The sequence below is a fragment of the Pygocentrus nattereri genome, chromosome 4 (assembly GCF_015220715.1).
Source record: "Pygocentrus nattereri isolate fPygNat1 chromosome 4, fPygNat1.pri, whole genome shotgun sequence".
Taxonomy (NCBI): Eukaryota; Metazoa; Chordata; class Actinopteri; order Characiformes; family Serrasalmidae; genus Pygocentrus; species Pygocentrus nattereri.
This window is the reverse complement of record NC_051214.1, coordinates 45,332,467-45,404,555: the sequence shown is the minus strand read 5'-3', so window position 1 is coordinate 45,404,555 and position 72,089 is coordinate 45,332,467.

Genomic DNA, 72,089 nt, shown 5'->3' with positions numbered 1-72,089 from the left:
ATCAATTTACATAGAGTAGTACAATGAGACGTCTTTATTAGATAAAAGCCGCCACAGGATTGCGTATTAGCTTTACTGTGTCTGAGAGTCGTACTGCTGGTAACAAAACAGGAAAGACAGAAATAAATTTCAGTGCAAAGTTGTTGGAGAGGTTTTCAGAATGACCTGAAGGGGTTCCATATATCTGTCAGGTACAATAAACACAACTGATTCATGCACAGTTTAGATGTAGTGCAACTGAACAAAGGCCCTTATTTGTATTGTTTTCGTCTCCAACTGATGGAGAATTTTATATCTTGGCTTCACTCTCGTTGTCGTTGAACCGGCTCTTTTAGTTGGAATGGTGCTTCCCGTCTCTTCACATGCGGCTTTAGGTATTCTGAAATCATGACAGTGTAAACTACACCGTCTGCACACAATGTTTCTCTTTAGGACTGCAAATGAAAATCACAAATCGCTTCCTCTGAAACTTTTCCTCAAAATTAAAACACAGTTTCTAACTAGAGGTCAGCTCAGTCAAGGGAAACATTCCAGACGTTTCATTTTCGGGAAAAGATCGACAGAAAGATGCACTGAAGCTGCACCAAAAACCACGGAGAAGGAGACTGTTAATTACTTCAAGATCACAGCATAACCAAACTCTTTATTTACTGCTCTGCTCCTCGGATTCCTGAAAGAAAAAAAGGATATTAAGTTCGAATAACTTACAATAACAGTTCAAATGAAACTAGCTAACTGCTAGTAAACTACAAAGCGGAGACAGCTACTCAGTCTGTTTGGACCAAAAACTTGCTGTTAACTTCAGCTGCCTGGACAGAGCAGGCAAATGTTCATGTTTCATTCTAGTGTATTAGTTTGTTTGTTGGATCTTCTTTGGACTTACTGTTTGTGTCATGTATATTATATTTATTTTGGAATAATGTATATTAGAGAAACTGATGGCCTTTTTGGTTTGCATTGTAGATGCACTTTTTTTTTTTTTTTTCACACAACCTTGGCTGCATATTAGAGACTCTTAACAACATTTGCTAAATCCTTTTTTTGGTAGTGCAGCAACAGCAATGATGAAAAGCAGACTAATCCCTAGCTCTTAAGTCAGACTTTAGAAAAACAGGTGGGAAAGAAATTAAGATGAATCATCCTCCACAATTCCCAAACGTACTGATTCATCCTTGTCACTACAGGGCCAGAACAGGATACAGGTAGCACATTGCATTGGAACACTTACATATACTCATATATATATATATATATATATATGAAGAAATTCTTAAAATTTTTATGCATATTAATACAAGAGAACTGTCATTTTTATAACTTGGAAAAACATAGCTGGGCTTTCTTTTCCAAGCCCAACTGCAGCAAATATCCACAAGAGCATTATAGCAATTATATTTAAAAAATGTCCATTGTAGGATTTCCATCAGTTCCATTCAAAACAAATATATGTCTTGTGACACATGTAAGAGCCACAAAATAGTTTTTTCAATGCTTACACTGACCTGTGAACTAGCAAAGTTTTCTTCCTGCCTTGCCTGTTTTTGTTTACCGTCTAAAGCATATCTAGAGTATTTCTTCACTACTTACTATCTGATAAGGTTCTACTTGGGCAAGTGTTTCAAGGCGCAAACCAAGTTTCAGCTGCGGAAATGTGATTAATGCAATGCATGTTTTGTCATTATTGTCCAAATATTTAGATACGTGCTCATGACTAATCAAACACATTTCCCAAACTTTGGCTAATAAGGTAGCAAACAAACAAACAAATGTGTTTGCTAAGAGAATGTCTGGAGCTAGGTGAGTAATCTGTTCTTAATACCACTGCTGGCGCTCCCTCATACAAAGAACCCTCAGGTTTATGGCCTGGAAGTGCATTTTCTATTAAAACAGATTCATTAGGAAGGGAAACTGCGAAAAGCTCAGGGATTAATGGAAAATGGATGGATGCCTGCATTAATTCTAAAGCCATACTCAAAGCATGAAACAACATGGCTTATTCTTTTCCCTGTAATGATGGAGGGACTGTTATATTTTGGAACAAGGCTTTTGTTGGATTCTGCATTACAGACAGTTGGATTTGGAAACCACATGATACAGAATACTATAAGTACTCTGTATTGGGACAGTAGGGTTCTCAGGGTGCTTTTTGAAATGGGTCTCCTGTGTATTTAAACCATCTGCACTGTTGACTATCTTTTAACTCCACAAGAGCAAAATTGTCTTTTTTCACAAAGGCATGATGACTAAATGTAGCTCTTAAATTAACCTGGCAGTTTTAGAGCCTGTAGCTGCTAGTTTAATTCCAGGCGATCATTACGGTATCGGATTTCAAGTACCTCACGCCAGCACTAAAATGTCCCAGACTGTTGCTGAACTATTTATGGAGAGGCAAGCTGAATGTGGACCAAAAGCTGTGGAAGGCAGTCACCTCTTTAGTATTACGTCATCAGCGCAATAGTGCACTGAGGACACTCGCAGCTCATCTGTGGAAAAAAAGAGAGAAGTGCTTCTCTTCTAATGGGGAACGTAACGCATGTTTAAGATTCCTTTGTTGTTGCCATGGAAATTATATAAATGAACGCATAGAGCGTAATGGTTAGCTGATGGATTGGGATGGCTTGACTGGGATGTGAGCTCACTGATATAAGTTTTCATTACCCAAAGCACCCCAACAGCGAAAATGTTGCACCCAGCCCAGTGCCCAGGTACCATGTGGATCGGTATTCTGGGTAAAATGAACCTATAATGCACATAGATACAGTTTTATTTTTAGGCAGCTATTTTGTTTGTTCAGGCAGCTAAATTGTTGAAATACTTATCAAGTGGCAAAGTTTGTCAACCTGGAAATAATGGTGCTCTGTTTTGGGAACAGAAAAGTATTGTGTTGTGTGGTGGTTGTGCTTCATTCAACTTGCATGCATAGCCTGCTCAATTTGTCTGCCCCCCCTGTACCCCATTAATCATTGTTCAGAGACTGACCACAAGACTACTACTTCTGACCAGACATTATTTGGATGTTGGAACATTCTCAGCATAGCAGTGACACTGACATTGCAAAGGCAGGCTAGTGTGTTGTGCTGATGAATACATCAGCCAGTGTGTTAGTGTCATTGTTAGGATAAGAATAGTCCACCACCCAAATAGCCAAGACCTTGGTCTGACATCAGATTTTTAGTTTGTATGTTTTTTTATTGTTTGTGGTGTGTAGGTGATTTGAACATGTATAGCTGACTCAGTACTTCACCATCATTGACTGAGAAATGACTGAGACCAGGAGGCTTTGCATCGCGATTGTGGGGCTTGACTAGGCCATGAGCCCGGACACTCTCTGTCGTGGCAGTGTTTGACTAGAAAGTGAGCCAGGACACTTCTCACTGTAGCAGCGAAGTTTGACTAGTCCACAAGTCAGGACACTTCTTTCCACGGTAGAGGAATATAACTACACTGCTTGCCAGAACACCTCTCTCCTCAGTAATAATAATATTATAATTTTATTTATATAGCGCTTTTCCTGCCAGTGGCAGCTCAAAGTGCTTTACAGACAGGTGATAAAACAGATATCGAAGAGATTATTAGTATTTAGAAAATGATTAAATTACAAGATAAACACCATGAGACATTCAGTTATAATTAAATGATATCTTAAAGACATACGTTTTTAGGGGCTTCTTAAAAGTGAACACTGAGCTTGACTGTCTAATAAAAGGTGGAATTGAGTTCCACAGTTTAGAAGCATGATAACTGAAAGAGTCTCTCCATGTTTTCTGTGTTGTACACAGGGTATCTATAGAAGGCCGCTATCTTCAGATCTTAGATTACGTGCTGTAACATAAACAGACGGACACTCTGTGATGTAAGCAGGTGCTTTAGGGTTGTTTTGAGCTTTAAAGACCAGTAGCAGAACCTTGAAATCTATCCTGAATGATACAGGCAGCCAGTGCAGTTCTGTGATGTGATCTCTCTGTTTGGTGTTTGTTAGGCTGCTGCATTTTGTACGAGTTGTAAGGGATGTATAGTTTTCTTAGGAAGTCCAGTAAGAAGAGAGTTACAGTAGTCCAGTCTGCTTGTAACAAATGCATGAACAAGTTTCTCTGCGTCACTCTGAGATAGAAAAGGCTGAACTTTAGCGATATTTCTTAAATGATAAAACACTAATTTTTAGTGACCGTGTTTACCTGCGGGGTAAAACAGAGCTCAGAGTCCAAGATCACACCCAGGAGTCGTACTTCAGGTTTGGTATAAGAAGCTAAAGAACTAAGTTTCTCAAAAATCATTTGTCTCTATACCAATGAGTTTCTGTACCAACGATCAGTAATTCAGTAGAAAAATTTGCAGAGTAGAGGAGGTATTACGAGGCAGCAAGCTGGAACACTGCTCACCATGGCAGCAGCTTTACTCGGCCACAAGCTCAGGTGTTTTCATTGCTTTTTTGCCATAGCTAAGATAAATAAGATGTAAGTAAATAAGATAAATAATTCACAAACCACTTCTTAAATGTCACAGTGTGGAAAGTGTTTATAATAAACTTATACTGTCCAGTGTTTCTTTGTTTAATGTATGAGGCATTGGGGCAGAATGCAAGACCTAAAGGATGCAGCGAGTCTTGTTCTCTCCCAATCTGGAAGACTGCTCTGCTCTCCAGTCTGGGGAATCTCCTCTCCTTTCTTTGTTGATGGCTACCCCTAATGAGTATGATGGTGAAGATGACACTTGTGAAGGTTTTATCATGCAGTGCAGATTTTACCTTCAGCTTCATGCCATGTTCCAAGGTCTCCTCCATGTACCGTTCCAGTCCCTTTTCACCCGTGTTTTCAGTTCTCTGCCAGGCCACACTTCCAGCTCTCTAGTTTTGTTTCTGTTCCTATATACATGTATATCCCTGTACTAGTCTCCATCAGTGTTCCTGGTCATGTGTCTGTCCCTGTACCAGTGACCCTGTCTGTTCTTGTACCCATGTCTATGTTAAATTTCTCTCCTGTTCTGCTGTTTGTCCAGCCTCCTACCCAGTCTCCAGTCCTTTGTTCCATCTTCTGTCCAGTCTCCAGCTCAGCCTCCTGTCTTGTCTTTTGTCCAGTCACCTGTCTGTCCCCCTGTCCAGTCTTCAGTCCAGTCCTTTGTGTCATCTTCTGTCCAGTCTCTAGCTCAGCCTCCGGTCTCATCTGCTGTCCTGTCTCAGGTCCAGTTTCCTCGTTCTCCTGTCCAATCTTCAGTTCTCCCTCCAATCTCATCTCCGGTCCAATCTCCTGTTCTCATTCCACTTCCATCTAAAATCATGTCTTTGGTCTTGTCACATGCCTCCTCTTCTGTCCAGCCCGTAGTCCCGCCTCACATTTTGTCTCCTGTCAAGCCCTTGGTCTGACCAGTCTTGGTTTCCTGTCCGTTACCCTGTCCAGATTTGTGTGCTTTCCTCTGTCTAGGTTCTTTTCTCTTGTCCAGCTCTTGTTTTCAGCCTCCCCCTCTGAGCCAACTCCCTTATTGTTGGTTTTAGCACCTTGGGAGATGTGCATCGGGGGTTGGGGGGTTCTGTAACATCCGTTCACTCTTTGTCCTGGTCTTTGTTTGCCTTTTTCTTGGTTTTGTAGTGCTGTGTGTTTTTTTATTTATCTGCCATGTGCTTTTGTTTTCTTTTGACACGTGCTTTTGTTGTCTTGTTGGCCCCTCCCCTGTCCTGCCCTGTCTTCACCTGTTCTTTCTCCCAGCCCCGCCCTCTCATTGGTCTCAGGTGTTACTTGTTTTCTGTTAGTATTTATACCCCTGTGTTTGCTCAGTCCCTTTGACTTGCATTGTGTGTCTTTATACCCTGTTGTGTGGTTCCCCTCGTGGTTGGTATTGTTTCCTTGTTAAGTTCTCGTTTGCTTTGTTTTACCTTGTACTGGGTTTGTCTGTCCCACTCAACTCTGGCCCGGTGTTTGTGAACTCTGCATTGTGTGTAAATAAAAGCAACTTGCACTTGCATCTTGCCCCAATGCCTCCTACGTTAAATTTTGTAGGTAAACCTGATTGTACATGTTACTGAATTATGCAGCAAGCCAGTGTCAAAGGAAAAATTTATGAGAGCAAGACTGAAGCGTGACGGGAACTAAAAGAACACGCCTAATTCACCACAGGCTAGAAGTTTGAGTCATGCCTTACTCTAGAAAAACAACCCAGTCAGCCTTTAGCTTCAATTGAAATGTAACCGCTGACAGAATTATCACTTCATTGTCGGCATTTAACATAAAAATGTTGTAATATTTCCCTTTATTTAGGTCAAATGTCATCTTTTTAAAAAATTATTTAATATATTTCTCCATTGATTTTTTTTTGCATGGTGTCATTTCAAGAAACATACTTTCAAACTGAATCACATCCAATTCATAGAAAATGTCTGACTTAATTTTGGAATAGGATTTTAGCTACTCAACTGTTCATGGTCTCCTTTGTCACATTTTTCATTTTATGGGCTGGGTTGATTTTTCCATAGGAAATAATATGGCAACTTCCACACAATGGTTTGCTAAAGTCACTCTTATCTGAAATACAAACAGTTTAAACCCTTAACCTGCATGCTGCATGCATACATGTACAGACCACAGGTGTATCTATATATTGCTCAGTTCTTTTTTTAACTACAACCCTATTTCCAAAAAAGTTGGGATGCTGTGCAAATTGTACATAAAAGCAAAATGCAATGATGTGAAAATCATTTAAACCCTATATTTCAATGAAAATAGTACAGAGATAACATATGAAATGTTGAAAACTTAAAGGCTTAAAGTTGATTGTTTTTTGAAAAATGTATGCCTATTTTGAATTTGATGCCAACAACAAGTTGGGATAGGGGCATGTTCACCACTGTGTTTCATCACTTCTACTTTTAAAAAACTTTGTAAGCATTTGGGAACTGAGGAGTCCAATTGCTGTAGTTTTGAAAGTGAAATGTTTCCCCATTTTTGCTTAACATAGGATTTCAGCTGCTCAACAGTTCAGGGTCTCCTTTGTCGTATTTTTCATTTTATAATGTGCCAGATGTTTTCAGTGGTGATGAGTCTGGACTGCAGGCAAGTCAGTTTAGCGCCTGGACTCTTTTAAATAGAGCCATGCTATTGTAATACATGCAAAATGTGGTTTGGCATTGTCTTGCTGAAATAAGCAAGGCCTTCCTTGAAAACGATGTCATTTAAAGCATGTATATATTGCTCAGCATTAATGATGCCTTCACAGATGTGTGTGTCACCCATGCCACGCACACTAATGCCCCCTAAACCATCATGAATACTGGCTTTTGAACTGATAACAAGCTGAGCCCGGAGGACACAGTGTCCATGATTTCCAAAAAGAATTTCAAATGTTGATTCGTCAGACCACAGGTCACTTTACCCCTCTGTCCATTTTAAATGAGGGGGAAACACCCAGAGAAGGTGTTTCTGGATCCTGTTTATATATGATCTCTACTTCGTGTTTTAGAGTTTTAATTAGCATTTGTGGATGCAGCGCCAAACTGTTTTCATAGGCAATGTTTTTCAGAAGTTTTTCAAGTCAAGTCAGGCTTTATTGTCATTTCAGCTATACGCAGTAAAACTAAATAACATTCCTTCACGACCTTGGTGCAACACAGGAGCACAAGTGCGAGACAATACATTATACAAAGAGCAGATAATATAATGCAAAAGTGTGAAAAAGTGTGATTTTCACTAGAGAATCATGTCGGTTTTTAATGCAGTGCTGTCTGAGGGCTCAGAGATCATGGCCAGTAAATACTGGTTTTTGTCCTTTGCATACAGAGATTTCTTCTATCCGGCTGGCTTTTTACACCCAGTCATACTACTGACCTGTTGCCAATTAACCACATGGTGTTTTTTCAGCTTTACACATCTTTACCAGCCTTTTGTTTTCCTAGTCCCAACTTTTTTGGAACATGTTTCAGGCATTAAATTCAAAATGGGCATATACATTTTTCAAAAAACAATAACATTTCTCAGTTTCTACATTTGATTTGTTGTCTTTTAATGAAATATAGGGTTTAAATGATTTGCACATCATTACTTTTTGTTTACATTTTTCACAATGTCCCAACCTTTTACAAAATGGGGTTGTATTTTACATAATAAACATATTTTGCACTTAATTTAGTGTTTAAATATGGTTATTTTTACTAATTATATGCATGTTTAACAGAGTTGTATGCAATCTCTACTACTTTGTGGTGCCTTAGGGCAGAGAAGAAAAATGTAGAAAAAAATGTAAAAAGAGTTGTTGTTGGTCCACTGTCTACCCTCCATGTCTCCATGTGCATTCCTTGTTTTATTAGGATATTTAATTCATTTAGGCGAACTCCCCCAGGAAGACTTTTTAGTACTAATAGCAACACAATAGTAAATAAAAAGGGAAACTGTAGAAATATCAGGTCTAACCATCTAAGCTAGTTAGGTTAAAGAAAGAGTTAGTATTGATATCGGTAGTGTTGATACTCAGTATCAGCCGATACTCAAGGATCAGGTATCGGTATTGGAAGGGAAAAAAAAGATATCCTGTACATCCTTAATCAATCAACACAATTTTTCTTACAGTTTACTCATTTTTGTTGAGAGCCAAGTTGATGTGATGGATTTTATTCACTGAGTTACAAATTGGATTTGGGTAAAGTCAATGCATTTTTTTTGCCAGTGCACAAATGTCCATTAGCTAAATAGACAACTGACTAGTATGTGTTCAGCTTTAACTATAGTGACGAGACTGGACAGTATTGCAAAAACATGGACCAAATACTTTTAAAAAATTAAAAAGTAGTTGAGAAAGAACAGAAGTAAAAAAATCATAAACTATATTAACAAAATTTGATAACAGCCTGAATTATTTTAACCAAGCAGTTTCTATGCATTAGATGTGCTCACAGTACATGTCCACATGTGACTTCGCTTAATCACATCCTATTGATTTCAGTGGATATTCATAATGAATATCCTTCCTAAAATCAGTGACTTGTTCTCTATGACCCCATTTTCCCACTGCCAGGCTGGTTCTTCACTCTTGACAGTCTAAATGCCACTTTCTGTTGGAAGCACAGAAAGCCTCGAAACAGATTAGTCACCCTCCAAAAGCCAACTGCTTTACATTAGACGCTGAGCAAGTAACACAATCCAACTGTGGTTAGACATCGAGGACAGTTTAATTCAGGAATTTGACATGACAAGCTACAAAAGAACATTTTCAAAAATACAACACAATGAGTACTACATTGAATGCTTGGTGAAAGGCAAAGACAATTCTTAGTTACAACTACCCCCTAGCATCAAACTCCTTTATGGAACAATCCCATGTTTTTTATAAACAACAGACCCTTTAAAATCTTAGCTTGGAGGCATAGAGGAATAACAAGCCTTGCACAGTTATTCTGTGGTGGCTTCTTCATGACCTTTGACAACATCAATCAAAATTATGGCATACCAGATGTCATTTTCAGAAGATACACCTGAAAGATGTGAAAAAAAAAAACAGTAAATAGCAGAAACCTTTGTAATCACACTCCCTCTCTACTTAAAACTGCACTGCTTTAAATATCAGAAAGGTTTATCACAAATATATAAACTCATAGCATCAAATGATAGCACTATTTCATCCTCAGTTAAAAAAAACAGACCTCAGATACGAAAGAAACAATCTCAACTGGCAAAAAATGTGCAGTGACATCTTCGCTATTCAAAACTCCTGTTAATACAATACAAAACCTTTCACTGAAGTTTTGGTTGGAAGTCATGGATGGGTTAACAGAGATTCTGGGCCCAGCCATCCCTCAGCATGCAATCACCTCAAATCCTCAACGATCACTGCAACTTGGAAAGACAGCAATTTTTTTTTAAATAATACAAAGTCATTTGTGGAAATATATGATACATATACGATAGACAACAATATATGGAGTATATTGAGAGCTAATTTCTCTATGTATGTATGTGTATGTGTGCATATATATATATATATATATATATATATATATATATGCACACACATACACACACACACACACACACATATATATATATATATATATATATATATATATATATATATATCAATTAAATTTGGATATAATCTAAAGTAGTCAGTGTAAAGCTTGTATAGCAGTACAGATTTACTGTCTCTCAAAATAACTCAACACACAGCCACTAATGTCTAAATAGCTGGCAACACAGTGACTATGTCACTATTTTGTGTGACCACCGTTATTATCTAGCACTCTCTGAACCCTCTTGGGCATGGAATTGATCAGATCTGCACAGGTTGCTACTGGAATCCTCTTCCAGTAGACATAGGTAACTTAGCCGTCCTCCCCCAGAGCACAGCAGTCTCAGATCACTAATTAATCTCATACGAATTTCATTTTACTGGTAATAGGCGTTCATCACAATGCTATCATGTTAAGTGGACTATAACTTCCTCCACAGCTGGAAGCTTTATCAGAAACTTTCCGCAATTAGCAGCTTCTGTCAGCCGTCCATCTAATCCTACAGAGTTAGATATTATGACCAAGTTCTTAGAGGATATTTTTCGATTTACTCTAGATAGTGTGGCTCCATTAAAAAGTAAAATAGTACAGCAGAAAAAACTTGCCCCTTGGTATAATGATGACACTCGAGCTTTAAAACAGACTGCCAGACAACTAGAGTGAAAATGGCACCTGACAAAACTTGAAGTGTTCCAGTCTGCCTGGAAAAAGAGCCCAGTAGACTATAGCAGAGCTCTTACTGCAGCACGCTCAACCTGTCTCTCCTCTCTCATAGAAAACAATAAGAACAATCCTAGATTACTATTTAGCACAATTTCTAAAATAACAGAAAGCAAAAGAGTTGCTGAACCCCAGATGCCATCAGCCTATAGCTGCAATGATTTTATGAATTTCTTTAGTGATAAAATAAAAAAAATTAGACAGAAAATTCTGAACACACAGTTAAACTCCACAAACCTGTTGGCTTATAATGCCAGTCTAGACCATGAGAATATTATAATCACTGCAGATAGAATTGGAATTGCTGGAATTGTTTCCCTTAAAATTTCCCTAAAATTAACTAGTTAAAATAGTTTCTTCCGCAAAATCTTCCACTTGTATGTTATTCGATTCCTACAGGTTTGTCTAAATTTTGCTTCTGAGAGACTCTTTAAAATGTTCTTTTAATACCCAGTCATGTGAGTCAGTTGCAAGAAATAACCATGCCTATTTTGTCAATAAAAAACTCCGCTCTTAGCCTTGGATACATCCCAAAAACTTTTAAACTAGCAGTAATTAGACCACTGATTAAGAAAGTTAACCTTAATAACTCCGAACTGACAAATTATAGACCTAAGATCTGGGAAAAAGCGATAGCAAGACAATTAAGCTCCTATTTATATAGGAATCATATACATGGAAAAATTCAGTCTGATTTTAAGCCACATCACAGTACAGAAACAGCACTAGTAAACATTATAAAAAAAAATTTTTATTCTCTGACAAAGGAAATGTGTCTTCCTAGTCCTCCTTGATCTTAGTGCAGCATTTGACACAATAGACCATGTTATCTTACTAGATAGATGAGAAAATCTTGTAGGGTAACAGGAACAGCTCTTTCCTGGTTCAGGTCCTACCTCACTGATCGCTCTCAGTTTGTTAATGTAAACGGTGAATCATCCGTCCTTGCAAAAGTAAAGTATGGTGTCCCACAAGGCTCTGTTTTAGGACCTATATTATTCACAATTTATATGCTACCACCAGGCACCATTATCAGTAAACATGGTATAAATTACCACTGCTGTGGCGATGACACTAATTTATATATATCAAGTGATCCGGATGATAAAATTTAACTTAGCAAGATTGAGGACTGTATAAAAGACATGAAAGCCCTGATGTTGAGTAACTTTCTGTTGCTTAACTCAGATAAAACAGAGGTCCTTCTTCTTGGCCCAAAAGCAGCTAGAAACAAACTGTCTAACTTAACACTTAATAATTTCTCGGTTGCATCAAACTCATCTGTAAAAAATCTGGGTGTCGTGATGGACCCTGATCTGTCCTTCGACGCACATATAACTAATATTACTAGAACAGCCTTCCTGCATCTCCGCAATATCGCTAAATTAAGAAATGCATGATCTCTACAGAATGCAGAAAAAATAGTTCATGCATTTATTACTTCAAGGCTAGATTACTGTAACGCCCTGCTGTCTGGATGTCCCAGCAAAAGCCTCAACAAGCTTAGCTAGTCCAGAATGCAGCAGCCAGAAGAACTCTCTGAGGATGTGAGAAATAGAGTTGTTGCTCTCCACAAAGATTTCCTAGGCTATAAGAAGATTGCTAACACCCTGAAACTGAGCTATATATTCCGGGACAGGTTCCACTCGGAACAGGCCTCGGCAGGGTCAACCAAAGAAGCTGAGTCCATCTATTCAGCATCATATCCAGAGATTGGCTTCAAAAAATACACACATGAGTGCTCCCAGTGTTGCTGCAGAAGTTGAAGTGGGTGGTCAGCCTGTCAGTGCACAGACCCTACAGTGGTGCTCGAAAGTTTGTGAACCCTTTAGAATTTTCTATATTTCTATATAAATATGACCTAAAACATCATCAGATTTTCATACAAGTCCTAAAAGTAGATAAAGAGAACCCAGTTAAACACATGACACAAAAATATTATACTTGGTCATTTGTTTATTGAGGAAAATGATCCAATATTACATATTTGTGATCTGGTGTGACCCCCCGGTGCAGCAATAACTGCAACTAACTGTTTCCGGTAACTGTTGAGCAGTCCTGCTCACCGGCTTGGAGGAATTTTAGCCCATTCCTCCGTACAGAACAGCTTCAACTCTGGGATGTTGTTGGGTTTCCTCACATTAACTGCTCGCTTCAGGTCCTTCCACAACATTTAAATGGGATTAAGGTCAGGACTTTGACTTGGCCATTCCAAAACATTAACTTTATTCTTCTTTAACTGTTCTTTGGTAGAATGAATTGTGTGCTTAGGGTCATTGTCTTGCTGTATGACCCACCTTCTCTTGAGATTCAGTTCATGGACAAATGTCCTGACATTTTCCTTTAGAATTCTCTGATATAATTCACAATTCATTGTTCCATCAATGATGGCAAGCCGTTCTGGCCCAGATGCAGCAAAACAGGCCCAAACGATGATACTACCGCCACCATGTTTCACAGATGGGATAAGGTTTTATGCAGGAATGCAGTTTTCCTTTATCCAAACATAGCGCTTTTCATTTAAACCAGAAAGTTCTATTTTGGTCTCATCTATTGAAATAACATTCTTCCAGTAGCCTTCTGGCTTGTCCATATGATCTTTAGCGAACTGCAGACGAGCAGCAATGTTCTTTTTGGAGAGCAGTGGCTTTCTCCTTGCAATCCTGCCATGCACGCCATTGTTGTTCAGTGTTCTGACTGGTGGACTCAAGAACATTAACATTAGCCAATGTGAGAGAGGCCTTCAGTTGCTTAGAAGTTACCCTGGGGTGCTTTGTGACCTCTCCGACTATTGCACGCCTTGCTCTTGGAGTGATCTTTGTTGGTCGACCACTCCTGGGGAGGGAACCACTGGTCTTGAATTTCCTCCATGTGGACTGTGGCCCAAACTCTTTAGAGATGGTTTTGTAACCTTTTCCAGCCTGATGAGCATCAACAACTCTTTTTCTGAAGTCTCCTTTCTTCGGGTCATGATACACTTCCATAAATATGTGTTGTGAAGAGCAGACTATGATAGATCCCTGTTCTTTAAATAAAACAGGGTGCCCACCTTCACCTGATTGTCATCCCATTGATTGAAAACACCTGACTCTAATTTCACCTTCAAATGAACTGCTAATCCTACAGGTTCACTTTTGCCACTCACAAATATGTAATATTGCATCATTTTCCTCAATAAACAAATGTCCAAGTATAAATTTGTTGTGTCATTTGTTTAACTGGGTTCTCTTTATCTACATTAAGAACTTGTGTGAAAGTCTGATGTTTTAGGTCATATTCATGCAGAAATATATAAAATTCTAAAGGGTTCACAAACTTTCAAGCACCACTGTACCTCTAGCTGTGTCCAGGTAGGCAAGTCCTGGAAAGCCACCTTCTTGTCTTTGAAGGTCCATCAGCAGATCACCAAGCTCTCTGAGCCTCTGATGGTCTTTATTGGAGATTCTTCCAAAGCTTTCAACCCTCTTCCACAGTGATTCCTCAATAACCTCTGGAGCTCCATAGCACTGATTTAGTCTCTCCCATTCCATGTGGAGCCCTTTCTTGGGGTTGTTAACATGTACAGCCCTTATCCATTTCACATGCTCTGCAGAGTGACGACTAAGCCACTTGACCAAGAGGTCAAGTTCTTCTTTCTCCATCACAACTAACTCCCTAACGGTATTCACAAATGATGCTTGCCAGGTTCTATCATTTTCGGGTCGATCATCAAACTGTAAAAGCACAGTAGTAACAATTTCTCTTCTAGCCATGAAACTTATGAGATCGATCATGCTTTGGTCATGGTATCGCTGTCCCTTTTGCAAGTCTGCTTGTTGATGCATTCCTGGAGGTGGGAAAAGTGGATATTGATGATCATAACTTTCTTCTCTTCGACCCCGCAAACTATTATGTTGCTCTTCTTTTATTCCACCATTTCCTCTGTTGATAGAAAGGCATGCTGACTGATATGCCTTTTGCTGTCTCACAGAAGGAGTAAGCCTTAATGTTGGTCCCACATTAGAAAGCTCTGTCTTAGCAGTGTGAAGTGGCTGAGGCTGTTGAATTGACATTCTGTCTGTTCGCCATTGTGCCACAGGCGACATCTGAGGGTCATCTATAGGAGAAACTTCTAGATTTGGCTCCATTTAGAAAGCCAGTGTTTGAATGAGAATTTTTTTGTATGTATTTTACCATTTCATGAAAAACATTAACTCATATAGAACTTGATGGCAGCAATGCATCTCAAAAAAGTCGGGACAGGGGCAACAATAGGTTAGTAATAAAATAGAGACGGAGGAGCAATTTGCAACTGACTCACATGACTGGGTATTAAAAGAACATTTTAGAGAGTCTCTCAGAAGCTAAATTTAGACAAATTTTGATATTCAAGTGTTTGAGTTGTGTTTTTTTTTTTTTGCAAGTATTTCCTTTTCAGTGGACAGTGTTATTGGCATGTCATTGGTAGCACACTTATGCTTAGGCACTTGTAGCAGACTATATAACATACTCATAAATGCAAGCAAAACTGTTGTGTTTTACTGAATTGTTGAACTGTATGTTTACTTAGTTTACCCGAATAGTGATTTCAGGATTTTGATTTTCGTCACCTCAAATGGTTAAGCGAGTACTTGAGTTACCCATGCATATTTATTCTGTCCAGGTCACTGTTTCCCAAAGTTGAATTCTACTTCTTTCCTAACTTTAGTAGAATAAAACTTCTGTATGTTTTAATGGGGAAAACTTAATGAACTAATTAATTTAATTAATCTTGATCACTAAGCTTTTATTTTTTGTCTTGACCTTGTTGATGGCTCGTGAGGTGTAGGATTTAAAAGGCACTGTGACAGTCAACAAGTGGATTGGTAGTGGGCGGGGCTATGCACAGTTTTCATGAGGAGCATTAAATGTATGCCCATTGTGAGTGCTTACTGGCGGTCGCATCAAGGTACGTGTTGTGGCTTATACATACATCTGGCCTTTGTTGTTGTTGTTTACATGCTTTCTATAATTGGTCGATCTATGGTTTATGTAGGAAAGTTGTAGGAGCCTTGTAGGAGCATTGTGCATGCTATGATATACTTAGAGACGATAACAATAAAATAAATCGTTCAGCCCTACCTGCATATCTCATGCGTTCAGAAATGAGAGACTAATGCCCATGCATGGGTTAAATTTGCCATCAACCGGAATTTGTACTTTCTAGACAGCATAAGCGATGACAGCTGATGTCCACACTTCAGTATTAGATTCACTCAGATACAACCGGACTTGTGTGTGAGAGAGTTTGTTTGTTTGTGTCTTTATTTACATGGAAACTCATGATGCTTTGAGAAAAGTTCAGAACTCCTCGCTTGCGGCTGTTGTGTAAAATGGCAAATGATTCATGCGAAATCCGGAGAATAGATAAAAGTCCAGACAGTTGTTTGCTCTCTATTTCAAAAGCATATTTTATGTCATATGGCCCAGACATTTTGGTCATAATCATGTTAAGGATATTTGTTCAATGTTTAAAAATAAGTTTAAAACAAAAACAAAATGCAAGCAAAAATCTCATCTGGAAACACTGTGTATTAAATTATTTGTTGCAATTGTTATTATGGAAAAGAGTACGCGAATTTAGGGGGAGGTGGTTCCCCTATTATGCCCCTTCATGATATTAGATTAATATGAAATTTTACTAATGTAGTCTAGACCTACCTATTACATAAAAAGAAACACTTCTCTCTAGTGTCATGGAGTGTGGAAACTTGGCTTGATATTGCATCCACTGTCTAGTCTATAAGGCTATCTGTCCATCAGTGAGACAGAGCTGGATAAACAAGTGTTATTGATATAAATTGTTATAACATTTACTTAATAATGCGAGATCTGACAGTGGAACTAGGCATCTGTCCAGGCTGTCAAATGAAGAGCTCAACTTCCAGGATTAATTTTGAGGAATGCTCTGTGCCCAAGAATGTTCTTTTTGCAAGGTCGCGACGACCTCAGAGTCTGCATCTGAGAGAAAGTTGCAGAGGAAATCCTCCCTTAAGAGGACTCTGTGGCCTCAGACAAGTAAACCTTTGCTGTTTTCTCAGGAATTCAAAGGTTGCAGTTATGTAAGTATTTTGTGAGGGGGTGAACCTTTAATGTTTCACTTTGGTAATTTGGGTTTACTTCATTCTTCCCTTTGGCTCAAAGATTCAGTACAAATATACACTCACCTCCACAGGGAAGCCCATATTAAATTGACTCAGTCTGACAATATGAGGAGACGTGACTGTATTTTCATTTCTGCCATCAAAGCATCACGGAATCAAAGGCATAATTGCGAGTTTGTTTGAGTTATGCAGTTATTATGCGGCAGATTTATTAGTGTGTCTGGATTTTCCATTATAGTGACCCCTGTGTGTGGCCCGTTTCCCTCAGAAATCATGAACGTCTGCTGAAATGCCAAACTAGTGGTCACACTTGTAATCAGGAAAGCCCAGGAAACAGCATTTGGGTATTAATAAGCGAACAAGTAAAGCGGCTGTGTTGCCTTTCAACTTGACGTCGCTGCTAATTTACCTCAGCAACTGCTGATCTGTTTACCATAGATGAAAGAGAAAAGGACTAATACGTCCCATGTGGGAGTGATGAGAAGAGTCCTGGAGGCTAGGGTGTTTGTGAGTGTGTGTGTGTGTGTGTAACCACAGTTATGTTCAAAGTTCACAGATCACAGTTTAGTGAGACAGTACATGTTAAACATGCTATGATCGTTTATACTGAGAGACAGATAGTCACTAAATCATGAGCACAGCAATGTTTAATGCAAAAACTTAAATTAAAATGAATAATTTGTTATAATGAGTTTTTCAATGTTAGCACCAAGTTAACAGTATATTGACATTTTATTGCTCATATCAGATCCTTAAGCAAAATATTCTTTACTTCGGATGTTGTAGTTTGGAAGCTGATGACTTTGGTGAAGTGTTTTCTGTCTCTGAGTATTACTGTAGCTTACATGGCCTGTATTCCCAGAGATATATGCCCAGCTTACTCTATTGAGGACCACTGATAGCTCACTTAGCACTTGGAGAGTGATGTTGACTTTTTGGCCATCTTGCCTTGCATTATTTCAAAATCGAAAAAAAAACAAACAAATCAAAAACAGCAGTTTGTTTACATGGCCACCAAATAGGTGAATGCAGTGCATGATTTTCAAGGCAGCATTCAACAAATTTTCGACCATCAGTCTAACAACTGCTAACAACAATCCTAACTAGGAGAGAGAGGTACTGGCCAGCTGGTTAACGGCTCATTCCCTAGCCATTCCCTTTCCCAGTGGTTTTATTCAATGTTGACTCTACGTTCATCACATAACTGTCAACATTATGAAGTTGTACATTCCATAGTGCTTAATTGAAGCACACTCATGCTGTTCGTCCCCTCTTCTATTACTTTGTACCCTTTGCAGTGCTGCTTGACCGTACACAGCGAATCCTGTTGTATCTTACAAATCCTGTCTTTATTGAAGACATGTAAGCAATGTAGGTGTGATTTTAACTTGATTCATGTCTTTTCGCACACCTGTCCACAACAATCACTTCCACCCTCAGGATTAGACTGCTTGTGTGTTGTGGAAGGTGAGAGGTTATTGTATGTATGCCTGGTTAATTCCTTGTTCAATATTTTGCCTCTTTTAATGACCTTATCCCTAAATTTGTACTACGCAGTGGTAATTATTTATAAATTTCCAAATCCACAATTTTGTACACACTTGTTTATTTTCCTTCCTGAGCTTGCTACAAAGTTTCCATGGGTTGACCGAATCCTCTCATTGCCGAAGACATCCAGCTTTGTGTGCCCTCTAGGGGTGGGAATCTCTTGGCACCTCACGATTCGATTCGATTACGATTCAGAGGCAGCGGTGCGATTATAAAACGGTTATCGATGAATCTCGATGCAACTTTTTTTCTACACAGGATCTTTTTTCTCACTGTGGGAGAACTTGGTACTTTTAAAGCAAAGTATTTGTAATGATCTTTAACGAATTTTCTTCCAATATCTTTTATTAATAAAGCAAATGGAAGTGATGTGGCGAGAGAACTGCAAGGCTCTCATTCACTGCATATGTTTGGACGCTGCTGCCACTCATCTGAGATAAACTACGCAGTTACGGGGAAATAAGGTCCACTGATAATGGATGTCCATGCAGCACATGTCACAGCCGTCCTGCCCGGTTTCTTTAATTGTTTATAACTTTGGATTTGTTCTCGTTGTCAGGGGTCACTGTGTCAGTAAATATCTGTGATACGGGGCGTGTGTAACAGCCTGTTTCTCAACGAACTGGCATGCAGACTGCAGGTCACTTAGCATCACAGTCTCTCCTGGCTAGCACTGAACGAAAAGGCAAACAGAGAGATTTAGCTAAGACGAACATTTGGAGATGAATGGACTTGTTTGCATTTATAAGTGGTGCAGTTGGTTTCTTGGAACGTTAAATCTGCAGCCTTGTAAAACAACCGAACGATGAGAGACATTTTACAAGAAACTGATCTACATCTGATGAAAAGTTACCTAGTGGAGACGGGAGGAAAGTGGCTTTAATGTTAGCTGAGCTAAAGCTTAAAGCAGAGCAAAGTAAACCTGCAAATTCATTCATATTCTTTAGCCTATATAGGACGTCAGCACACGTTGAGTCATACTGGGCATTGAATGTTGTGGTTCCCAAGGTGATTTGATGTTTGTTGAAAGGACAAAATGGCTCTTCTTAGCATTTGAGCTGTGACTCCTGACTGAACCTGGCTTTTAAAGCAGAGGGAGGTGGTCGGATTTCTCGCTCATCCAACTGTGTTTCTGTTATGTGCCGCCACAGACTGTCCGGGCGCTACACTCACCCACTTCCAAGTTCTGCCCTTTGTGTTCCGTCAACAATTCAATAATAAACTAAAATTTAGAAAATCGATTTTTGACATTTGTGAATTGATTCAGAATCGCGATGCATCTAAGAATCATTTTTTCCCGCCCCCCCTAGTGCCCTCTGTGTAATCTTTTGCTATTCTCTGAATTCGTAGCCATATCCTGAACTAAACATAACTGGGTGAAAGAGCTCAAGACGGACCTTGGTGAGGTTTTGTGTCATAAAGCCTTTGCCTCATCCTATGCATGCCTTAATTTAGTCCAGTTTAAAGTTTTACTAAATCCAAGTTCAGCAAATTATTTCCAGGTACCAGTGATGATTGTTATAAATACCCTCTGTCACCTAGGAGGGAGAAGATCTGCAACACATAATTACATGTATGTTTTAATGTTCAGTGCATTGTAAAGTGAACCTGACAATAGAAACATCCAACCTAATTTCCAAAGCTGCTCTGTGGTGTTTTGGACAGTAGCATTTTAGCTACGTTAATGAGAGCTTTAGAATCAGAATCAGAATCCATCCATCCATCCATCCATCCATCCATCCATCCATTTTCTAAGCCACTTCTCCGTCAGGGTCGCGGGGCAGAATCAGAATCCTTTATTGATCCCAGAGGGAAATTGCAGTTGTTACAGTTGCAACCATTTGTGTAAAAGAGTAAATACTTTAATAATTTAAAACAAAGATGAAGAGAAATTTGCAATATGTACACGAGATTTAAGTGGCGGTGACTGTGGTGATAACAATTATTGAACATCTAGTATAAAGCAGTTCAAATGATTGTACCTTACATTACATTTACGGCATTTGGCAGACGCTCTTATCCAGAGCGACTTACAGTTTGATCATTTTACACAGGTAGGCGAAGGGGGTGTTAGGAGTCTTGCCCAAGGACTCTTATTGGTGTAGTGTAGGGTGGTTACCCAGGTGGGTATTGAACCCCAGTCTACAGCGTAGAAGGCAGAAGTGTTACCCACTTCACTAACCAACCACTTGCCACTCACCTCTCATTGATTGCACACAGTTATCATTATTATACATATGAGCAGCACTGTTAGGTGCACAGATGAACCACACTTGTGAATCACACACTGAGGGAGGAGTTATAGTGTCTGATGGCCACAGGCAAGAATGACTTCTGAAATTGAGTGTGTTCTGTAGTGTCTGTAGCTTTTAGCCGTCGCTGAGATGCTCATGCTTAGTTTTTCTGAGGTTTTTCCTGCCTCTGATTTTTCACCACTTTCTATCAGTGACACCTGTTGTGAGCTACCACCCCACCAGTAACCCTTGGAATATGTTTATGAAGCTGTCTAGACATAGTATATAAAAGTCATGATGAATAAAAAGAATAATAAGAACATGTCACTTTTCAAAAAGTCCTGTATATTTTTTAAATACCTCTGTGTACCTTATTACTGACACACCATCCAAACCTACCCAAACATGCAAAATGTAGGAATGAACATGTGCCAGCCATTTACATCTTCAAGTATATAAAATAATAATAATAATATAATGTGCGCCAGCTTAAATCAGCCATCTGAAACTTGTAACTGGTGTGGAAAATACATGGAGAGGCCTGTTTTCTGTCTGCTGACCAATTCATTCTAATAAAGTAAGAATACACTTCAGTTACAAAGAACACAGAATTGGGACCAGACACAGCGAGTCTGTTAACAGCAAGTCTCATATTATTCTGAAAAACTCTTCTGGGTAATCAATGTTTAAAAATACTTAAGTGTGAATGAGAAATAATTAAGCTAAATAACGTGTTAAGATAAAAGTGTGGCACCACAAAACATCATTGCTGTGATTTGGTCATTGTAAATCATCATGAAGTGCAATTTGGAGAACAGTATGAGAAAACAGGGTAGTTTGTAATGCCACAGTTGAAAAATTGAAATGTTTATGATCAAGGTATTTACACAAAATGTATGTATGTACTTTGTAGTTATAATTACTTTTATCTAGTCTGTTAATGTATTTATGTTTAATATTATTTTATTAATTTTTTACTTCTAGGCCTTTCTCTTTGTCAGTTTACAGAAATGGACAGTAGGACCCACCTTCTTTCCTTACTACTGATTGCATAAAACTAAAAGGCAATCAACCATGTGGCAAAAAGAGCTTCTAATGAAAAATGGTAATGTCAAGCAGATGGTGTATCGTGTACCCAAGTATTCAATGGTGAAGTAAAAACAGACTTGCCTCAGTTTCGATGTCTTCTCCTCTGACGATGAGGAGAGGAAAGATGGGTGTGTGCACTAAGGAGAGTCGAAGAATAAACTTCAAAAATTGTTGGCATATAAGAGAGCAAGTGTTTGCTCCCTGGAGCTGGCCGTTATGGAAAACATCTACAATGACGCAACGATCCATATGACGCGGCACCCCCCCCCCTTCCAGTATGTATGTACTTATGTTTATTTTTTTGCCAACTTGTTCATGTTTAGCAAACTGTTTAATAAATAAATTGCTTTATCACTCTGTTGACATCAGCCAATGCTATCATTCTCTGATAGCTATGAAGGAATTCGTCCGTGAAGAATTTGAATCTTTTCTTAGCTTGGACTTAGATATTTGGTGTTCTTCAGCCACTCTGAACATGTGCTTGATTTAGCATCTATGATATAGTGAAAGTGATGCAGTCTTTCCATTGTGAGCTGAAATCATATTAACGCCAGTATTTCTGAGGTTGTCACCTGTAAGGCAATAACAGAGTTTGGTTTTGCATGGAAGTGGGCAGTCGTGGGCTGGAGGTTAGGGAACTGGTTCGATCCCCAGCACTGACAGTACATGACCGAGGTGTCCTTGAGCAAGACACCTAACACCCAATTGCTCCCCGGGTGCCGTGGATAGGGCTGCCCACTGCTCCGAGCAAGTGTGCTCACTGCCCCCTAGTGTGTGTGTATTCACTAGTGTGTATGTGGTGTTTCACTTCACGGATGGGTTAAATGCGGAGGTGGAATTTCCCCGTTTGTGGGGTTAAAAAAGTATCACTTAAGTTATGCACATCTGTTTCAGTGCTGCTGCTGCCACGGTCCTGCAACCTGTTATACTGTCAGACAACTGTTACTTTCATTTTAACATTAATTTTCAGTCTGAGAGTGTCTGTGCCCATTGACCGCAGTCTACAGATTTTGTGGAAATATGATTTGACTATTGTTTATGAAAATCAAGCAGTGTACAAGCAGGGCACAGACTCCAAGTTTTAGCCTCCAGATAAAATTTCAGACCAGTTGGTGAATATCAAATGCTTGATGTTTTTTGACCTCATTATGGGCATTAACTAGAAGTGTACTAGTCATCAATAATCTGAGGTGATCACAACCGCAACAGCCAATGACAAATTCATGTGTGTAGCAATGCTTGTTAATGAAATGAGCTTGAGTAGCGAGCGCAGTTGAATGCTTGTACATCATTTGCATTTATGGCTTTTAGCAGTTGCTCTTATCCATTGTGAGTCCAGACCACCCTTGAACTAAGAAACAAGCTCCAGTGCTGATACCTAGAAGGATGCAAAATGCAGAATTAAGACAACACATAGGCGTTCCCTAAGTGCTAGATGAGTCTTCCAGAAGGAACACGTTTTTACATCCACGACCTCAGCCCAACGTATTTTACCTGCCGCTTCTCTACCAGCCGCAACACGATGGCAAAAATAGCAGCAAGTTCACCCTCTTTTGTTTGTGTGGATCTCCTAGAAACGCGAGATAGCGTGTTGGTACGAGTTCAGTGAGTTAAGTTGGGCATTGTTTGATCCCAAACCTTTAGTCGCCTTTGGAAGATAACCAGTCTTCTTAAAATCTGTTAGGACTTTAGAAGTCATGTCGTGGATCCAAGTCTCTGTACTTCAAATGAAAAAGATGTTTCAAAGCTAAAAGATGTCTTTTTGAGCCAGAAAGACACAGTGGTTTGAATTTGTTTGCTGCTGTTTACTCATGCTGCTAAATTAACCAGCATGTGTTCTGAAACTTTCACCCGACTGCCACTGGTCTAAACATCCCACTGTTGCTTGTGTCACTGAATGGAGGTCTAATCATTCAGTTTCCACACAGATTTTGACATGCGCTCTGGAGTGTTCCTTTAAGGGCATGTTTAGTATAGTTTCATTTTTTCATTGTTTGAGCTGCTGTCTCGTAAAAAGCAATTGATGCCGGTAGAATGACACCCCTATACACTTTGGTTCAGTTGTAAACACAACTGCCAGCATTAATGCATTGGAAACTGTTTTTGAATATTTAATCAATGTTCTCTGGCTTTAAGCTTACTGATTCAGCATTTGAATGGCTAGTTGTTGTGTGCTGCACGATGCTTTACGCATATGCCGTGGTATCAATTTAGCCTAGAGATTTGTCAAATATCACTGGTATTGATATTGATAAGAGAACGTTAGTATTGTAACAGCTCTAGTGTTATTATTTAATGTCAGACTTGTGAGAGGTCTTTGACCCACATTAAAAGAATGTATTGGTCCTCGGCCCAGGTACATCTCCATAGCCCATGATCTTTCCTACAATAAAGATGCTTCCACATAATTTAAAGATATCATCAATCAGTGGAACGCTTTTTTAGCGTGGCATATCCAGGCCATGTCCTGACATGGTTTAAAAACACACTTGTGTGTGATGAGCAGTAACATGTTACAGTGATGAGAGCAGTCTCCATCATCTGATGCGGGTCATCTCCACTTCTGACGCACCAGCATGGAAAAGAGCACTGAGAACAGCTCTGTATTGACAAGAATTCCCATTCGTAACATAGATGATCCTTCGGGGTGAATACAAACAGAACGTTGCTTGGTTATGTCTGCAGATGTAAGCAAGAACAACCACAATGTCCTCCTGCCCTACACAACAGTTCAGTCAAACAGTGTTTAAATCAACCCTGGTTGCATAAGTATGTTGTAGCTTTGGGTCTACTTTGCTGCACTTACTTCACAACATAAACGTGCTTCATTGACCGTTTTTTTCAAGCTATTTGATTAAACTGAAGCTCAACAACCTCCCTGCCCCAGGGCTAAGACGATGATTATTTATTCACTGGACTAATAATACAGGACTGCATTCAACAACACATACATTTACTAACACAAGAACATTATCAACCAAAGTGGTTTAGGAAAGGACTCCAAACTCTTTCAAGCCTGCGCTGCGGCCCAGTTCTACTGTAGCGTATCCTCTCTAACTCCAACTCTGTAGACTTTTACTATGACGAAATGAAGTGCCTGATTCTTACAAGTGGGCATTGTGAGAGGGGTATCTGAGCAGCCTATAAGAGCCAGTTTGACATTGTGAGAGATCAATCCAGAGAGGGAGACTATTTTCACTGCAGAAGAGACTCTCAGTACACTTCTGTTATGTAGTTAATTACTGTGATCTAAGCAGAAAAACGTGTGCCCTCAAAACCTGTTTTTCATTGACCTTTTATTCATGTTCTTTTCTTATCAAATTCCTCTGACATAAACAGATTGTCAGGCCTGTAATATATCCCTCATCTACGGATACTAAGCGCATATATTTCTGATTATTCCTGTTCCATTCCTGTATTATGTCACCTTGTCTGAGAGGCTGATACGGTCCAATGTTTATTTTTCCTTCAAGAAGAAACATTAATGCGTAATGTGCGTGATGCTTTTTATTAGAATCCTGTTTGAAATTCTTCATTAAGGATGTGGTGACACTGGGTTTGTGTTAGTAAGTTCTGCACAATTAAAGGTCTGCAATGAGAGTTGACCAGATGAAAGCACGCTGGTGGTTGTTTTGTTTTGAATCGTGACCCATTTTAGAGTCCAACGATGCTCAAAGCATTTGTGTTCATGTGCTTGCATTGCGTGTTTCTGGCTTTAGTGTAATGCAGTTGTGCTGTAACTTAGGGATGAGTCAGAATGTTTGAAGTTTTGAATAGTCATTAAAAAGTCAAACCACACAATGTGTCTGAACTCTGTACCCTATTGTAGGGCAGTCTGTAGCCCGCATCTTGTGTTTTGGTCAGAGTTTCTTACCTGTAGCCAAACGACATCAGGCTCATTTTACACAATATTATATAGATCAATAGAATAAAACTGTCAACACCATTTTGAGTCGCTTAGTAAATTGATTTGGTTTGGTATCAGATCAACTATCTCGCAACTAGATCACAAACTCAGTTTTCAGATTAAAAGATATGAGGACAAAATAAGACCCGGCTAGGTTAGTATTGTAATCTGAGGTCGAAACAGATGGTTAGAATTTGTCGGCTTTTATTGAAGGCTTTAGCTTATCTGCCTTTGTCTGTGTAAATATCAAGCTCATGTCACTTAGAGACATTCTATATCATATATTTGATGAAATTTTATATTTGGACCTAGGTTTAATATCAAATTGCCTATTTCTGTTATAACAAGTTAACTACGTATTTTTTATTTTGCACCTTGCGTAAAAGTGATTCTGTAATGTTTATATTTTTTGCTTAAAGGATAGGTTACAGTGATGATGAAGATTAGAAGGAAACATATTGTGTATTGGGATATTATCTTTTAACTTCTATTTAATAAACTAAAATAACTGGAATTACTTTGAATTACACAGCAGCAAAGAAGGAACAATTCAGGATCTGTACATCCTGCACATTCGGCCAGAATCTCACTGAATTCACTGTATTTTAACTATAATTTTTCTCACATTGTCATTGCAATAACTGTACTGCACATTGCAGTTTATGTCCACATTTGTGCAGTTTGGTAGTTTTAATCAAATTATTTTGATATTTTTCACTTTAGATTTAATGTATCAAAAAGTCAAATGTATTATACTTTGACAGTCTGTCACTCTACAGTCACCCTGTTCTTCTTTTTGTATGAAGTTGTTGTTCTTAAAACTTATTTGTTCCATAAGCCATACTTTTGTCCAATACCAAAAACAATTTGAGGCAAGCAGAATATAGGGTGATTCAAAAAGATGGATCCAATTTAAAATGGTTTATTTCACTTGTAAGTCATTACAGAACAATGCGGTAAATTGTAAATGGTTAAAGTGAGCAGAAAGTTTATTGTGTAATTTTACAAGTGCTCAGTATGATGTCCTCCAGCTGCACAGACAACCTCAGCATGATAGACAGATTCATCCCATACTCTATTGGGCATGTCGGGTGTCACTCAACTCACGGCTCTTTCAATGCGATTTCAGAGATCATCCAGTGTTGTGGAACCAACGACGAACACTTTGAGCTGTTGGAGGTTCACTGGTGACGACACATTGCACAGTTATGACGGATTCACTCTTATTGAGCAGTTGCCATCTCTTCACAGACTGAAGGGATCGTCCGGGGACAGTCAGAAACTCTATGACCCCCTTTTTTAATTGGTATGTGATTGGTTCCTATAGGCGCACCACTTTTGTAAAAATATAGTGCTTTGAAATCGGATTAATCTTTCTGAATCGCCCTGTATTGTTTGAAATTGATTTTTCACTGGCCTTTTCCCATAACATGTCAACATATTTGACTACTTTAGCCCTGGATTCATTCTCATTTGCTGTGGATTTATTCGTCCTCTTATTTCTGACTGAAACAATCACTCGTTAATGGCAGCAGATGTCAGCAGGCCACACAGCTCCACATTGTTTTGAACAGGTTTTGACTGCTTTCTTCCAGCAGCCAGAGCGCATGAAGCCATGACACATTCAGGACATTAAATTCGGGGCTTTACTGATGGACATAATGGCCGGGTCCCAGTGCAAAGATTTCCACACTAGTTGAGAGCAGCCTGCTGCAGCAGGTAGGCCCAGCGTAGTGGAATATTTACTCAGTGACTCATAGTCTGGGAGCTCCATAGAGAGCTGCTTTGCTGAATGGAGGGGAGTGATTTGAAGCAGCAGGACCACACAGTGAAGTTTTCCCAGTTGAACTAAATGAGTAAAACCCCAGCTATCAAATTAACATCGTCCGTTATAAATACTGCATTTATTTGGTTTCAACTTTTTTAACACCAAATAATAAAACACAAGGTTTAAGATAGACCTGAGCTAAATAAAATCACAACCCACAGCTGCAATTGTAGACCAAGCTTCAAATAAACCGTCTGAAGTAGTTTCTGCTTTAGCTAAGTGAACAGCAGCCATGTACACCCACCATCCATGGGATGGCAAATTCTGAATGAGAACGCACTCTTTTATCTTCAAACAGCTGAGAACTTTAATGTGGTAAGCAGTGTGCCTCTATACCAGAATTGTAAGGCCTCTGTACTAGGCCACCACTATATATTGAGGAGGCCATTTAAACAAACACAGCTTTTCTCTAAATATAATTAATGTTTCTGTAGCACATAGATATTCACAGACTGCCTATAGCGATATGCCTTAATCCAAAATACACTGTAGAAAAATGTGCTAGACATATAGAACTGACTGCTTTTCTGACCTTGGACCTTGCATTTTACCTCAGTGTATGAACTCATGCCAGATTACAAGGAATAGGAATATAGTTACTATTACAGGCTTTTATACATTACTATTATATTCTATATGTAGGACACAGTGGGTGGAAATTCTGATCTTAAGGCAATAAAAACTATAGAAAACCTATTAAACAACCCTCAGCAGCACTTTGCAAGGGATCGAATGTGTGTACACTCACCATCCATGGGCTGGCAAATCATCTGAATCATTCACATTTAAAAAGCTAAAACTTTAATGTGGTAAACAGTGTGCCTCTATACCAGGATCGGAATGCCTCTGCACCAGGCCACCACTGTATATCAGAGAGATTAGTTAAACAAGGACAGCTTTTCTCTTAAAAGGAGAAAAAAGAGCCCAGAAGAGTCTCCAGATAAGTGACATCTGGGCGAATGGCAGGCATCACTCATCGGGGTTTGTGGTACACAATTGCTATGACGATTGCCTCATACAAAGCACCTTAATGCCTTGAGATACAACTAATTTGCAATCATTACTTTCCCATCGCTGTGGGTTATTGCTTGGCCAGTTAACGTTAGTCCGAGCAAGCAGTAGGGATATGCATTCAATCTGATTTTGATATTCAAGTATCAGTGAGATCGCGGAGAACAAAAAACAGCATCTGCAAATACTTTGAATACTTTTTTAGGCAACAGAAATGGTGTTGCCCAACATCTATTCAGATGAGTAACAGAAGCTGCCTATGTTGATGGTCTGCGAGGGTCAAAACTTGAGCGAAGATGAGCTGGGATAAGTGAAACAATCCTCGCATTCATCAAAACTGCCGAAAACAGTAATAATGGGCACAGGATAACAGATCGAACAATGACAGATTGCTGACATTACACAACGTGAGCCTCAGATACTCATGCTAATACCTTGAATATGCAAACTCATTTGTGAAGCATCACCCAAATGAGTTGGCAGGGGGAAAACACAAAGTTAATGTTAGCCAGCTTCTTATTTAAAGTTTCCAATCCAAGCAGTTACAATTTACTGCTGCTCCATTTTATGCGTAATGGAAAATTTTAAGAAGATGTTTGAGAATAGGAAGTGAACTTCAGCCTCATGAAAAGTCTCAGGCGCTGCTTGAGTTCTGTGGGGAGAAATAGCTGTTAAGGGCAGATTCAGAACTGAGGGAACAAATAATTCACTCGGTAGGGATGTTAATAACTTTCAATTATATTGCTACTCCGCTGTAGAGAGTCCTGGATTTTACAGTTTGCTAGTGACTAACATTAGAAAATTCATTCATTGCAGCCACACTTTGTATAGAAATAAAGTATCATAAATATTATAAATGAACTTTTAATGCTCAGTTCATTTAATAATGAGATCCTTTTTTGTTTCACTTATGTGTGTATGTATATTTTTTCCCGACAACAGCGATATATATATATATATATATATATATATATATATACATATAAAACAAGCACTGTCAGGGAAACCCAGTGCAGGGCAACATTGATGACCCAGTCCTGCAACAAAACATCAGCTAACAACATTTACGGAGGAAACTTGGTCTTTATCCCAGGCTTTGTTTATTGCATACAGTACATCCTTTTAATTGTGAATTGGTTGTGAAGGGAGAGAAGGTTTGCTAAGCATAGCATTAGTGTTGAATGCTAGGTAGGTTGCCAGCAGTACAGACGTACAACATACAGTCCTACAAAGCTGTTCTCTTCACTGAAGTGCCCGATGCCGTATTTTCCCCTTTTCCACGTCATTTATTATGAAATGTGAACATTGACTATAAATGCTCATGATTATTACACCAGCCTTGCTTAGATAATTACACAGTGAAGTACATGTGCTCTTAGAGCAATTGACCTCAGTGTTTTAATCCTGCTGTTAATAACCGTCCATTTGGTCAGGTTCCTAGTGCACCTGTAAAAGAGAAAAATGTGTACTTGGCGTGTCCAGCCAGTCAGAAGTTAATGGGTGAACTACGGGTACTTTTCATTGGCACTACTATTCATGATCATGTGTTTCGTTTGCTTTAGCTAGTTAACATATCACTAGTTGATCAGCCAGGCACAGACAGGCTGTTTATGGGACAAAACTCTGGTAGGACAGCATAGAAAGAAGTCAAAGAATTAGAGCCCAAAGTAGTGCACTTCGCTGTGGGAGCTGGGAACAAAGACCACATAGCAGATGAAAAGTAGAACAAAAAGCTAGCTAATGTGCTAGTGCAGAGGTCAGAGGAAGAAAAGAAAAGCTCTTCTCACTAAAAGTGGGTCAAAATAAAACTCTAGACAGAAAAGCAGTGGCTCTGACCAACTGGAGCATGAACATTGTCTGACTATCCTCTCAGTAGATCACATCTGAACAAATATGTCTCAGCTTGTGGAATCTCAGTGCTCAGAAAGGAACCTTATTTATAACAGACCTTTTAAAGCACCTTAGAAGGAGCTTTGAGAGAGCTTAGACACTGTAGGTGTTGTTGAGACTAGGTGTAACTGCAGCATTGTCAGCAGTGTCATAGTACAAACTCCAGCCCAGAAAATGTCAGATTTATTTAGGAATTTGGAGTTACTGTACAGAAGCTTGGAATCTATGTTGTTCAATGATATAAAACCAGTATGGCTGCAGAGTAATCTACGAAATGATTCTGATAAGTTAGGATGCTGTATTAGGCAGGAACCTATAGAAGATTAAAACATTTTAGAATGAGAAAGCTGTTGAATATTGAGTGTTGCTAGAGAAAAAGAACACTAACTATTATAATAATTCATTTTTGAAATGTTGAAATTAAATCTCAAGGCAGGAAACGTGACCAGGAATTTAATAGAAATAGATAATTACAGTGTTTACAGTATTTATCAGTTAATGCCTTCTTTTTTTTTTTTTTACTGAATACCTAAATAATGGAATAAAACACATAAAAATACATGTTAGCAGAGAGTTTTTAATACTTATATACATGTAGTCTAAGTTATAATTGTATGTAAATGAACAACAAATGTTAATATGGTGCCCTGCGGTGGACTGGCGACCCATCCGGGGTGTATCCTGCCTTCCGCCCGAAGACTGCTGGGATAGGCTCCAGCACCCCCCCCCTGCGACCCTGACGGAGAAGCGGCTTAGAAAATGGACGGATGGATGTTAATATGGCATGTGATTGCAGATTTTTTTAGAAAGTGTATCAAGATCTTCAGGTAACTGGTTCACTAAAACAGAAAGAGAATACTTCCGTCCCTAACCCTAGTGCCATTTTAAGCTAGCCGAAAAAGAAGCTGGAAATTGCATAAAGGTCTGAAAGCACACAATGAAAACTACTGGAAACCAGACATCTATGATTAAGTGATTATGGCTTATGGAATCTGTCATGTATAGCAATCTCTGGGAGGCACGTTCGGTTACCAGAATAAATTTCTGTGTAAAGCCAGTTGAAGCTCTGGGAATTTGCACCCCATTAAAATGAATTAGTGTGACACAAGTAGTGAAATACTCTATAAGCTTTCTTTTTCTCATCTATTACATTAGCAAAAAATATCAAGGTCTCAAATTTGCCACACAAAGCCATCTGTGTTTGTGGGTATGCATACAAAGGGTCTTCCAGAACTCATAAAAACATACATCTGCAGCATAAATTATGAGCACATGGCTGGAAATATAGTTATTAAGCTTTATTTTCAGTGGGTTTTATCGTCAGTGTTTACACACTGAAGAAACGTCTTTCCATCTTTCCACGATACTGAAAAGGTAGGACGTAAAAATAATGCTGTTCATTCTGTTCCTGTGCTCATGTTGAAATATAGGCCCTTAAAACGGTTCTTGGCTTTGATGTATGGTTCAAGGATGAAACCCTTTGTTGGTAAGGAACCCTTAAATTATGTGGAGGTTCTTAGAACATTTTTTCACTCTGATTTCTCATTTACAAAAATATGTTTTTAAAGATCCATGTATTAAAAATGTAGCAACAATAATAGTAACATTAACAACAGAAAGGGTAAGGCTAAGTATTTGGACAGGGCAATAGTGGAACGGGTAGCAGTGTATCTGAAACAGGATTGGGGAGATGAGAGCAGCTGAATTTTGAACATTCTGATGAGAACAGATGGTTTTGTCTGGAAAATCAATGAAATGGGACTTGCAGTAGTGTAAATAGGACAATATAAATTATGCTATGTGTCCATTGCGCATGAATTTATCTGAAATCTCTGGGAAGTTGCAAAAAAAATGCATAGGCATTTTGGGATAGCAAACGGCACAAGCTTGACTTGTGACATGGGAGAAAGGTTGAGCTGATTTCATTGCGTTGTCTGCATGGAACAAGGAACTGCTTTTTTGTTTTTAAACGATGTAACCTCTTTGTGCTTCTTGCAGCTGCCACAACACAATGTTTTGTTGAATGCACAGTACAGCTTATTTAGAGGGTTTAATCCCTGTATTCATAGTTGAGCGCAGTTTAAAATGGGATGGAATTGCATGGCATTCGTTCACAGAAGTATTTAGTTTTGTTTGTAGAACTAAGTTTACAAGAATAGCCTAGTTGGTTAGGACAGAGATTAGTTTAAAATCCTTAATTTTATGACCGATAGGTTTTGATTGATTTGTGTCCTGCATTGGTGAAAAACATGCCCCTCAAGCGGCTCTAGCAAAGGAAGCGAATGGAGATATTTGCACTGTGACACATGGGGGGCTTCACACAGTTGATTAGTAAATTAGAATTTTTACATGAAAGTTAGCTTTTGTATGAAGTATCGAAACACTGCATACCAGATGAGAAGGCAGTTGATCTTTTAAGATTAAGAGACCCTTATTAGTCCCCCAACAGGGAAATTTCACCTCCTCATTTAACCCTCCTCATTTTTACACTCTAGGGGGTAGTGAGCACACGTGCCCAGAGTAGTTGGCAGCCCAATCCACAGCGCCCAGGGAGCAGTGGGGGGACACCTCAGCATGTGCTGTTAGCTCTGGGGATCGAACCGGCGACTTTCTGGTCATGAGGCTGGTTCCCTAACCTCCAGCCCATGACTGGCTCTTTTTGTGCCATGCAGCAGATTGGAAAAGGTCAGAAAACTGCATATTAAGAAGCTTAAGTGTATTTTAAGTTCTGTGTGTACAGACTGAATGAAAAAGACAAACAGACTCTTAAAGTACAAGGTACAAAAGTTATGATGTGACTAGCCTAGTATCTAGCCTGAGGTGAAAACAGACTGTTCGTTTAAGGTTGTGTTCACTTTATAAGCCTCATTGCTCAATTCCTTTTTTTGCTATGATCGAATCTCAGTGACTTGATGCTTCACACTTGGGTGGGCAAGCCTGTGTTCACACAGCAGGTAAAAGTGGCCCAAATCTGATTTTGTCACCAATTTTTTTCTATTAGGCTGTTCACAATATCTTTTAAAAGTGACCTATATGTGACATTAGTCTGAACAGATCATACTCCTAAACCTGCATGCACAGAAGAACAACTCTACATGTGGCACAGGTTTCAGTTTCATGTTCTCCAGCATCTTAGGAGCTATTAAGAAGTTGCAGGGCCTGACAGCTGAGCTCATCATCATTTCTAATTCTCCTCGAACATGCAGCGTTTGGATGAGTGCCATCTCATTTTTTTGACAGAAACATTTGATTGATTGGATTGGATTGATGTGAAAGTCGCACAAATTTAGATGTAGCTGTTCATAACATATCGGATACGTATCAGATTTTTAGTACTGCTGTCACGATTGGTGCCTCCCAGTCCTGTCCATGTGTTCGTGTTGTGTTTTGATCTTCCATGTGCGTTTGTTTTAGTTTAGCCCCCTTGTTTCATGACTCCGCCCCTGATTGTCTCCACCTGTTTTCCACCTGTCCCTTGTTTTCCCTGTGTATTTAAGCCCTGTGTTTGCCCCTTGTGTGTGCTGATCTTTGTCTCTGTTGTTGGTGGTGTTATCTGCTGTTCTGTTCTGGTTTATGTCCTGTCTGCCCCCTGATCTATCCGCTCTGTGACCCTGGACGGTCTTGACCCTGATTTTGGATTTGCCCTTAATCAATCAATCAATCAATCAATCAATCAAGCCGAGCATTTACAAAAACAGGGATTGACATGGCAAAGAAAATAATAACTACATTTAATCATTTTAAATTAAAAGAAAATTTAAAATAACAGTGAATAAAAGATAAAAGTAGATAAAAATAGAACTTGAGATTAAAAAAGATCAAAAATAGATAAGAAATTAGTAAGGTAATAGTACAATATCACAAATAAAAAAAAAAGTAATGATAAAAAAAAACTTAAAAATAAAATGAGAGGAAATAAATAAGTAAATAAAAAGAGATAAAGAACTAAGGAGAACTAACACAAAAATAAAAGTTATGACTAAATATGATTAAGTAAAACAGGTGCAGGCTGTCTGTAGGTGGTTTGATATTAAAAGTTTAAAATGACTGAGTGACGCCAGTGAGCCGAGTTTTAGTGTGTCCTGTAGTGAATTCCAGCTGGTGCTGTGACTAAAAGCAGATTTTCCCAGTTCAGTAAAAACTCTTGGTACCTGGCAGCTGATCTAATTACTAGAGCGAGTCTGATAATTACTGTTATTTGTATTCATCAATGAAGCGATGTATTCTGGCAAATGACCGGAGAGTGTCTTATAAATAAAAATCAACCAATGTTTTTCCCTTCGTACCGTACCGTTAATAAATCTCGCTTATCTCAGCATCTGCGTCCGCCTCCTCGCCCCACGTTACAACCGCATATGAAAGTTTGGAAATCAGAAATGAAAATGTCGGGTTCAGGGCATTTCACACTGCCACACAGATGACACCTCTGAGTCACATGTAAAGAAAAAGATTTGGGCCACATTTCCTGCTGTGTGAATGTAGCCTAAAAGTGACTTTTATCTCATTAATTTGACCAAATCTGTTCTCTGAAGCAACCCTCATGCACGCATTCTAACGAACAACGTCATGTGAATGATCCAAATGTGACTTGAAAAACAAACCGGCTAAGTAGTAACAGGCTGTCGTCTCAAAATATTTTCTGAACAGCTCTTAACTGATCGTAATTAGAGCAAGATGAAACCAGAAAAGGTTAGATGCCTTCCTTTTGCAGCGTTTACTGGAACTGACTTCAAGTTAGGCGCTGCTGCCACGTTAACACTGAATGATGTTGCTTGTGTGGTGGAAAATAACCTCATGATTTCCGAACTGCCCAGTCTCATTAAGATCTTGCATGGTTACAAATTGTATTTAAACTAGGACCACATATAAAAGTGTCTCAGATCTGATTTTTATGTCCATTCAGCTCTGGAAATCTGTGTCACATTAAGGCAAAAATTGGATGACACTTTGAGTGGTCCTTTTTAGATTAAATAAACACTCAACAGACTCTCAGTAACATCAACAACATTGAAATTCTATAGTAGTTAATACAGCCAGAAGATTTTCAAGAGATTTTAAATTTACTAAAATTTGTTTATAATCTGATGATTCAGTTGTTTTTTTGCTTCATTTGATGTCCAAGTTCATATCTGGAGATGTTTAACCTGAGAGGTAAGTGAACATGTAACAGGTTTAATACAGACTCAACAACCTGCTATAGACCTGCTGCCGGCACCCTTCTGTAAGTGGGTTAAGGTTTGATTAAGGCTAGGGTTAGGATTAGGTTTTGTGTTGAGGTTAAGTTTAGGGTTAGGATTAGGGCCAAGATTAGATTTTGGGTAAAATTGGATAAGATTAACAATAGCACTAATGGCAGATGCTGTAAGAGCAAAGGTTAATTAAATGACTCAGGGTTATTCTTAAGAAGTGGGTTGGGGCAGGATTAAGTTGGCAGGTAGTTGGTAGCTGTTAACTTAGAAAGCCGGTTCAGTGGGATAAAAAGCAGGTTTGACAGCCTAGAGGGATGTTTTTTGGGGGGATATTGATCGATATTTTGTTCAGCTTGTCATTAAAAGTTTTAGAAAAGCATCCGATTGTCCAACAGCGTTGGAATGGTTTGCAGACCGGAGCTGAAGAATTTTGTGGACTGTAGAGAAAAATCGAATTAATGACCCGAGCAGGCAGTTCTTATAAAGGTGCTCAAAATGATGACCTGTGTTTTTCAGAAATAACCATTTTGAAAACTTTTTAAAGAGTGGAATGATGAGGGTATACATTTTCTTGGCTTTAGCACAAGTATCACAACATCATAGATCATATGTTTTGGAGCCTGAGGCAAATATTAGAGGTGTTCTTCTGCACAGACTTCACAGTGCCTGGGTCTGGCAAGTCCTAGAGGTAGTAGGAAATTAGCAAGGGAATGGAAAACCAAAATCCTGGGGAGTGAACGGAAAGAGACTGAGAGATGGATTTGCTTTGGATCGGGGAAAGAAGATGGATATGTTGCTGAAAGTTTGCCCTGCAAATATTAATCAGAGTCTTGTGTTTGTCGTCTGGGAGCACAGCCTAAGCTGGCAGCAAAAGGAATGCCCACAAGGACAGATTAACGAAGCAGAAGATGCTCAGCCATCCCATTTATGAACAGTGGCCTCCCGGAGAAAGCAGTGCACTTACTGAAGCATTAATACCAGGAATTACATTTCACTAATCTGTAGGGATTCTAACAGTCTTATACTAACATTAAGGCACTAAGCATCCCCTCTCTTAATTTTGTTAGCTTTAGTGTTACTGATTAAGAAAAGGTGCTGAGAGCTCAAAGAGGATCACACTAATATTGATAGGAAGAGCTTGATGGAGCGTAGAGGTAAATAGCTAAGATTCTGGGACGCTTTCTTCAGTACTTTCAGTTAATCTAAGTTTCAGTCCATTTAACTAAGAGGAGTGCTGTTAGTGATTACTCCGAAAACCAGTTGCTCTTGCCAAATAAAGGAAAAGTTTTATGGCTTGTTAAAGTTTATTCATATTATTTACTGTTGATTCTGTGTGATGGTGGCTTATTGGGTTAGAAGATCAAGATGGCAAAACGAACAAGGCCCTGGGCACCACAGACGCTGACTTGGTTTTGGAAGGTTCCAGTGTTCTTTTTCTCAGTAATTTTTTCTTGCGCCAATGAAATTTCCCGTTTTTTTATTATTTTTTTTAATTTTAAGTGTGTTATGTAACTACACACACACTCAAAGCACTGACCCATCCTCCAAAAAAGCTGACCATTCCTTCAGAAAAAGACATTACGTGATTGATTTTATAAACACAGAACCTGCAAAGTATCACTGAATTAAACAACATTGCTACAGACCCCAAATGTCATTGCTCTGAACTCCGTTAACTGGAACGTTGAGTTAAAAGGGGCAGCCTTCCATTTTTAATAAACTTCATAAAACTTTACTCTGTCAGCAGCTTCTGTGAGATGAGCTCATAGAACTGTGTTTGTGATAACCCCAGAATGCAGTGTGCAGAATTTCTGCAGCCCTTTTGCGGTCAAACTTTAGCACGCACTCTGCTTATGAGAGAGTTTTTATGTCTATGGTTCTTTTATTTTTTTACATTTGTTAAGTAAAGTGATCTAGAATTGATGAAAAAGAAAAAGATTTAGAATTGATATTGACCTGTTGTGGTAAATGCAGTACACAGTTAAATATAGCCTGTTGACTGTAGCCCTCTGATAAAGCTTGATGAAATTAAGAAGACGTAAGAATTGTGGCTTCATGATTGATGTTGACCGAGGGTTTTCAATCTAGTGCTCGGTGACCGCCGCTAAGCCACATTTTTGTTGTGTTCTAGCATCATGCACACCTGAGCCAGGTAATTGTGGATATGGATGCTGATACCTGACGTCTGACACAAAGCACATTCAACCTAGTAAGAGCTTCTGACTAGGTTTCAGCTCCAGTGCAACTGGACCACATTTATAAGATAAGTGATACTTTTTTGATCCCACAACTTGGGAAATTCCACCTCTGCATTTAACCCATCCGTGAAGTGAAACACCACATACACACTAGTGAACACACACACTAGGGCACACTTGCCCGGAGCGGTGGGCAGCCCTATCCACGGCACCCGGGGAGCAGTTGGGGGTTAGGTGTCTTGCTCAAGGACACCTCAGTCATGGACTGTCAGTGCTGGGGATCGAACCGGCAACCTTCCAGTCACAGATCCCTAACCTCCAGCCCACGACTGCCCCAAAATACCGGCACTGCGCTTGGTGTGGCCTCGCCGCACCTCCCGCCACACCGGGAAGAAGCTGTGGGTTGAAACCCAACGTTGGGTTCGAACCCGTGACCTCTCAGCCCGCAGTCCAGGGTACACTGCAGCTCAACCAGCTCACATTCCCTCTGCGCCAAGCAGTTGCACGAAGTGATAGTGTTACCTCTGCCAAGTGCCATTACCACTTTGCAACTGTGTTAAATTTTGCCTTTTCTGCTGCTTTTTTTTTTGTTTTGTTTTTTTTTTTTTTGCTGTAGATTTTTTAAATACAATTTTGCTCCCCAAATTATTTGTAGCCAACTCACACATGCTAGCTGGGTCTCTCCTACATGATGCTACCAAGCTGGGAGGGTGAATGCAAGCATGTGTTTTAAGACACAAAAGTGCTTCTGCAATTTTTCAAACTGCTGCTATCACAATGCCATTGGACAGCACAGCACATTGAACTGTTGCCATCTGTGACCAGGCTCTATTGTCAAACTATCACAAGTTTGATCCCAGGGTAATGCCACAGCCATGTGTGGCTGAGAGACAGCCCTTCTTATCCCTTATCTCTTGTCAGCCGTCAGGCACCTGCATCAACTGGCACAACACTGAGTGATAAGAAGGTCCATCAATCGGCCACACATGGTTGTGGCACTGCCCTGGGATCAAACTTCTTCAGATGATGGAAACTATGCTTAGACCATTGGTCGCCAACTCTTCTCCTAGAGATCTACTTTTCTGCCACCCACATCTCATTCAGCAAATCAAAAACTTATGAAGTCAATAATTAGATGGATAAGATGGGGATGATTAGCATTGGAAGCAAAGTCTGCAGCGAGGTACATCTTCAGGATGACGTCTTCAACGACGATTGGTGACCACTGGCTTAGATGATTGCAGCACCTTTTATTTTGCTCCATAGCTTTATTTGCTTCATATTCATATACAGCCAACATGTATCATATACAACCCCCGTTTGCAGAAAAATTGGACACTGTGTAAAATGTAAATAAATGTAGATGAAATGTAAATGATTTGCAAATCTTATAGACCCATATTTTATTCACAATAAAACATAGAACACATATCAGCAGTTGAAAGTGAGATATTTTACCATTTCATGAAAAACATTAACGAATTTAGAACTTGATGACAAAAAAAAATCTCAAAAAAGTGCAAAAAAGTTGGAACGGGGCGACAAAAGGCTGGAGAAGTAACTGGTACTAATAAAAACAGCTTGAGGAGCAGTTTGCAAGGAGCTCAAGTGACTGGGTATATAAAAAGAGCATTTTAGAGAGGCAGAGTCTCTCAGAAGCAATGATTGGCAGAGATGGACCAGTCTGCAAAAAAACCACATCTAAAAATTGTGGAACAATTTCAGAAAAATGTTCCTTATCATAAAATTTGTAAATTTTACAATAAAATGTAAACGCAAACCTCTTTTTGCCATTTCTTTTTCCAAACATCTGCACATATATCTTGCCAAAATTGAAAATGAAATGAAATACCTTCATTTGTAATTTCATCTTTCACATGAACACGAGCCGCTTGTGACAAAAATAAAAATAAATTGAAAACGAATGTTTATCATTTCATTTTAGTCATTACACTGTGTGCACAATTATTAGGCAAGTGAGTATTTTGACCATATTGTCATTTTTAGGCATATTTTCTAACTCCAAGCTGGATAAACTTGATTGCTTAATGGATTTAAGCGTAGCAGGTGATGTGTAACTGTGTAATGAGGGAGGGTGTGGCCTAAGTTTGAGGTTTATTAACATTTTGGATTAACCCAGAGCGCTGTAGTTGGTCATTAATAAAAATAATCCTCAAAAATAAGACTTGCCTAATAATTGTGCACACAGTGTATTCTGGTTTTTCATGGCCAAATCTAAAATGAAAAAGCTAGCAGATAAAAGAAAGCACAAACTTCACTTTGGCTTTTCTTCGTGAACAGCAGAATACGTGTCAAAACTAAAATCAAAATGCAAAGTTCACTTTCTTATTTCTTTTACATAACGAGCGGCTGTAAATCTGACAAAATTAAATTAAAATGCAAAATGAATGAATCAACAGCAAAGTGACAGTCTGTGATTCTGTTTTCAGCACTGACGTGTTTTAACTGTCAGAATGAAAAGGAGATTTACTTTTCATTTTCCACTTTTCATTTTCTTTTTCAAACTGACCAACATGCAAATATATGTTAATTAGCACTAAGAGGGGCTATGGGGTACATTTTAGGACATTCTCAGCCGACCAAGAAAAAACAGTCATGTCTCAGATCTGGTGACCAAACGGCCCCAGAGGAAATGTATCAGACCAAACAGCCTCAAAAAAACCTGAATATGTTAGACTGGCATTTATACACACAACAGTTTTTTTTAAAGTTACACAAACCAGTCTATGCTCAACCAGGCTTGTGTTTGGTCTGATCCCTTTTTTCTCAGGCCGTTTGGTCTGACGGTGTTTGGTCTGATGTTCAGGTTCACGAGATCTGAGTCATGACGGTGGTTTTGTAAAGTCTTTTATCTTGAGCAATGATGGCGATTCTGATGCAGATGGCTGAGAATGTCCTAAAATGTACCCTGTTGCCCCGCCTAGTGCTAATTAACATATATTTGCATGTTGGACAGTTTGAAAAAGAAAATGAAAAGTGGAAAATGAAAAGTAAATCTCCTTTTCATTCTGACAGTTAAAGCGTGTTAGTGCTGAAAACTGAATCACAGACTGTCACTTTGCTGTTGATTCATTCATTTTGCATTTTCATTTTAATTTTGTCAGATTTGCAGCCGATCGATATGAAAAAGAAATAAGAAAGTAAACATTGCATTTTGATTTTAGTTTTGACACATCTTCTGCTTTTCACAAAGAAAAGCCAAAGTGAAGTTTGTGTTTTCTTTTGTCTGTTAGCTTTTTCATTTTAGATTTGGCCATGAAATACATGGATCACGACTAAAATGAAATGACAAATATCTGTTTTCAATGTATTATTATTTTTGGCTCGTGCTCATGTGAAAGATGAAATAGCAAATGAAGGTATTTCGTTTCATTTTCAATTTTGGCAGGATATTTGTACAGATGTTTGGAAAAAGAAATGGCCAAAAGAGGTTTGCATTTACATTTTAATATTTTCATTTTTTTATTTCCTTTTTGGCTGGATTTGCCTCCCATACCTGGGTGCCAGTACAGAGAAAAGTCTTGTTGCTTGTCTTCCATGTCCATGTCTTGAAGGATGGTGGGTCAAGCTGAGCAGTAGTTGAAGCTCGAAGGGCTTGTGGTACAGTATGAGTTTTGACCATTGCCATCAAGTAGGGAGGGGCTGGTCTGTTTTAGGCTTTGCAGGCAAGAATCAGGGTTTAAAATCTGATGGTGCAGCTATAGGAAGCCAGTGAAGGGGAAAGCAGCAGTGGGGTGAGCAGCAGATGGGCTGCATTCTGGATGAGTTGCATAGGAAGACCAGCCAATAGCGAGTTGCAGTAGTCAAGCCTCGAGATGACAAGAGACTGAACTTACGCCTGGGTGGCCTCTCGAGCGAGAGGGTTGGGTCCTCTGGATGTTGTACAGGAGAAATCTGCATAACCGAGTTAGGTTCGCGATATGATCCGAGAACGATAACTGGCCATCCAGAGTATCATCAGCATAACAGTGATAAGAGAAGCCCAGAGAGATTACATCACCAAGAGAGCAGGTGGTTGGATTACTGGATTTGATTGTAGGGCATCATCTGTGGAAAGAGAAGATAAACACTTAGCAAGAGGGCGAGGTCTAGAGAAAGGAGTGGAGACAAAGGGGAAAAGACTGCGGGTTCTATCAACCTTATCAAAGAAGGTGACAAAATCCTCAGCAGTTATGGGGGGGGGTGCGGAGGAGAAAATGGGGAGAGAGGAGAAAATGAAGAGCTTGCGTGGGTCAGATGCTGATGCCAGTTTCCCTCTGAAATTATTATTGATCGTGAAGCAAAGAGGTGAAAGATTTGGAAATCTGGTCTACAAATCAAAACGTATGTTAGGAATCCTGGTGTAACTTTAGACTCTGATTTAACTTTTAAACCACACATTAACAGCATTACTAAACTGCTTTTAATCATTTAAGGAATGTAGCATGAGTCCAACCTTTTCTTTGTCTGCACGATGCTGAGAAATTTGATCCATGCTTTTGTTTTTTTCTCAACTTTATTGTAATGCTTTGTTGATAAGACTTACTTCAAGAGCAACAGACAAACTACGACTTGTGCAAAGTACAGCAGCAAGAATACCAATATGGACTAGAAAACAAGACCATATTAGACCAGTTTAAGCATCACTCCACTGGCTGCCTGTAACCTTTTGACTTGATTTTACCACACACACATTTTCTAAGCCGCTTCTCCCTCAGGGTCATTGGGGGCGTGCTGGAGCCTATCCCAGCGGTCATCGGGGGGAAATCAGGATACACCCTGGACAGGTCGCCAGTCCATCACATCACATCACTACTTTTTAAATCTTTTAATGGTTTTAAGATCATCTAGTCCGAGCCTTTTCCTTGTTCCACGTACAAAGGGAAGCAGTACTCTGTTTTTAGACACAAAACACCTTACAAGTAAACGTCCATTAGGCTTTTTCTGTCCGTGTTTTTTAAAAAATGGTTAAAAACATGTTTTTTACTTTAGCATTTAGCTAGTTTTTTTTCTTTTACATTCATTTTATTGTTGTTTTTTATTGTTTTTAATGGAATATTATGTTCTTTTTTGTTAGCTGTATTTTTGTTGAATCTTTATTAATACTTTTATCTTGTTCATTTTCATTTTACTTGTAATTATTATGAATACATCCTATTTTATTAATATATGAATACAATAAAGAATATGATTAATATTCTGCTGTCACTTTTATTTGTTTCCTTTTTGTTAGGTATTTTATTTTTGATTCTTTTTTGTCTTCTTCCTCTGTTGTACTTTGTATTGTGAAGCAGTTTGAGCTGCATTTTTAATGCAATTTTAATGTTAATATTATTATTATTATTATCTGGAAACATTTTTTTTTGTTACCCGCGACCCTGACGGAGAAGCGGATTAGAAAATGGATGGATGGATTTTTTTTGTTATTTTAAATAGATTTCTATGCAGTGATGGGGTAACATGGTAAGACATTATAGTAATAACTTCTTAGTACAAAATAGTGTAACAGTATATGTCTATATGTCTCTAAGAGAAAAATGTTAATATCCCACAATGCATTTAAAACAGAAATGTTGTCTGTATAAATGATCTGTGTGAATATGAACAGCGCAGCATTTGAGCTGCATTTCAACATTTGAGCCAGCAGTCTGTCACATCTAGGCTGCATCTGAATAGTTGAAAAATTCCTTTCCTATCTACTTTCCGTTTATTTGAGTCATGCGGATCCACTTGCTAGTTAGCTCTGCCAATAGACTTAGTGAGACCATGGGCCACAGATCAGGCAGATTCGAGGAAAGCACATATGAAAGGAAGTTTCATTCAACTGTTGGGAGCCTTAATCATGCTAATGTAAAACTCATGGCTAAAAATTCCTGAGGAAGAGAGAGCCCCAACCTCACCCAAAAAGGCCCGACATGATTATTGTTCAGTGACCACTCTATAAGCTTTAAATTTTATTCATAAAGATTTTATTTCAAGGCAAAGGTTTTTGTATAACTATTGGGTCTTTCCTTCCACTTGGTACAGATTTGTACGGGTTTTAGACAGTAAAGTAGAAGGAATAAATCCCACTACTCCATGTGCTCCTTTGTTTTGATCTTCCATGTGCGTTTTGTTTTGGTATCTGTGGTCCTGCCCCTTGTTTTGTAACTCTGCCCCTGATTGTTTTCACCTGTCCCTCGTCTTCCTGGTGTTGTATTTAAGCCTTGTGTTTGCTGGTCTTTGTATTGGTCTGTGTTTGATGTATTGTTCTTTGTTGTTAGAACTGTTTGGTTTGTTTTGTCATGTCTGTACCTGATTCTTTACATGTTGGCTACATGAACCTGGACTGTTATGACCCTGATTTTGGATTTGCCCTCAATAAAAGTCACTTACCTCCACACATGCGTCCGCTACCTCGCTCCCCGTTACAAATTCATAAATGGCAATGAATGACTTTTGAGAAACTACCCCAACACTGTGCCTTGGTTCCTACTAATTTTATGAAACCTGTTTCACATTTAATATCTAAATATTCTTCTGCTCCCACTCACTGGTTACTGATAATTTACCCACTGGATGAGTTATCAGTAACCATGGTCTCCTTTTCTGTAGATGACATTATTCAGTCATATCTAAGTGCCGGTTCTACCACCATTTCATATAATACATCTGCAGGTATCTCAGATCTCAAGCTCTGGATGAATTCTTTCCATCTTCCAAATGTTCAGATTGTTCAGTTTTGCTGTTGACTTTGACTTCTATGAGTTTGTCATAATACTTGGCATACTTGTTGATTCTGCACTTACAGCTGAATCTTATTTTATTTATTTTATCACTTATCTCTCACTCACTCTGCTTTTTTTTATCTACGCAGTGTTGTCCATCTTCACCTTTTTCTGAACATCATTGATACTAAAACTCTGGTCCACGTCTTCAAAGTAATTCTCTTTATCAGTCTTCCTGCTGAACATCTGGACAGACTCAGCTGCTAGAGTACTAACACACCCAATGAGACCTGCACATATTACTCCTTTTTCAGAATAAATGAATAAATAAGTAGGTAAATGCATAGATGTTAGAATTATTCCATACATTAACCTGTAACCGAATTGGTTTACATCGGAATAACATACATTCCAAACTTTTGAATGTTAGTGTAAGTCGTGTAATTAGCCATGCCTGGTATCTTTCTGAAGACCCACAGTTTATAAATGTATTTGTTTTGTGCATTTTTGTGTGTGTTCAGTAAGCTTGAGAAACACCCTTTGCCCATTTAGCATTATTGATTCTACTGATGTTAAACAATGCATATAAAGAATGAACAAAGCTCATAAAATGTGGGGTTTATATGTTCCCCAAGAATCTTCCAGGACATAAAATTTCATGACCTCTACATACAGTGGTTAAGTAAAGGATGCATTCAGCACCACAACACAGTCGCAGAGTCTGAATACAAAAATCACACTCAAATAAAACAGTGTGCAAAGCCTTCTCAAAGCACAATGTACCCACCCTGCCATCTATGAAAGCTAATTAATTTGCCCAATGTTGTTTACATGTACTTCAAAAGAGGACATGACATCACTTTCGGGTTCAGACTGAGAAGTTGTTTTATGATGATACGTTCATTATGGTTTTGTGGCTGGTTAATTGTGTGGCTATTATGACTTTGTTTAAGCGGCTGATAAAATTAATTGAAAATCTCTTTAAAGTTTTAAGGAGACATCAAAAAGCAGCCGCACTCTGAATCTGCTAAAGTTGTTGGTAAATGTGAAGAGGACTGGGCGAGACATTTTCTCAACTTTGATATGAATCCCATTGTTATGCGCAGCTTCTTTTGATCCTCCCTATTCTTCATTAGTAATGAGCCACTCTCAAAAATATAAATGTATTATTTTACATTGTTGTTTTAAGGACAGCATTACTCATCGACTAGTTTGTGGGTGCATGTGCTGTATATAAACTATACTAGCATATTAGCAGCATTAAGCTTAAAATATATATTCATTGTTTGCTTTATTAGTATGTCCTACCTTCTGCTTCTGCTCACTGGCCACTGTATGAGCTCCACTTGGATGTTCAGTTACACACTGTAGCCCATCTTTTGTGTCTTCTGCCCCATTCATCATTTGCTAGTTTCTGACCACAAGACCATTGATGCCCAAACATAAATTGGGGGGTGATCTGTCCTCAGCACAGCAGTGACACTGACGTGGTATTGTGTGTGGTGATGGTACAAGTGCATTAGACACAGCGGTGTTTTGTGGGGTTTTATACACATCAGTGTCACTGCTAGGTTGAGAGTGGACAACCACCCAAAGATATCCAGTTTCTAAAGAACTGACCAGTGAGTATATATCCATCCATCCATCCATCCATCCATCCATTATCTTCCGCTTCTCCAGGGTTCGGGTCGCGGGGGCAGCATCCTAAGCAATGAGGCCCAGACCTCCCTTTCCCCAGGCACTTCCACTAGCTCTCCAAGGGGGATTCTGAGGCGCTCCCAGGCCAGCTGGGCAATATAGTCATGCCAGCATGTCCTGGGTCTTCCCCGGGGTCTCCTCCCAGGTGGACTTGCCTGTGACACCTCCCGAGGGAGGCGTCCAGGAGGCATCCTAACTAGATGCCCGAACCACCTCAGCTGGCTCCTCTCGATGTGGAGAAGCAGCCGCTCTACTCCGAGTCCCTCCCGGATGACCGAACTTCTTACCCTATCTCTAAGGGAGAGTCCAGCCACCCTGCGGAGGAAACTCATTTCAGCCGCTTGAGTATATATTTTACCACTATAATGGCCTGTGCTTGTGTGGCCCCCGAGCTTAATACAGCCAGATATTTTCTCGACCTGATATACAGTATCATGTCTTGAATCGTCTTAATTCAACCTTTTAACCACTCAAGTTTTGAGTCTGAAAAATTTCAGACGGCCAGCAAACTTCTGTTCAGAACTGACCCGTAGCAACCCCAAACTGTCAAAAACAGTCATTAGATGATAGATGAATAAAATCTGAGGTTTAATCCAGCAATCAAGCAGTTCTTTTGAAGTAAACAAAATTGACTAAATATCAGTTTTGTTTACTTTCAGAAAATTTAACATAGTGAACATGCAACATTAAGTCAAATTAAACATGATTTTGGCTGCACTCATCCTCAATTGATTCACTGTTTCCACACATTAAACTCTTTTACAAGTGTGGACCTCTGTGATAAATTCTATGAACAACAAGAGTGGTAGATTACAGCATACCAGATTAATACTGTTTTCAGGTAATGAATGTACAGAGGAGGAATAAAGTAATCAATCAATCAATCAATCAACCTTTATTTTGACTCGGAAGTACATTGAGGGCAACCCTCATTTTCAATGTAGCCGAGCATTTCCAAAAACAGGGATTGACATGACAAAGGAAATAATAACTACATTTAATCATTTTAAATTAAAAGAAAATTTTAAAATAACAGTGAATAAAAGATAAAAGTAGATAAAAATAGAACTTGAGATTTAAATGGTAAGAAATTAAGATCAAAAATAGATAAGAAATTAGTAAGGTAATAATACAATATCACAAATAAAAAAAAGTAATGATAAAAAAAAAACCTTAAAAATAAAATGAGAGGAAATAAATAAATAAATAAATAAAAAGAGATAAAGAACTAAGGAGAACTAACACAAAAATAAAAGTTACGAATAAATATGATTAGGTAAAACAGGTGCAGGCTGTCTGTAGGTGGTTTGATATTAAAAGTTTAAAATGACTGAGTGACACCAGTGAGCTGAGTTTTAGTGTGTCCTGTAGTGAATTCCAGCTGGTGCTGTGACTAAAAGCAGATTTTCCCAGTTCAGTAAAAACTCTTGGTACCTGGCAGCTGATCCAATTACTAGAGCGAGTCTGATAATTACTGTTATTTGTATTAATCAATGACGGGATATATTCTGGCAAATGACCGGAGAGTGTCTTATAAATAAAAATCAACCAATGTGTTTCCCTTCGTACCGTTAAAGAGGGCCACGAGTAAGAAGTAAGAAGAAATCACATCTGTTAAAAGTGAGATGGGCTGTGAGAATCTGAATGTGAAATTTAAATGTGACCCGTGCCCAAAATATTCCGAAAATAACGTTCGAACCCTACCAAAGCAGTCGGTCTGACAAATATAACAAGCTCTATTCTGAACTACTGAGACTTAGATAACAACGGCATTGATTTCACTGACCTGACATCCAAAGAGTAACTCATTTCCATTGTTGAGAAATACGTTCTGATTATGTAAGGCAGGATAAACGTGGCCAACACTTTTCAGCGCAGAATTATGGCAGAATTGCCTGAGCAAATATGTTTTGCACAGGTGCATGTCATTAATTCTCAATGACTGAGGAAATAAATAGCATCTTTAAATAAAGTGTGTCACACCCCAGGCATGCCATGTTTACAAATAGTCAAAATAGTCCAGTGGAGCGTCTCAAATCCTGAAATTGAGAAAGGCCCAGGAAAATACAGCAATAAACCCAAGAGCTTCTCAGCTCTAGTGTTGTAATTGCCTTTAACTTCCCTTTTGCTGTCCAGTGTGTGCTAAATTAGATCACATTGAAGCCAAAACATCACAGGAACAAAAGGATCATAAAATGCCACAAAAAAACCTCTCTTACAATTCCAGAAATGGACTTGAGAGTCCAGGTTAGATAAGAGAAGAGGAAATTGCAAGCATATGCCAAAGACGTGGGAAGGTTCAGACACACTCAAGTGAGGACACAGTGATGGAGAATTCTTCTCCAAAAACAGGGTGAGAAAGAGAGTTTAATGGGTTTGCTGTGGTTTAAAAAGAGAGTGAGAAAAACAGCCTCTAGGACAGCTTTTGTAACGTGTGTTTACGGAGATGGAAGTGCATGCTGAGTGAGGGGCCATATTCAGCTTCTTTCAATGAGCATTGGCCCTTGGGTGGCTTTCTCAGTGGTGGGTCTTTGCAAGGTCACACCAGGCCGAACACAGAAAAATCGCTTCCACTGAGTCGTCAACAACCTAAACTAACCCATGCCTGTGAACTGGGTATTGAGAGACGGCACGTAATATACAGATCTCTTTGAAGTAGATATGAGTTTTGCTGGGCTTTTGATGATTCCCTTGAACCCAGTACTTATCATTTAACGGTGTCGTGCAACCTTAAAATTGTGGGTGAAAGCATTACTCAAACAGCAGTGGCATTACTGTCTGTAAAGGTGTTGGCCACTATACCCTAAAAGCTTTTTAACACACAAATATATCTAATGGTGTGTTTTGTTTGTTTTCATGAGCACATGAGCGGGTAAGCCTGGACTTCAACTAGGAAAGCTGAAACAAAACAACATCTGGTTTATTCCATCACCGTGTCTAATGGCAAAATTTGGGAAAATTGAACTCTAAATGGAATATTCTGTTGACTGCTGCGGTATCCTGCCATTGCTGCTGGCGGTGGCAGAATTTTCCCTCGCTGCTGGGTTGAAATATATACGGAATCTGAGGTTTGCTACCATTCATCTACCGTCAGAAGGAAAAACACAGCATTTGAACATAGATAAATAAAGGAGTTTAAGGAGTTAATCTGAAGACTTCTTGTAGCAAAGTAATGCATTACAGTTTAAATAACTTACTGATTCAAAATGTCATTTTTTTGCATTACTCATATGTCTGAGAGAGCGAAATGAATTCAAATGCACATGAAATGCATTTAAATTGTGAGGTTCCCCCAAAAGTCTTCCTTTTTTCATTCTTAGTTCCTCTCAGTGTTTCTTTGTCATGCTTTTGGAATATTTCTTTGACTTGGATACAGATTTTCTGTAAAGCTGCTTTGTGACAACGCCCATTGTAAAAAAAAGTGCTACATAAATAAATCTTGACTGACTTAAGTTTTTTGAGCAATTGCCCAACAATGGGCATGACCCACCATCTACTTTATTAGAGACCCCTCTTTAATACTTTCACTCACTGTCCACATCTCTATCTACAACCCCAATTCCAATGAAGTTGGGACGTTGTGTAAAACATAAATAAAAACAGAATACGATGATTTGCAAATCCTTTTCAACCTATATTCACTTGAATACACTACAAAGACAAGATATTTACTGTTCAAACGGATAAACTTTATTGTTTTTTGCAAATATTCACTCATTTTGAATTTCATGCCTGCAACATGTTCCAAAGAAGTTGGGACAGGGGCAACAAAAGACTGGAAAAGTTGAGGAATGCTCAGAAAACACCTGTTTGGAACATTCCAGAGGTGAACAGGTTAATTGGAGACAGGTGAGCGTCATGTTTGGGTATAAAGGGAGCATCCCTGAAAGGCTCAGTCATTCACAAGCAAGGACGGGGCGAGGTTCACCACTTTGTGAACAACTGCGTGAGCAAATAGTCCAACAGTTTAAGCAGTTTAAGCAACAGTTTTAACGTTTCTCAACATGCACTTGCAAGGAATTTAGGGATTTCATCATCTACAGTCCATAATATCATCAAAAGATTCAGAGAATCTGGAGAAATCTCTGCAAGTAAGCAGCAAGGCAGACAACCAACATTGAATGCCCGTGACCTTCGATCCCTCAGGCGGCTCTGCATTAAAAACCAACATCAATCTGTAACGGATATTATCACATGGGCTCAGGAACACTTCAGAAAACCACTGTCAGTGAACTCAGTTCGTCGCTCCATCTACAAGTGCAAGTTAAAACTCTGCCATGCAAAGCGAAGCCATATATCAACAACACCCAGAAACGCCGCCGGCTTCTCTGGGCCGAGCTCATCTGAGATGGACTGACGCAAAGTGGAAAAGTGTCCTGTGGTCTGACGAGTCCACATTCAAATTGCTTTTGGAAATCATGGACGTCATGTCCTCCGGGCCAAAGAGGAAAAGGACTGTCTGGATTGTTTTCAGCGCAAAGTTCAAAAGCCAGCATCTCTGATGGTGTGGGGGTGTGTTAGTGCCCATGGCAGGGGTAACTTGCACATCTGTGAAGGCCCCATTAATACTGAAAGGTACATACAGGTTTTGGAGCATCTGCATCCAAGCAACGTCTTTTTCAGGGATGTCCCTGCTCAGCCCCCCTCAGTTCCCAAATGTTTACTGAGTATTGGAAAGGAAAGGTGATGTAACACAGTTGTAAACACGCCCCTGTCCCAATTTCTTTGGAATGCGTTGCAGGCATCAAATTCAAAATGAGTGAATATTTGCTAGAAACAACAAAGTTTATCCGTTTGAACATTAAATATCTCGTCTTTGTAGTGTATTCAGTTGAATATAGGTTGAAAAGGATTTGCAAATCATCGTATTCTGTTTTTATTCATGTTTTACACAACGTCCCAACTTCACTGGAATTTGGGTTGTACCATGAAGGTCCACTATATAGGTCAGCCCCTATGACACTTGTCAATGGGTGGGTTAATTTGTGTTAGACATCCTCTACACTTTGAAGATGTTTTGAGAACAAAACATCCTCTGACCGAAGACCTGCTCTTGGTCCACACAACCAGTGGTTCTGCGGTCAAACTCTGACTTATGATAGGCAGGAGGACGGGTGACACAAACTGTACTACAACAGATGAGGTACAGTTTCTAAAGGTATATTATTTAGGTAGAGCTACAAGGGAGGGGTTTCCAATAAAGTGGCAAGTAAATGTATAATGTTTCACTATAGTAAATTGTTTGCTGTATGAATTTTCACCAATATAACATCATTTCAAACATGCAAGGTCTAACCTCTGTATGTATCAGTAGACAGCAGCTGAACACTCTGCTATGGAACAGATAACTTCAGGCTTTTTAAACATTTGTCCTAAAATTGATCATATTCCTTTCTGATAAGATAATGCTTTTCTTGGACATTCGAGTATTTTCCTCTCCAATCCTAAAGCTCTGTTCAGACTGTTTCACTGATAGCTGTCGATTTCTCTGCTTTCTCTTTATAAATCTTGCTTTAAGAAAGGTTTTTTTTTTCTTGTGCTCTGTGTATCTTGAAAAGTAAGTTACTGCAGGTGCATGAAGCAAAAAATGTGAATCAAAATAATGTTGTCAACACATTACAAGGATAATGTGCCTGGCAAAGCCTCTTTTTTAAATTTCATTTTGCAATGTGCAAAAAGCCAGACATAAAACTTGATTTAAAGCAAGGTTTTAGCCCATTTTATAAAACTGCTAACAGCATGAGATCACTTACTGATATATAACAGCAGAAAGTGGGATAATTGAGCTCAGAGTAACATTTTACTTTTTATACTTCAAAGGAAAAAGATCAGTTATGTGAAAAGCATCTAATTTGGACGCTTGTCTAAACATGACCTTGCACTGGGCAGGCCTCCAAGTCTGAGAGCTTTTTAAAAGGTTGCCACAACCCAGAGAATAAACTGCCATCACGGAAAATATCACCTTCAGGGAATAGAGCGTAGATCAGATCTGACAGCTCAACTATGTGTACTGTTCAAATCCAGACGTGTATAATGATTAATATGACGTGATACTGACTCGTCGAGCATAGTAGAGACATCAGCATGTGACCGTTTCCATGAAGCATTTTCAGAAATTTTATTCATCTGGTTCATTTGTCAAAATTTGACAGGTGAAATACGTATCATCCCATTCAAATAATCTAAAGACTAAGCGCAACCCAAAGGCCTTTGATGTCCTGCAATTTATTATAATTGACATTGATTCATTGCAGTTGCTTAAGTATCAAACTTTCTTTAGCCTTTGGCCTGAATTCAAAGTCAAATACAACACTGTTTCGACAAGAGGCTGACAAGCATTTTAGATGCTAATCTCCTTGAGGACTTTTATAAAGGGTTCATGAGTTATCTCTTTACACCTGCCTACATAAATAGGTTGAGCCTAGGCAGCATCGTTGTGATAATATTTATATTTAGGCATTATCTGGCAGATGCTTACATGGACTTTATTGTTGATGCTACAGCACCCCACCCACTGGATCATAGAACATGAACAGACAGATATGCAACTACACACACACACACAAACACACACACACACACACACACACACACACACACACACACACACACACACACACACACACACACACGCGCACACACACACACACACACACACACACACACACACACAGTAGCCCCAGCTGGAAAAATACTGCCGGTGACTCTGACTTGGGCCAGAGACACAATAACAGTTTGGATAGGCTGATTCATAGATTCCACTGACTCACGTGAGCTCTTTTTGGATTATTATCATTATCATTATATGGCACAGAACAAAGTCTAAAGCTCAGCGAGCTACTGCAGGAACAGAACGGAACATGGTAACTGCCCTCTCTAAAGATACAGAGATAGTGTTTGCTTTCACACATTAGAGGAGTGATCAGTGGCTTTTGGAAAATTTCCATAATCTTAAAAGAGATTAAATGTGAATCTCAGATCCAACTGTGTAAACAAAAACAGTGTTTATGTGGAAGGTGTCTATGCATTCCTCTGCATATGTGCAATGTAAATAGTAAATATGTGCAAAGGACTGGAAGAGAACCATACAACACACACACACACACACACACACACACACACACACACACACATATATATATATATATATATATGTATAGAGAGAGAGAGAGAGAGAGAGAGAGAGAGAGAGAGAGAGAGAGAGAGCAAGAGACGTATCGACCTATAAAAGCCTCCACATCTTAGATGTCCAGTTTCAGTGTTGTAGTGCAGTTTTTTCCTTTTTTGTCCATTTCCGTTTCTTAGTAATGGCTACACATTCTTTCAGACCTATAGCATTGAGTTCACAGCGAAGGCATAAACAGAAACAACTGTTTTGGAAACGGCAGTTTTTTCCAAAAAAAACATTTCCCCTTCTTTATGCAAACGGCTCTCACGCTGGACCTACCTCTGAGAACGCCACACATATTTTGCACTTGCATTGTACACAATGTCTATTCACCAGTATATTTCAGTGTCTTTAGTTTATTCTGTATTTATTGCCTGTTTATTTTTTTATTTATTCTGCATATACATACTGTCTGTTTTATTATGCTGTACCAACATAAATGTATGATTACAATGCAGTTGAGTTGAATTTAAGTGAACTGAATGTTTTCTCGAATGCCCTTAGAAACAGTTCCTTTAGCCATTTTAGATGCAGCTTAGGGAGCAGTATTTATTAAGAAGGCGCAGCTGCAGTTCTGCATAAATTAAGCTAATTCAAGCTTGATTTATATGACAACTCATGTGGCCCAAGATCATGGTAATTGTGGTGTTGCCAAGATTGTTGCAGCTCTTCAGACTTCAAATGGAGCAATAGAAATAGTCCAAAATGGCATGGAACAAAATCTATTAAAATGTTAAGAATGTTTTATTGTTTTTCCTCTTTTTGAAATAATTATTCTACACACACACACACACACACACACACACACACACACACACACACACACATACACACTCTTTTCCGTCGGCTCGGCTCGGCTCGCTCTCGCGCCTTGACTGGGTCTCCTTCACTCTCTGGGTTCTGCCATCTACTGAAGGAAGGGATGACTATAATTAGGCTGGCAGAAACAAGGTACAGGTGAGCACCATCAGCTACTTAGCCTGCTGGTTCAGCCGGACCGGCCTCTCCGTCCTGCATTCGCCACGGCCCCTTCTCTACATTATATATATAAATAACATAATTTTTGTTGGAAACCACCTTCTGCAGCACATGACTGAAGGTACAGTTCACAGAATCTAAGTCAGCTCTACCTTCTTTCCAGTGTGGAGCAGTTTTTTTCTTAGGAAAATCCTCCCTGTGTGTGCTCAGAGCAGTGACGCACTTGGAGATCTCAGCCTCATTCCCTATTAAGGGAAACAGTAAGGATTTGCATATCCCAGAAACAGTGATGAGCTTCAATTTTGGATCTTATGTAACATATTTATGTCTATCCAAAATACTTTTGCAATGACTAAGCAGGAGTTAGACATAAAAGGCCGCTTGTACCCCTCTTCTTTCTGTCAGTTTTTCCAATAACACCCTGATGGAACACAAACACAAACTCATTTATCACACTGGTTCTGGATTCAAATCAGAGGACCTGATCTATCACCAGAGTGAATGTAGATGACATTGTGCCTTCAGTGTAGAACTTTGGCTTAAGGCATTGCTGAATGCATAACTTTGATTGGCCACTGAGCGGGTGTAATTACATCTGATTGCATTTTTTTCTTGATTGCTTATACTCCTGTGTGCACTTTATAAAACGGCAGCAACGTGGAGTAAGCATTTGGAAGTTGAGGTTGCTAATGGAATTTTTGGAAAAAGGTTTGCATACGTCTTTCAAAAACATTTGTAAATGTTAATAAGAGTGAAAATGCACAATCGCAAGTCAACATTTTGCTCTTTTGCACCAGAACAAGAATCTAAGAAAAAAAAAAAAAAAAAGAAATCAAAACAAATATTGCCAAACAAATCTGTGCAGTACTTTTGGCATGTTCACACTGCATTGCACTCTACTTACTGTTTACCAGAATTACACAACATTTTATTTTGTGGACAATTTGTCAGCTTAGTTATTTGTCTAAGACTTGTCACATCCAAACTTCGCAATCACTATAAAACTTCTAAATAACTATTATAAAATAGATGTCAGTGTCTGAAATCCTTCTTTGTAAGCTGGAGAAAAGCCTAAATTGTTGCTAGAAAGTTACTAGAGTCTAAGACCAAATCTTGTTTCTTCTTTTTACACCTACCCCTTGTTTTCGAGTGTCACCTGGCCTCTTGGAGTTAAAAGGGGTAGTGGTTCAATTCCCTATGAAATGGGACAACCAAAAAAAACATTAAAAGGCTACGAGTTCTTCTCGGTAGGCAACCCTGCCAGTCTGCCAGGTGATAGCAGAATAGCGGTGAAGTTTAGCAACCTCACTACTTGTCTTTAGTTAACTTTAGGGAATCATATGCCTTCGAAGTGGGGGCGGGGGTGGGGGACAGTAATTCTTCCCCCTGAGGAAAAGCTGAACTCAGCCATTCACCAGCTTCTCATACGAATTTCTCCATTCCACCTTAAATGGTGCAGCAGTTCTGACTGAATGTGCAAAAAGGAGGGGTAAGGGCTGAGTGGTAGGGGCAATGGGTAAAATAGTGTTGCCATCCATCCAGTATTTTTTGGGTTTCTCCTGTGTTTTTGCTTGAAGACAGGTGGTGATGATGGAGAGGGAGGTGAAACATTGTTGATATGATTTTTCGCCTGAATGCTAATGTGCCAAAACATAACCAGCTGTAGGGCAGGTGACGTATCCTTTAAGTTCTGTATATTGTGAGGTGCAGCTGCCATGAATCAGACCTCCACATTCCACAGATGTTCAATCAGATTGAGATCTGTAGAATTAGGAGACAAGGGCAACAACTGTTCCCCAGAGTTTTCCCAAACAGTGTATCCAGTGGAGCAGGATGCATTATCCTACTGAAAGAGGTCATTTCATTAGTGAAAGGGTGTGCCTGGTATGCAGTTGTATTTATGTAGGTGGCATGTGTCAAATTGATGTCCACATGCATGCCAGCCCATTTCTCCCACATCTACCATGACGTGGCATGAACCTGTTCTTTGACCAATTTTTTGTCTTACCCTTGATGATTTGATACATGGAAGAAGACCTTTGCTTTGATATAGCCTGCTTAAAGCTATTTTTAAGAGGATTTCAAGCAATGAAAATGGGTAGAAAGAGCAGTCTATTTCTCCAGGTCTTGCTTGTACAGGTGTCCCAGTTTCATCTTTTGACCGTATTAGGAGCTTCAAATAAAAATATAAAAAATATTCATGGAAACTGTGTGCGAGACTGACCGAGGTGATGGCAGATAGTAGCGATTGCTAACCAGTGACTAAGAAAATAAATCAGGGCTTGGGTTGGACTACCTCATGCTTTCAGAAATGATGGAGAGAGTGTCAAATGCCTAATTAAAACCTTTTCCACAACTTTTATTCATATTTTAAGCAGTTTATTGTCTTACCACACCTTTCCCGCGGGGTCTTGATGCCTTCTCAGGGCAAGCTAAGTCAGTTTGATGCTGGGCCTGGTCCAGGACCACTGGGCTAAAACATCACTTTTAAATTAGGACAAAAATCTTGCTCAGTGTGCAACAAATGATGTCATGAATTGGGACCTCATCCAACGTACTTGGATTAGGCATGCAGGTTGACGGCAAAACCTTCCGTTTCTTCCTGTGGTCATGTTTTTATTGTGCCAGAGGTTTAGTTCATGTTGCAGCCCATTTCACTCTGTGGATGTGACTTCATAGAGTCATAGAATGTGTCTCTGGAACTCACATCCTTCTCCTTTTCTCTCACACACACACAACAGATCACCCTCTTCCACAAAGAGTAACATAGAAGGTGGGCCTATTTTCTGACATCAGTATCGTAAATGCAAATAGCGGCTGTTTTAGTAGCTTAGGTACTCCAGACATGGATCACATGCTGCACGGGTTGGGGGGGGTTTGGGGGGAGACATGTTGCTTCATCCTCACTGGTAATCTTTTAAAAGATATTGTGTTTCCAGACGTAGTTGCCTGAGGTGAAATGTGGTAGTGGAAAATGTTCTCCTTTTCATTGACGAGCCTGTCAGAATGTTCTGCTACGTGGACCAAGAGAGAGGGTGCTGGGAAAAAAGAGAGAAGGACTGAACTGATATGTGTGAAAGCAATGTGACTTAGTGCTAAGCATTGCTAATGCAGCACATACTTGCCTCTGTTGAGCCACACTGACATCTAGTGGCAGTGCAACTCACAACCAGGCTGAAAACAATAGCATTGCCAGTTTCTTCTTATTATTGATGGAGACCACAAGGAGAGAAGTACAAGCTGGACTTTTCCTGGTATTTACTGAGTGGAAATAGGGGTCATTTGGCCTTGTTATTTCTCTTATTTTGTTGTATTACCTGTTTCTAACTCACACATATTGATCACTCAGTTAGAAGCGCCCTCCCTTGTAGCCACCTCCTCTGGGCTGTTGGAGAGTGTTGGACTCTTAGATATGTTGATGCACAGTGTGTTGGTCATACTCTAACTCATCAGTTTCTGCCCACAGAGCTGCACTTGTCTGGATATTTTAGGTGTTGGACCACTTTCACTTTTGTGCCTGATAGACTCTTACCAGCACCACACTTATTGCTATCTCAGTGTCACTGCTGTGCCAAAAATGGCCCAACACCAAAATGATGTCTGGACACCAGCTGTCCTGTGGTCAATAAAGCTTGCTGCCTCATTGGTTTCAGTTAATTGCAGATGGCAGGTCTGAGGCACACAGGTCTGAGGTAAGGTTCTCAATTGAATGTACATGATATGAAGAAATTGAAATTCTCCAGCTTCAGGAATTACCAGCTTACAAAGATCTAAAGATTACAGAGGCTGTTTTGTTTCAGAAACATAAAAAATGCTGAAATGTTGCCCCAAGTCAATTATATTCCACTTCTTTCTTTTCTACACTTGCACAACACATCAGATCCAGCCCCTACAGTTATTGTTTTTCAAAGTCTCATGTAAAAGGGGCTACTTAATGGTAATAAAACAAAAGTAGCACCAGCACACTCCCAGCAAGTTGTATTTAGTCTGGAAAGTTACATCCATTACATTACATTACATTACATTACATTACATTGGGAAGATCAGTGAAGCACTTGCTCCTCGAAACAGTGGCAAAATCATTTATTCAGACCCCAACAGTTGGGATACATTGTGTGAAAACATTATTAGCAGGAAAACACCTGCTAATGTAACAGTAAAAACTGTTACTTTACATGTAACAACTACGTCATTTGACCCTTGGAAGTTGCACTTACATCATACGGAAACAAAAGCAAGCTGTAATTTATTACATAATTTGTAAAATGCATCACTATTTGTCACGCATAGCTAAATGAAACAAGTAGAGAAATTTGGTAGAAAATGTCAACTGAACTCTCAACTGATACTACATTTGTGATTGTAAGAAGAAGTGAAGTTTGATCTTGAAAAGTTATTGTGTGTCCAGTCCTATTTTGATTATTTACATTCTTGCTATGCATTTTGAATGAATTGCATCCAACATATTCTGTTGGCAAATAGAAAGATGTTGGATATGTAGACCCGAATGTAATTAGAATTAATTAATTAATTATTCGAAATAATTAATGGTGTAACTTAATATGCAGTTCAATGCATAATTACATAAATACATTTGAATAGTGCTGAAATGAAAGTAATAACACCTGACCTCAAAGGGTTAACCTGCCCACACTTTGGCTTCACACTGCTTGACTTAACACAGACTTGTGAGGTTAAGGATTCAGGCTAAGAGTTCAACTAATTTTAGTTTTTGTTTTTTTTGTTTTTTATTATTTAGGCTGTACACTTGATGACAGCTTAAGAGGGCTAAATATGGGACGTTTACAAGTGTGAACTGTCAACAGACAAAGTTCTGTCAAACTTTATTGTAGTTTTAGGTTAAGAGGAACACGGTGGTCAGGATTATGGTAGAGGACATCAGACATCACCCTTGTTGCAACTGGCAGAGCACAGTTGTCCATATTGTAATGCCAAGACCCACAATGTAACAAGATTTAAACTTCTCAGTCCTTGAAATAAGTATGACATGCACGAGTTACAGTGGTTTAAAAGTGCTACGTGCAGGTTCAGTGAGAGGAGAACATGTTTCACGCTGATAGTCTAGTGTTTTCCATCGCTCTAAATTAATGTGCAGTATCTGCTGCTGACCGATTGGTACAAGTGCAATACACACGCAAGTTCTGTGCAATATCTATAATCATTACTGTGCAATATCTACAGTTTCTGTGTGATATCCGTTCATTAACTGCTCAGAAATGTGCAATATCCATACAGCTGCATGCATAAACTGTAAATTTGTACAGTTTCTTAATTCTATTTTTATTTTTTTTATATTTTTCTGCTAACAGACGCCTTGTTTATCTATTCATTTCTATAGTATATCTTATATTTAGTATTTTATATGATGCACATCTTTGTCTACTTACTGCTCTTTATCTGCTTACTGTGTGTTCTGCTGTAACAATGCAAATTTCCCCCAGTGGGATAATAAAAGTCTGTCTTATCTTAAATGCTCCACATTCCTCAGGCTCTTCTCCTCCCCTACACCACGAAGAACTTAGATCAGTTTAAGAACATCTTGTTAACCTCCTGGTGACCTTGATCATCTTTTTATCTTCAAATTTCAGCTGCCAAATAAAGTGCTTCTGCACTTTGAAAGGATGAGACCAGTCACTGGTTGGAAGATGAATGGAAAAGCTTGTGATGCTCAACATGGCATCTGTTTCACAGAGGACGTCCCGCCGTTTAATACAAAAGCCAGTCAACTTCCTGGTTATGCCATCGTCCTTGTTGTAGAGATCTGCGCAAGCGGCATTTTCAGTATTAAGTGTTTTGGTCTCTCATTCAAAGAGAAGGAACCTGGTCTGGAAATAACTGCATTGCAGAGATGGCTGCCGAGTGAGCTGACTTCTCTGTAAGACTTTACTTTGCTTCCCAACCTCTGCATCTCAAAACCCACACAGCTGACCATTAAACCTTCTATTGCAGTCAGATCTTTTCTGTTTGTAGCTATTTATCCACGATTGTTGAATTCCATGTGAATAAAAAGAGGAATGTTTTACTTTGACTTGGACTAATAATGTAAATTTATGTAGCTACCTACTACATTGGTCATGCACTTTTCTAGACCAATTACTGTGCTCATTAACCTTTATGTGTTTTGCGAGTATTATCACAACATTTTCTACTGTATTTAAAATGATTGGTGTGGTTTATATATATGTGTGTAATATATATATATATATATATATTACACACATAGTAACCACCATTGTATTAGCCAGTCATACTTTTTTACAGGAGTTAGTTCTGATGATAGTCTAATTGGTTGAGAAGAGTTAGAGCTGTGCCTTAACACATTTAACATGAAAACAGAAAATGATTAGATAACTTCTATTAATTATATATGGCTTGCAGCCCATTGGGTCAGATTCTGAAATTGTGAAAGGAGGATTACATGAAGTTCTGAACCTGTTTAGCTTTTCAATCAGCAGTTTGTTCAGAGGAAACAGCTAAACAACCTGGAATTAGCCAGAAACAATCATTACAATATAAACAAAGATGAGCTGTGAAATGATTTTTCTGGAATTAATGACATTCACGTTAATGGCAAATACTGATAAAAGCTGAGCTGAACCTGATACTGCAGTATAATGGATCTATATTGCACACTTCTGCCACTGCTTGTTTGGGACGTCTTTACTGTAGTCATTTTGCAGTACAACTTGCCTTCGGCTCTTATGACCAGATTACAGCCCTGATGTTATTTGCAGAAACACATACCCCCTGGTGTTCTAGTGCTTAATTACATAGCAACAGAATGTGAATTTTTCATTTTCATTTTCTGTGTTGAGGCAAATAAATGTAAAATAAAAAAAAACATCACTCACTTCATAGGTCATACAATAAAAGTTCTAACATCTACCTTGTTGCAACTTTGCCAGATAACCGCACCAACAAAGGCAGTCGTGGGCTGGAGGTTAGGGTTCCAGCCTCATGACCAGAAGGTCGCCGGTTTGATCCCCAGAGCCGACAGCACATGACTGAGGTGTCCTTGAGCAAGACACCTAACCCCCAACTGCTTGCCGGGCGCTGCGGATTGGGCTGCCCACTGCTCCGGGCAAGTGTGCTCACTGCCCCCTAGTGTGTGTGTGCTGACTAGTGTGTATGTGGTGTTTCACTTCACGGATGGGTTAAATGCAGAGGTGAAATTTCCCTGTTGTGGGACTAATAAGGGTCTCTTAATCTTATTAAGATTTTCATTTCAGTTTTTGTTTATACTTGCAGGTGAAGCCAGAAGATTTACGAAAGCACAGCTTAGCTAATGTCTCAATCTTTTTTACTCTTTCAAGTGATTCTAAAGTTACCAGGCATGATTACTTGACCACTGAGTTGACCAGAATGCAAAACTAGTCAAGTCAAAGTTTATTATATAGCGCTTTTTGCAACAGGCGCTGTCACAAAGCAGCTTTACATAAAATTACAGGTCAAAATCTTATGATCAAGTTACAACAGTGACTAGGAAAGAGTAATTAAGGCTACATTTACACAGCAATTAAAAGTGGCCCAAATCCAAATTTTTCTTCATGTAACACAGATGTGTCATTTGTGTGGCAGCGTGAACAGCAAAGTCCGATTTGAGACGTCAGTTCAGCTCGACATTCATCATAATTGCGCACTGCTGAGACTCAAACATTTGGAGTGATATTTCTGTACAAAAAATTAGAAGAGACTTATTCAAACCCCTTCATGTTTGAAGAAATTTCTAAAGAGGACCAAGGCTACAGTGCTAGAGGTCTCAAAGCAAAGTTTAAGTTTTCCGAGGATGCAGACCGAAGAAGTGACTGCGGCTGAATAGCATGCCCTTTTTAGGGCACATTTAGCCCAGCTGTCAACCATCAGAACTTCATGATGGCTCCTGTGATGCTGGTGAAGATGAAACTGAAAGCTCTGGGAGTAACTGGCATTCATTGGAAGTCATGACTGTTTACCTCTGAATGAACGCACCACATGAAGCAATGTTTAGCGTTGTTCCTTTTGTGCAAGAAGAAAACGTTTAGGATTGTAATCTGTTCAGACTAATGCTGCATACAGGGCATATTTAAAAGATAATGTGAACAGCCAAACCAAAAATTCGGATTTGGTGAGAAAATCAAATTTGGATCACTTGATATATGACCAAGAGCAAGAGAATGAAAACTTCAGAGGAACCGAGACTCAAAAGGGGACCCCATTCTCCACTGGATAGCTAAACAATAACATGAGCAATATGATCAGAGAGTAAGGTTTTAACATTAAACCATTTAAACTAGAATGAAATGCTTATGTACTATTTTTAGAATTCTAACTATTGAAGCCTTGGATAATGTAAGCTACCTAGGTGTTTACCACCAATGCTATACAGCAGTACACCTTAATATCATCATCATCATATAGCAGTTGGGAGAGCAGAGAATCCCAGATGACCCTGCAGCTTCCTCCAGCTCATTCCCAGGGACCCCAAGCTGCTCCCAGGCCAACTTGGAGATGTAATCCCTCCAGCGGGTCCTAGGATGACCCCAGGGTCTTATCCCAGTAGGCTGTGCCTGGTACACCCCCACCGGGAGGCGTCCAGGGGGCATCTGAATCAGATGCCTGAACCACCTCAGCTGGCTCCTCTCAATGTGGAGGAGTAGCGGCTCTACTCCGAGCTCCTCCCGGATAGCTGAGCTCTGCCAAATACAACTTAGGCGCAGCCACCCCGACCGCTCCTGAGTCGCCAGTCCAGATCCTCCTTGAAGCTGGACAAAAGTCTTTTTCCATGACTTCACCAAACTCCTCCCACGCCCTGATTTTTGCTTCTGCCACTGTTGCGGCTGCCACCTTTTTTGCCTGTTGGTACCTCTCTGCTGAGTCGGGAGTCCTTCGGGCCATTCAGTCCCTAAAGGCCTCTTTCTTCAGCTTGACGGCCTCCCTCACCACTGGTGTCCACCAGGGTGTTCTTGGGTTACCGCCCCGACAGGCACCCACAAGCTTTTGGCCACAGCTATGCCACAATGGAGGTTTGGAACAGGGTTCATTCAGACTCCATGTCCCCTACCTCCCACAGGACATGAGAAAAGCTCTCCCAGAGGTGGGAGTTGAAATCATTCCCAACAGGAGCGTCCAGCAGTCGTTCCCAGCACACCCTCACTATTCACTTGGGCCTACCGGGTCTGACCATTAGTTTTCCTTGCCATCTGATCCAACTCACCACCAGCCGGTGATCAGTTGACAGCTCTGCACCTCTCTTTACCCGAGTGTCCAGAACATATGGTCACAAGTCAGATGAAACGACAACAGAATCAATGTCCTCTGACCCAAGGAGCTCTGGTACCATGTACACTTATGAACATCCTTGTGTTCGAACTTAGTGTTTGTTTTGGACAATCCATGCCTGGCATAGAAGTCCAATAATAATTCAAGCAAGCAAGCAAAATTTTATTTATATAGCGCTTTTTACAACAGGTGTTGTCACAAAGCAGCTTTACAGAACAATCAGTATTACAGAGAGAAGAGAAAAGAAGAAAGAAAATCCGGGTCCGAGCCCCCATGAGCAAGCCAGCGGCGACGGTGGCAAGGAAAAACTCCCTAAAAGAGGAAGAAACCTTGAGAGGAACCAAGACTCAGAAGGGGAACCCATCCTCCTAAGGTCGACACCGGATAGCAAACATTATTAGTATGAAGTATTATAGTAAAGTGGGAAAAGAAAGATCTGAGGGTGAGGACTGCACAGCGCTGTACAGCAAGAAGCTCAGTGGTGGTCAGACCGGTCCAGAAGGCTGGTGAGCAGCGGCACCAATCAAGGCAGTAGAGGCAACAGCATCAGGCGCACAGGATGGGCAGCTGATCAGCTCGGCAGAGAAAGGAGAAGAAAAAACAGAGTTAGTACTGTAAAGAGTGGCTGACCACAGATTACAGTAAAACAGAGCAGTGTAGACTCCAGCAGGTCTAGACCTGACAGGGAAGACTAGTCACCAAATGCTTGACTGTACAAATAAGTTTTTAGCCTAGACTTAAAGATTGGGGCTGTGTCTGATTCCCGAACATTAGCAGGAAGATTATTCCAGAGCTGGGGGGCTTTGTATGAGCAGGCTGTCCCCCCTGATGATACTTTATTAATTCTAGGTACCAGTAGTAAGCCAGCACCTTGTGATCTAAGTAGGCGTGATGGTTCATAGTGGGAGAGGAGCTCACTCAGGTACTGAGGGGCGAGTCCGTTTAGAGCTTTATAAGTCAGTAATAGAATTTTATAATCAATGCGAAATTTAACTGGTAACCAGTGCAGGGCTGATAAAACTGGACTAATATGGTCAAACTTCCTAGTTCTTGTGAGACTCTGGCTGCAGCGTTCTGGACTAGCTGAAGCTTGTTAAGGCTTTTGCTGGGACATCCAGACAGCAGGGCATTACAATAATCTAGCCTTGAAGTGATAAATGCATGAACTAGCTTTTCTGCATCCTGTAGAGATAATGAATTTCTTAATTTAGCGATATTGCGGAGATGCAGGAAGGCTGTTCTAGTAATATTAGTTATATGTGTGTCGAAGGAGAGATCAGCGTCTATCATGACACCAAGATTTTTAACAGATAGGCTTGATGAAACTGAGAGATTGTTAAGTTTTAGTGTTGAGTTAGACAGTCTGTGTCTGGCTAATTTTGGACCAAGAAGCAGGACCTCTGTTTTATCTGAGTTAAGTAACAGAAAATTATTTGACATCCAATCTATTATGTCTTTTATACAGTCCTCAATCTTGCCAAGTTTAATTTTATCATCCGGTTTACTTGATATATATAACTGGGTGTCATCGGCACAGCAGTGGTAATTTATGCCGTGTTTACTGATAATGGTGCCTAGTGGTAGCATATATATTGTAAATAATATAAGTCCTAAAACAGAGCCTTGTGGAACACCATAAATTACTTTTGCACGAACAGATGATTCACCCTTTACATTAACAAACTGATATCGATCGGTGAGATAGGACCTGAACCAGGAAAGAACTGTTCCTGTTACCCCTACAAGGTTTTCTAGTCTATCTAGTAGGATAGCGTGGTCTATTGTGTCGAATGCTGCACTAAGGTCAAGGAGGACTAACAACGACACATTTCCTTGGTCCGTGAATAATAGAAGATCATTTATAATTTTTACTAATGCTGTTTCTGTAATATGATGTGGCCTAAAACCAGACTGAAATTTTTCGTGTAGATTATTCCTATGCAAATAAGGGCTTAATTGTTTTGCTACCACTTTTTCCAGGATCTTAGATATAAAGGGGAGATTTGAGATAGGTCTATAATTTGATAGTTCACAGGGATCGAGGTTAGCTTTCTTAATCAGCGGTCTAATTACTGCAAGTTTAAAAGTTTTTGGGATATATCCGAGGCTAAGAGAGGAGTTTATTATTGACAGAATAGGCTTAGTTATTTCTGGTAAGATTTCCTTGAGTAGACCTGTAGGGATCGGGTCCAGAATACAGGTCGATTCACCATTCAGGTTTAGATCGGGCCGGCCGTTCTTCCCAATCACGCCTCTCCAGGTCTCCCAGTCATTGCCAACGTGAGCACCTTAATAATGATATTGAGCTACTAAATAATGATATCTAGGAAATAAGAGCTTATCAATGTTTTTAAGCTTGTACTCTGTAATACTTATTTTTAGTTTTTATATTTTAATAGTAACATAAAAACACATTTTAAATCACTAGGCACAAATGTTTATAGTTAAGAAAATTACGGAATTGTATTGGAGACCCATGGATAGATGCTTAGTGTTAATATCTTTGGCCTCCCTGCATTTTTCTGTCTTTCTTTCGTTCATTTTTTCATTCTTCCTGTTGTATGTCTTGTTGAATGAGAGTGTGCATGTGCAGTCCAGTCTCATGAATGACACCACAAAACTCTTCCTGTCTGTTTGACCTCGAGCGTCTGAAGGTTTATTGACTTCCTGACCAAATGCAAACCAGTGACTTGGCATGCAATTACTCCAGTTGAGACTAATCACATATTTTAAGCCCCATGATTGCCAGAAAGTCTGCTGCATGACACCAATGCAACTACTAAAATATTCTGTGTTAGCAAACTCAGATATTGTCCTGGACTGTGTTCCTGCTTGGCAGCTGAAGAGTCTTAAAGGAAAAATCTAATCAAAGTACAGTCCAGATGTAGTGCTTTACTTGTTAGGTGAACTAATATGTTGCAATTCACAGGTACCAGAAGATTTTAGCTAGTAAACATTGCAAAGCGTGACAGAGCGTAACTCTTAAAAGCTGTAGTTACATCTAGGGATAATGGCATTTTTTCAACAAGCAAAACCGAACAAGAGAAATTCTGTTGAATATAGATTCTAAACTTTTAAACCATGTTGTGTTTGTAAGTGGAAGATATTTTATTATGATTTAAACTTGTTGAAAGTTATTATTGTGCATACAGTCTCTTTTTGCAGAAATGAAAAAACAGCCTTTACATTTTTTTGTCATTTTTTAAAATAGATAAAAGTCATGAAAAGGTATGAATTTGAATCTGTTGTTGACTGTTAAGCAAATGTCAGTGAGTAATTACATATGTATCTAATTATGTAAATACCTAGAAATCTAGACTTATTATTATCCTGTTGCTATGCTCTTTCTGAGTATTAAAGACAGTTCCCATCCTTTTCTACTTATCTATATATCATAGAGCACATAATAGAAAATTGCTTCTTGTAGATTACAGAGCCTTTCCTTTTCACTCCATCAGCCTTACATAATTTCTCAGGTCCAAACCTGAGTCTGATCTGGCAGCCCAGTCCTGAGGCATGCACACATTCCAGCAAAAAGCCTCTATCAACTATATTAAGAGCAGATGATGAAGGAAAAGCTTTAGAGTTTGGAGCAGGATCTTTCCTTTAACATGTCAATGGTAAACCATTTACTCAACAGTGAAATACTAAAATAAACTTGCCGGAAAATTATTTGAGTCACTGTTTTCCACTGTAGCATCAGTATATTAACTGAAAACATGTCCTTCCATTTGCACCCCGGGTTTACTGTTGCCTCTATAAACCCCTGCTCTTGCCTGGAAAACCAACACAGCCGAACACTCACACACAGTGTTATGATATGGGTGAGTGGTGGGGGAAGCGTTATGTGAAAATGTGTGCTAGAGAGAAATTTATTGTTCTTTTCCAGGAGGGCGGTGCAGGCGATCAAGAAGAGATTACAACTGACCACCTGTGGCCAGTTGTCACGATTTTCCAGCACTAAAATTGCATAAATTTTCCCTCCACAACTTTTCCCTTTTCTGCTGTTCTGCTAAAAGTGAAGGTGTATCTAAATTCAGAGGCGGTGACTACTGCCCCATTTCCAAAAAAGTTGGGAAAATATATATTAAAAACAAAATGCAGTGACGTGCAAGTCATTTAAACCCTATATTTGAGTGAAAATAGTGTACATCGCTGTTGTTGGAAGAAAACCTTGTATCTCCAAAATCACAAATTTATAGGAGAAGGAAAAATCCACTTTACTTTTAATGTAAGTCATGTGCAACCAGACTTTTTCCAAGTCATTTTTTTGGCTCACAAAACCTGCACACAGTGTAAAGGACCACAGGCAGAAATTTTGTTGTTTTTTGAAAAATATATGCCGATTTGGAATTTGATGCCAACATGTTCCAAAAAGGTTGGGATGAGAGCAAAAAAAAGGCTGGTAAAGTTGTGAAATGCTAAAATAAACACCTGGTGGTCTTTCAGAAGTAAAGATGAGGAGGGGTTCACCACTCTGTGAAAGAGTGCACAATCAAATAGTGCAACAATTCAAGAATAACCTTTTGCAACATAAAATGGCAAAGACTGTTTGCTTTTCATCATCTACAGCACATAATAACATTAAAAAATACCATAAAATTGAATGAAACTCAAACTAAGAAGATGTTGACAGACCTGTCAAGATACTGTGAAGGGCATTTAAGAAACATTTTGCTGGGTTGGGGTTGATAATACTTATATAATACTAATACTTTAGCTTCTTTTTTAGACCAAAAAGGTAAAAACAGAGCCTAACAAACTTCACTTGCTATACTGGAGGTTCCTCTGCAGTTCTAAGGCAAACTCAGTACTTCAGGGAATTTCTGCAACTGATACTTTTTATTCAAGTTCGTTTTTTGCCAGGCTGCTTCTGCTTAAGCCTAAAAAATTAATTACATTTCTTAAGTATGTGTTTAAGCTACTCTGCCCACCTTTGTCTAAATCTGAAGAAAATCTGAGGAGATTGATACACACAGATGTGGACTTAGGAAACAATTGAGGAAACAATAATTTTCAAAGTAATGTGGGATGATGTAGTTTTTCAGGGAAATGTTGAGTACAGCATTTTATTTTTTAGAGTACAAGAAGATCTTAAAAGTCTCATATTTTATCTCCACTTCCCCCCAGAGTCCCTGTAGCCCCTTACATCATTATGTGGCACTCTAGCCTTCCTTTAGATCTACAGTGTGGAGTGAAGGGAAGCAAGGAGAGCAAGAACATTGGGAAAGCTCATCAGCCTCCGTGGACATGATTACTGTGTTTTTTTCATGCTTTGTTAGCTCGCAGGCTGGCTTGCTTGACTGACCCAAATGCAGTCGAGATCATGTGAGAAACTTGAGTTAACAACCAGGACAGAAAACAGGCAGGAAGCACATTTTGTTCATCCGGGTAGTATTTTGTACAGGGGCTGGTTAGTAGGGGATGGATGATGCCACTCATTTCCTTTCCAATTCACTATCAAGTAATACCAGTGATACTAATACGGATACTTTTATCCCATTAAATGGCCTGGACCCACTGGCAGGTCTAGCCTCTCAATCCTTACTCCTGTCTATTTGTCTCATGTGATGTGACTGAATGATCACGCTGGGCTCTGTGAAAGCCGCTGGAGTTCCTCCACACCAAACTGATCCAACTGTGTTTTTATGAATCTTGCTTGCAGGAAAGGGCCTTCACCAAACTATTACCACAAAGTTAGAGGCATATGATGGTGTAATATTTTTTTTTTTTGTATACTGTAGTATTAATATTACTCTTCACTGGAACTAAGGGGGCTAAATCGTGAAAAAGCAGCTCCAGCCCATTATCCCTCCTCCAAATTAACTGTTGGCACTACATATTCCAGTATCTAGCATTCGCCTGGCATCCACCAAACCCAGATTCATCCGTCAGACTGCCAGCTAGTGAAGCATGATTCATCACACCAGAGATCACTTGTTTACTGTGTGCTTGTTTATTGTGTGCTTTATACCATTTGGCTGCCTCGCTTTGAGTGTGCGTGTGGTCTACCACAAAGACTTTTGGCTGAGCTGTTGTTGTTGTTGTTGTTTCTAGAAAAATTCATTTCACAATAGCATTTACAGTTATCCAGGGCAGATATAACTGAAAACTGACTGGCAGCAAAGGTGGCACATTATGACAGTGCCACGTTTAATTCACTGAGCTCTTCAGCACATCTCATTCCATCTCTAGTATTCGTCTATGGAGACTAATATAAGCAGTAGAATGTGGTATTGTATGGCTCTGTGCTTGGTTTTATACACCTGTTACCCCTGTGTATGGCTGAAATATCTGAGCTTAATAATTAGAGGCCTGTCCACATACTTTTAGCCATATAATGTAATTTCAGCACTGAGGCAGCAGTGTTGGTAGACTATAATGTTAAGGCTTTCACCAGAGCATAGTGGCAAATTGTGTAGTAAATGCATGTATGAGTTTGTACACATTATAGTTGCCTTTCAAGCAGCTGCTCTTATCCATAGACATGTAAAACAGTAGTTGGGACATAATGTGAATAGTTGTGCAAAAGTATTTTCATTAACTTTTCAGTAGCTTTATTGGTGACATAATCGCCGTAAAACGACAGAATGCATTAAAAGGCGAATATTTCACCTTTTCAAAAAGTTCAGGGGGCTTATTGACAGACCTACTATTAAGAAGCGAAGATACTATGATGGGCATTTAAGAAACATTTTGCTGGGTTGGGGTTGATAATACTTGTAATACTTCATTTTACTCAAAGAAACAAATTTAGTGACTGTGTAAGCTTTAGCTTCTTTTTTAGACCAAAAAGGTAAAAACAGAGCCTAACAAACTTCACTTGCTATACTGGAGGTTTTACCCTCGCCATACAGTTCATGTATGTCTCCCAGGTGTGAGCTGGCGTATGCTCCAAGTTACTTTAAATCAGTAACTGCTTAGAATTATGTATGAATCAAAACCAGTTTTTATTTTAACATATCACTTTTTTCCTGAACTAAGATTGGCTATATTTTAATTCTCCACTGTTGCTCCACCATTGAGATGCATTATGTGTTAATATATAAAATATGTCAGAAAAAGGTCACAAGACTCAAATAGACGAATACTTCAGTAACTCAACAAATTTGAGTTCTTTTGGAGTTAGAATGCAATAAGCCAGGAATTATGAAAGTGATTGTGGTTCATTTTTTTCCGTACTGAATGCTAATGAATGTGCAGACACTGTTTTTCAATGCGTTTTAGGATGTATTCTATGTATTGTAGTCTTCAGGAGTTTGATGACAGCAATAATAATGGAATGAAATAAAAGACACTTCACTTCCTTTTTTTCATCAGCGCTGCATATCAGTGACTATCATGCAGCAGTAACATTTCCCAAAGTCAAAAACATGTTCATGTTTTCATATTGCTTATTTTAATACAAGATAGTGTAATCAGTGCTCACTCAGTGTGAAAAACACTGAAAAACAAAAATGGCAACAAGAGAAGCAAAAAAACCTTCATTTTAAATGAAAGTTCATAAAACAACACTTTTCCCCAGTAATATTGGAGCATTTCTATTGGTTCATTCAAATTTCTATAAAAAACATTTTTCAAAAATGAAACAAATGGGTTTGAATCCAGCTGGGGACAAAATGTTTATTTAAGCATCACTTCTCCAAAAGAATTGTCACGATTTTGTCCGCCTATGCCTACTGATTCAAAGTAAAAGTGATATTGTCACATGAGGAACTCGCTCTCAAATATGGAAATAAATCATGCCACGTCATGAAGCCTAGGTATTCTGTCACTTGAAGTCTCAGAGGGGTCCTGTGATGCTTAATACAAGCCCAGCTGGCATGTTTGTCCAACAGAACCTAATGTACTTTGGAGGCCATGCCTGAGGCCTACTGCTCCTTACAGCAAGTCAGATGACGCAGGATTATCCTGGTTCTCATATTTAATGAGTGGAAAATGGGACTGCAGGCCATGTTTATGTAGTTCGGCTGGAAAGTATTCCACAGCCCCTCCAGCTATTAGAGCAGCCTCGACCAAGGGCAGTATAGATAATAAAGACAGTGATGTCTTCATGCGAATGTGAGCACTGAGAGAGAAAGGAGTGAGTTTTTAGACAGTGGGCCTCTGAAAGGTCTATAAAGTTTAGAAGTACCCTGGAACATCATGCCACAAATGATGCAAAAAAGGAATTTGACTAATGGTTGTATAAAACGTCACTGCTAATATTTCAGGGAGTGTTTTGAAGTCATCTGACCAGCTTTTTAGGAAAAGTATTAAGATAAACTGTAGTAAGCTAGGGATCAAAAATAATTAACAGTCAGCCAGAAAGCAAATAAAACTTGCAGAAGAACATTTTATCGTCTTTTACTAAGCGGAAAGAATGCTGTTATGTCTTTGAAGTGTAGCCTATACTTGTGCTGCGTGCAGCTGCATGACACTACATTCTGTGGATTGAAAACTCTGCAGTCACTTGCTTTTAAGCAGCATTTGATTCATGGCCATAGTAGACTGACAGGTTACGCTGGCATGCACACGCTAATATGTTAAGACAAGCAT